Source organism: Oncorhynchus mykiss, chromosome 21, assembly GCF_057628025.1.
Source record: "Oncorhynchus mykiss isolate SJ-2025 chromosome 21, ASM5762802v1, whole genome shotgun sequence".
NCBI classification, from domain to species: domain Eukaryota; kingdom Metazoa; phylum Chordata; class Actinopteri; order Salmoniformes; family Salmonidae; genus Oncorhynchus; species Oncorhynchus mykiss.
Genome location: NC_143042.1, coordinates 34,447,422 through 34,519,510, shown reverse-complemented (window position 1 = coordinate 34,519,510; position 72,089 = coordinate 34,447,422). Strand labels below are relative to the sequence as shown.

Sequence of the window (72,089 nt, the reverse complement as noted above, 5' to 3'; positions counted from 1 at the left end):
AGAGCTTCTCACCGGAGCTCTGCGAACTCCTGTGTGACATCTTCCAACAAGACCCGACCATTAGGCCTTCAGCTGGTGACATCATGGCAAAACCCTTCATTATCAGTTTCCTCAAAAAAAAGGTTTGCTATGCAATATCAATCGTTCAATCATTCAATATGTCTGGTAACCATCTATATTTTCATTCATTCATTAATATACATGTATTCATTATTTTCTGTAGAGTGAGAAAACTGTGGAGGAACTCCAGACAACCTTGGACAAGCTGAGAACTCTGGCAGGTGGCTTGGAGAGTATTCACAAAGGCACCACCATAGGCAGTCTGACAGGAGGTGTTATTGGGGCAGCTGGAGGAATCACCTCTATAGTGGGGCTTATCCTGGCTCCCTTCACTCTGGGCGCCTCCCTCATCGTCACTGGGGTGGGTATTGGGATTGCTGTCACTGGTGGCGCCACAGCAGGAGTATCAAACATCACCAACATGGTCAATCAGTCCACCGACCGCCTAGCCATGAAAAACATCATCAAGGAGTTCCAGGAGAAGATGAACTCTGTGGTGACATCTCTACAAGACATCGCTGAGGGTTTGGAGACACTCATGCAAAGTAGCTCTTCTAAGATAAAAAGTGCCGGTTTCAATGTAGAGGCCGCTGCTAGTGCTGGGGTGAGGGCTGGGAAAGGCCTTGCGGGCACAATAGAGCTCTTCAGACTACTCCGGGTGGCCAATATTGGCAAGGTGGCAGCCCAAACTGCCAGGGCAGTGCGTGTGGCAGAGGTGGCGACAGGAATATTTTCAGGTTTTTTTGTAGCTGTTGATATCTTCTTCATCGCCATGGATGCCAAAGAGATCCACAACATCCGACATGCGAAGGCAAATGATACCAGTAAGTTAAAAGCGATGGACACAGACTCCTTCACTGAGCTGAAGCCTGGATGTGAAGAACCAAAGGCTGAGGTCAAGTCAGAGACCATGAAGTTCATCCAGACGATCAGACAGACAGCTGAACGGCTACAGGAGAGCCTGGACGAACTGAGGGATGTCATCTCGTTCATTCCTGAGATAGAGGATTGTTACTTAGACGACTGACCTACTCAGTGATTATATTAGATGCATAAACAACAGATCCAATCATACTTTATAATGCAACTTGTCTGCAAAAGACAGGCATAGGCAGATTGCCTTTCTGATTCCCAGAACCTGATTAAATCCTTAAGACATTGCTTGTAGAACTCAGCTAAGATAACTAAGTGGTAAAGATCAATATCACAAGACGCCTCTACTTCTGAAACTTTTCATTTTATATCATAACCGTCTCATGGAATTATTCTAATCAAAAGGAGACACTTTAACATTTCTTCAAAACAAGTCAACTTTATTATTTAATTACTGCAGTAATGGAGCTTGTCAACGAGCCCCCCCCCCCCCCCCCCAGAGTCTGGCCCCCAACTCCATACTGGAGCCATCTCCCACGGTACCCCAGTACAGAAACATTAACTCATGCTTTAACTCATGCTTTGGAATGCGGTCTTGTTAGGCTTATCACTTATCTTTTGTCAGTGTTAAATCTCCCAGAGGCCCATGTTCAGTTCACGTAGACACAGTTTAAGAACCCTCTATTCTGTTGCATAAACAACCATTTGCAATTACAGTATTATAACATAATCTTGCAATTTTCTCCACCATAAGCGTCAGGATGATTTGATCTGCATATTATTTTCATCAAACAATTTGTATTAAAATAGTGAGCAACTGCCAAGTGATAATTGTCAATCTATTAATACATGAAGGTGCATGGTGATTGAAAATAATTATATTAATAAAACATTGACTGATATGTAATGTTTCTTGGTGGTAAAATGATAAAGATCAGTTAATACAAAATAAAGTATATAATGCACCAAATCTGTCTCTTTGCCTGATGATGGTAGCCTTTTTCATGGACAAATACACACTGGTAAACCCTGTTAAAGTACAACAACAAAAAATACTATATAAACTTTAATATTTAGCAGCCTGTTAGTATCCGGTACTTGTTTGTGTTTTACATGTATCCTGGAAAATTGACCTGTCTGGGAATGGCCATATGTTAACACACAAGGACAGACTTCACCTCAGGTGAACCCAAAGAAACACATTAACCGTGTACACATTGTAACACACTGTAAGAAACTGTATAAAAGCTTAAAGCTAAATGATAATATTTACAGTTGAAGTTGGGAGTGTACGTACACTTAGGTTGGAGTCATTAAAAATCGAATTTTTCCAACAATTGTTTACAGACAGATTATTTCACTTATCATTCACAGTATCACAATTCCAGTGGGTCAGAAGTTTACATACACTCAGTTGACTGTGCCTTTAAGCAGCTTGGAAAATTCCCAAAAAGCTGTCATGGCTTTAGAAGCTTCTGATTGGCTAATTGACATTATTGGAGGTGTACCTTTGGATGTATTTCAAGGCCTACCTTTAAACTCAGTGCCTCTTTGTTTGACATCATGAAAAAATCAAAAGAAATCAGCCAAGACTTAAGAAAAAAAAGTCTGGTTCATCCTTTCCAAACGCCTGAAGGTACCACGTTCATCTGTACAAACAATAGTATACAAGTATAAACCCCATGGGACCACGCAGCCGTCACCCTGCTCAGGAAGGAGACGTGTTCTGTCTCATAGAGATGAGTGTACTTTGGTGCGAAAAGTGCAAATCAATCCTAGAACAACAGCAAAGAACCCTGTGAAGATGATGGAGGAAATAGGTACAAAAGTATCTATATCCACAGTAAAACGAGTCCTATACAGACATATCCTGAAAGGCCGCTCGGCAAGGAAGAAGCCGCTGCTCCAAAACCGCCATAAAAAAGACAGACTACGGTTTGCAAGTGCACATGGGGACAAATATCGTACTTTTTGGAGAAATATCCTCTGGTCTGATGAAGAAAAAAATAACTGTTTGGCCATAATGACCATTGTTATGTTTGGAGGAACAAGGGAGATGCTTGCAAGCCGAAGAACACCATCCCAACCGTGAAGCACAGGGGTGGCAGCATCATGTTGTGGGGGTGCTTTGCTGCAGGAGGGACTGGTGCACTTCAGAAAATAGATGGCATCATGAGGGACGAAACTTATGTGGATATATTGAAGCATTGAACATCTCAAGACATCAATGGGTCTTCCAAATGGACAACTCCATGTTATTGGAGTGGCCATCACAAAGCCCTGACCTCAATCCTATAGAACATTTGTGGGCAGAACTGAAAATAACATGTGCGAGCAATGAGGCCTACAAACCTGACTCAGTTACAGCTATGTCAGGAGGAATGGGCCAAAACTCACCCAACTTATTGTGGGAAGCTTGTGGAAGGCTATCTGAAATGTTTGACCCATGTTAAAGAATTTAAAGGCAATGCTACCAAATACTAATTGAGTGTATGTAAACGTCTGACCCACTGGGAATGTGATGAAATAAATAAAAGCTGAAATAAATAATTTCCTCTACTGTTATTCTGACATTTCACATTCTTAAAATAAAGTGATGATCATAACTGACCTAAAACAGGGAATTTTTACTAGGATTAAATATCAGGAATTGTGTAAAACTGAGTTTAAATATTTTTGGTTAAGGTGTATGAAACTTCCGACTTCAACTGAATGCTTCTAAGAGTAGTTCCATTCTATTTATTTTTCATGGAGTCCTTGAACATGTACCCTTGTTTCCCTGAGTCCTGAAGACACGGTAACATTGCACAATGTTTCATGCGTAACGATGGGTGCACACCATCCACCCCTTTTGAGTATATAATATACTATAATATACCATATATAATATAGTATAATGTTCAGTCTCTGGATATAAAATAGACGAGTTCAGAGCGAGAATCTCCTTCCGGAGAGACATCAGGGATTGTAACAATCTCTGTTTCACGGAAACATGGCTCTCTCGGGATATACTGTCTCTGTAAGTAGAGCCAGCTGGGTTCTCAGTATATCGTGCAGACAGAAATGAAGAACTCTCCGGGAAGAAGAAAGGAAGGGTGTATGTTTCATGATTAACCACTCATGGTGTGATTGTGATAACATATAGAAACTCAAGTCCTTTTGTTCTCCCAACCTAGAATACCTCACAATCAAATACCGACCGTATTACCTCCCAAGAAAATTATATTCGATTATAGTCACAGCCGTGTATTTTCCACCTCAAACTGATACTACAACGGCCCTCAAAGACCTTCACTGGACTTTATACAAACTGGAAACCACATATCCTGAGGCTGCATTTATTGTAGCTGGGATTATAACGCAGCAAATTTGAGGAAAACGCTACCGAAGTTCTACCAACCTATTGAATGTAGTACTCGTGCTGCTAAAACACTCAACCACTGCTACACCAACCTCCGGGATTCCTACAAAGCCCTCCCCCGCCCTCTCTTCGTCAAATCTGATCACAACTCCATTTTGCTCCTCCCTTCCTATAGGCAGAAACTCAAACAGGAAGTACCTGTGCTAAGGACTATTCAACAATAGTCTGACCAATCAGAATCCACACTTTAAGATAGTTTTGATCATGCAAACTGGGATATGTTCCGGGGTAGTTAAGTTCCAGGGTTCTTAGCTTATTGCTGAGGTTTGAGGGCGCTATGGTGTAGTCAATGAGCTGTAGTCAATGAATAGCATTCTCACGTAGGTGTTCCTTTTGTCCAGCTGGGAAAGGGCAGTGTGGAGTGCAATAGAGATTGCATCATCTATGGATCTGTTGGGGCGGTATACAAATTGGAGTGGGTCTAGGGTTTCTGGGATAATGGTGTTGATGTGAGCCATGACCAGCCTTTCGAAGCACTTCATGGCTACAGACGTGAGTTCTCGGTAGTCAATTAGGCAGGTTACCTTAGTTCTTGGGCACAGGCACTATGGTGGTCTGCTTAAAACATGTTGGTATTACAGACTCGGACAGGGAGAGGTTGAACATGTCAGTAAAGACTCTTGTCAGTTGGTCAGTGCATGCTCGCAGTACACGTCCTGGTAATCCGTCTGGCCCTGCGGCCTTGTGAATGTTGACCTGTTTAAAGATCTTAATCACATTGGCTGCGGAGGACATGATCACACAATCTTCCAGAACAGATGGTTCTCTCATGCATGTTTCAGTGTTATTTGCCTCGAAGCGAGCATAGACGTAGCTTATCTCGTCTGGTAGGCTCGTGTCACTGGTCAACTCTCGGCTATGCTTCCCTTTGTAGTCTGTAATGGTTTGCAAGACCTGCCACATCCGACGAGAGTCAGAGCCGGTGTAGTACGATTTGATCTTAGTCCTGCATTGAAGGTTTGACTGTCTGATGGTTCGAAGCGGGATTTCTTATCAGCTTCCGGGTTAGAGTCCCGCTCCTTGAAAGCGGCAGCTCTAGCCTTTAGCTCAGTGTGGATGTTGTCTGTAATCCATGGCTTCTGGTTGGGGTATGTACGTACGGTCACTGTGGGGACGACGTCATCAATGCACTTATTGATGAAGCCAATGATTGATGTGGTGTACTCCTCAATGCCATCGGAGGAATCCTGGAACATATTCCAGTCTGTGCTAGCAAAGCAGTCCTGTAGCTTAGCATCTGCTTCATCTGACCACTTTCTTTTGATCTAGTCACTGGTGCTTCCTGCTATAATTTTTTACTTGTAAGCAGGAATCAGGAGGACAGAATTATGGTCAGATTTGTCAACTGGAGGGTGAGGGAGAGCTTTGTATGCATTTCTGTATATGGAGTAAAGGTGGTCCAGAGTTGTTTTCCCTCTGGTTGCACATTTAACATGATAGAAATCTGGTAAAACGGATTTAAGTTTCACTGCACTAAAGTCCTCATTCACTGTCCCCGCCTTTGGGTGAGAGTGTTCTTGTTTGCTTATGGCGGAATACAGCTCATTCAATGCTGTCTTAGTGCCAGCCGCTGACTGTGGTGGTATGTAAACAGTTACGAAACATACAGATAAAAACTCTCTAGGTATGTAGTGTGGTCTACAGTTTATCATGAGATACTCTACCTCAGGCGAGCAATAGCTCGAGACTTCCTTAGATATCGTGCACCAGCAATTATTTACACAAATAAAAGCTGGTGCCTCAAAGCGAGCATAGCAGTAGTTTAGCTCACCTGGTAGGCTCGTGTTGATGTCCACCATTGCTCCTCTACCCAAGAAAGCAAAGGTAACTGAACTGAATGACTATCGCCCAATAGCACTGACTTTTGTCATCATGAAGTGCTTGAGAAGCTAGTTAAGGATCCTATCACCTCTACCTTACCAGATATCCTAGACCGACATCAATTTGCTTACTGCCACAATAGATCCACAGATAATGCAATCGCCATCGCACTACACACTGATCTATCCCATCTGGAGAAGAGGAATAGCTACAGTGGGGCAGAGAAGAGAGAAGAATGGTTGGTAGGTGATCAAATACTTATGTCATACAATAAAATGCTAATTCATTACTTAAAAATCATACAATGTGATTTTCTGGATTTTTGTTTTAGATTCCATCTCTCACAGTTGAAGTGTACCTATGATAAAAAAAAAAATACAGACCTCTACATGCATTGTAAGTAGGAAAACCTGCTAAATCGGCAGTGTATCAAATACTTGTTCTCCCCACTGTAGCTCCTCCTTATATTTATATATTCCTTATTTCCTTTGTTTTAGGTTGTGTGTATTGTGTGTATTGTTGTGAATTGTTAGATATTACTGCACTGTTGGAGCTAGAAACACAAGATTTTCTCTACACCCGCAATAACATCTGCTAAACATGTGTATGAGACAAATAACATTTGATTTGATTTGACATGGAAAGGTGTAGAAAGGACCAGGGGCTACCTAGGTAGCCGAGAGGTTTTGTGTGAATTTTGACATTACTTACGTACAAGTTGTAGAATGGGGGACTCAGACCCTGGTGCTGCCGTGTCTGTCTGGGACTCTGGGACCCTCAGTGAAGATGTCACACCCTGATCTGTTTCACCTGTCTTGTGCTTGTCTCCACCCCCCACCAGGTGTCTCCCATTTGTCCCCATTATCCCCTGGGTATTCATACCAGCGTTTTCTGTTTGTCTGTTGCCAGTTCGTCTTCTCCTGTCAAGTCTTACCAGCGTGGTTTCCCATTTTTGAGTCTTTCTAGTTCTGACCATTATGCCTGCCCTGGCATGTCCCCTTGTATAATATATATTTTGACCTGTTTCTGGGTCATATCCTGAGTCATGATAGAAGTGAACCTGAATGACATCATGGTACAGATTCAGCCTGAACAGGCACAGGACATAGAGACTGAAGTTCTTCTCAGATCCAAGCACCAGCCCTAGCCAAGACAATCAGCAACTGCCAGCCAGACATGTGTAACCTTCTGATGGAACTAAGAGCCATTAAGGCCCGACTAACAGCTTCAGAGAACAGTTGGAGAAACTGAAAAACATTGAGGCTGCTGTTGACTCCAGCAGGGGTAACCAAAAGTAATCCAAATAAAATGTTTAAACAGATATATTTCTATATCATGTATTCAAGGGTTCAGAATGAGAATGTGTTTGTTTTGTAGCCACATGCCTGTTAGCCGAAGACAAATGTCCATTCCTAACAAGAATGGACAAAGTTTTGAACTTAAAGGGTAAGTTCACACATTTTTATATGTGGCCTTATTTTAACTCTTTATGTGCTTGTAATTGTTCCCCCAAACTGTTTTTTAAGTTTTTTAAATATTTTGTCATAACTTGCCATAGACTACAACGCATTATTAAAATGTGTCTAAAACATGTTATAAAATGCTCCAAACCAACTCATATTACATCAGAGTCTCTGTCTGGATAATGTCTCTGCACTCAATTTAAAAAACAAATGTTCCACTGTCCCATAAAACCATACTGTATGTAACCCTCTCACTAGAGAGGGTTTGTTTTACTCCATGTGTAACTCTGTGTTGTTGTATGTGTCGAACTGCTTTGCTTTATCTTGGCCAGGTCGCAATTGTAAATGAGAACTTGTTCTCAACTTGCCTACCTGGTTAAATAAAGGTGAAATTAAACCAGGCTTGAATTTGACTCTCACAATATTACCTTACATAGAATATCTCAACAGCATGGGATGTTTGGTGAGAAGCACATCTCCAATAAGAATCCCTATTGTAAACTATCTAGGGTGATGACAACTAGGGTTTAACTTCAGATAGAATGATTATAGATTTTTGTTATTGTATAAGGATTTGCTTTCCGATGCATTAAATTAAATTGAAACTGTAAATGACTCCATCAAAGCAACATACACAAGGTTCAAGACGTGTATTATTACATTTTCAAAGCACCAAATCAAAATAAATAAAAAATAATAAACCCCAATGAGTCGTTGTGGTTACTCACTACTCGTAGATATTCCCTCAGTGAAGTATATCAGTTCCGGGAAGGTTTCCTCACAAGATCCACAGCAAGTACCGCTTTCAATGCAGACAGTACTCCTCAGCAATAACCGATATCCCATGGGACAATGAACTAGTTAATCTTCCCCAAGCAATTCTCTCTCGGGGGTTGCACGATGCTAGGCTATCCTCAAGGCTGTCAAATACCTCCACGATGAGACGGTAGCTTCAATCTTTAGTAAGTCTTTCTTAACAAAATTATAATAACTCTTATAAAATCAAATCAAAACTCAGTAGGTATGGGTTTTGTTCTATTTTTATCGTACTCTTTTATCATTTTTCTTCACCAACGGTCATAATGTAATGTCCATCCTTTTTCCAACGTCTCCCTTTCTACCAGGTCATCTCTCCCATTGGCCACAGCTTAACAAGCTACCTTATTGGTCAAAACTTAAACTTAATACTTGGTTCTAACAATAATAAACTCAATACTTGGTTCTAACAAGGGTATTAAACATATTTCCATATATATTTTTTTGTTGTTGTTGTAAACAGTATCATTCACTGTGATTTTATTTGTTGTTGAGCATAGACACTTACTGTAATACATTTCCATTAAAATGGGTCAAAATAGCTTTTTAGTGGTCTCTGTGGGGAGGGGAAAACTGAAAACTAGCTGTTATTGGCAGATAGTTTTCAAACTCTCTTTGTTATTTTACATTTACGTGTTTAGTCATTTAGCAGAAATTCTTATCCAGAGCTACTTATAGGAGAAATTAGTGTAAAGTGCACATTTCACCTTGTCAGCTCAGGGATTCGAACCAACAACTTTTTATTGGTTTATTAACCCGTTTACTGCATAGTGATGTCACCATTGAAAGCCAAAATTCTTGCCCATGCAAATCTGTTGATTAGAAGGTCCTGTGAAGACAGGAAATAACTGATATAACACTGGAAATAACACTGATCCAATTTTTTCACACTTTACAGTGTTAGTTTCACCAGCTGTTGTCAAAATGATATATGATCTTCCTAAATATACGATCTGCCTAAGTATTTGTTATTACATATTTGTTCAAATAACTGTTTTCCATTTCAGGAGAGGAAACTTCAAGCTTTGACATTGAGGGCCAAAACCACAGAGTTCAGAGAGGAACAACAGCAAACCCTGCTGGACGAACTGAGAAGACAAATTGAAGGTAAGGGACAAGGGATATTGAATATGAGCCACAGAATGATACAGTACATCTCGGGTGACACTTATATGGAGTAAACAGTTAAAGTCTGTGCAAAAATACTGTAAAACCCATTGCAATCTGGCAGGGTGAGTTAATTAAAAACTTTTCTTCAATGTAAGGAGGTAATAAACTATAGTTTAGTAAACTGAGCAATACGTAAATATAATACACGTTGTTTAATCAAAGTTTCAAATGGTTTAAACCGGCCATTTTATTTTAAGGTTTAAGGTATTTTTTTTTTTAACCTAGAGCAGTATCTAATCTGTGTGTACATAACATTAGGAACACCTGCTCTTTCAAAGACTTCCGACTGACCAGGTGAAAGCTATGATCACTTATTGATGTCACTTGTTAAATTCACTTCAATCAGTGTAGATAAAGGGGAGGAGACAGGTTAAAGAATGATTTTTAAGCCTTGAGACAATTGAGACATGGATTGTGTATGTCTGTGCCATTCAGGGGGTAAATGGGCAAGACAAAAGATCAGTTCTGTAAAGTACTTAATTAAGTAAAAATACTTAAAAGTACTACTAGTACTTAAGTAAAAATACTTTAAAGTACTACTTAATTCGTTTTTTGGGGTATCTGTACTTTACTTTACTATTTATATTTTTGACAACTTTTACATTTACTTCACTACATTCCTAAAGAAAATATTGTACTTTTTACTCCATTAATTTTCCCTGACAGTCAAAAGTACTCTTTACATTTTGAATGCTTAGCAGGACAGAAAAATTGTCAAATTCATGCACTTATCAAGAGAACGCGTGGTCATCCCTACTGCCTCTGGCAGACTCACTAAACACAAACACATTTTTTGTAAGTAATGTCTGAGTGTTGTAGTGTGCCCCTGGCTATCCATACATTTTAAAAACCAGAAAACGGTGCCGTCTGCTTTGCCCCTTTACTTCTACCTACATGTACATATTTCCTCAACTAACCTGTACCCCAGCACATTGACTCGGTACCTGTACCCCCTGTATATACTGGAGCCTCATATTTATTTATTTTTTACTTGAGTTATTTAGTTATTATTTTTTTAACTCTATTTTTCTTACCTGCATTGTTGGTTAAGAGTTTGTAAGTAAACATTTCACGGTAAGGCCTGCAACTGTTTTATTCGACGCATATGACAAATAAGATTTGATTTGAACGTATCTGTTTGATTTATAGAGATAACACCTATACCCATTTGTAGCAGACAGATGGAAGCTGTTCCTATCACATTTTGAATGTAGTAGCTTTGATTTTGATTTGATTCCATTTTTAACATAAGGAATTTTAAATGATTTATACTTTAACTTTTAATTTTGATACTTAAGTATATTTTAGCAATTACATTTATTTTTGATACTTAAGTATAATTAAAACCCAATCATTTTACCAAATTAGACTTTTACTTGAGTAACTTTAGACTTTTACTTGAGTAACTTTCTATTAAGGTATCTATACTTTTGCTCAAGTGTGACAATTGGGTACTTTTTCCACCACTGCAAAAGATTTAAGTGACTTTGAATGGGGTATTGTAGGAGGTAGCAAGTAGCACCAGTTTGAGTGTGTCAAGAACTGCAATGCTGCTAGGTTTCCCGTGTGTATCAAGAATGGTCCACCACCCATAGGACATCCAGCCAACTTGACACAACTGTGGGAAGTGTTGGTGTCAACATAGGCCAGCATCCCTGTGGAACTCTTTTGACACCTTGTAGAGTACATGCCCCTACGAAAGGAGGCTGTTCTGACGGTAACTCAAAATTAGGAAGGTGTTCCTAATGTTTTGTACACTCAGTGTATATGACTTTTTAATGTCTTAAATGAACATACATGAAGTAGATTTTTTTTTTTTTATTTACATTTATTTTACCTTTATTTAACCAGGTAGGCAAGTTGAGAACAAGTTCTCATTTACAATTGCGACCTGGCCAAGATAAAGCAAAGCAGTTCGACAGATACAACAACACAGAGTTACACATGGAGTAAAACAAACATACAGTCAATAATAAAGTATAAACAAGTCTATATACAATGTGAGCAAATGAGGTGAGAAGGGAGGTAAGGCAAAAAAGGCCTTGGTGGCAAGGTAAATACAATATAGCAAGTAAAACACTGGAATGGTAGTTTTGCAATGGAAGAATGTGCAAAGTAGAAATAAAAATAATGGGGTGCAAAGGAGCAAAATAAATAAATAAATTAAATACAGTTGGGAAAGAGGTAGTTGATAGGGCTAAATTATAGGTGGGCTATGTACAGGTGCAGTAATCTGTGAGCTGCTCTGACAGTTGGTGCTTAAAGCTAGTGAGGGAGATAAGTGTTTCCAGTTTCAGAGATTTTTGTAGTTCGTTCCAGTCATTGGCAGCAGAGAACTGGAAAGAGAGGCGGCCAAAGAAAGAATTGGTTTTGGGGGTGACTAGAGAGATATACCTGCTGGAGCGTGTGCTACAGGTGGGAGATGCTATGGTGACCAGCGAGCTGAGATAAGGGGGGACTTTACCTAGCAGGGTCTTGTAGATGACATGGAGCCAGTGGGTTTGGCGACGAGTATGAAGCGAGGGCCAGCCAACGAGAGTGTACAGGTCGCAATGGTGGGTAGTATATGGGGCTTTGGTGACAAAACAGATTGCACTGTGATAGACTGCATCCAATTTGTTGAATAGGGTATTGGAGGCTATTTTGTAAATTACATCGCCAAAGTCGAGGATTGGTAGGATGGTCAGTTTTACAAGGGTATGTTTGGCAGCATGAGTGAAGGATGCTTTGTTGCGAAATAGGAAGCCAATTCTAGATTTAACTTTGGATTTGAGATGTTTGATATGGGTCTGGAAGGAGAGTTTACAGTCTAACCAGACACCTAAGTATTTGTAGTTGTCCACGTATTCTAAGTCAGAGCCGTCCAGAGTAGTGATGTTGGACAGGCGGGTAGGTGCAGGTAGCGATCGGTTGAAGAGCATGCATTTAGTTTTACTTGTATTTAAGAGCAATTGGAGGCCACGGAAGGAGAGTTGTATGGCATTGAAGCTTGCCTGGAGGGTTGTTAACACAGTGTCCAAAGAAGGGCCGGAAGTATACAGAATGGTGTCGTCTGCGTAGAGGTGGATCAGAGACTCACCAGCAGCAAGAGCGACCTCATTGATGTATACAGAGAAGAGAGTCGGTCCAAGAATTGAACCCTGTGGCACCCCCATAGAGACTGCCAGAGGTCCGGACAACAGACCCTCCGATTTGACACACTGAACTCTATCAGAGAAGTAGTTGGTGAACCAGGCGAGGCAATCATTTGAGAAACCAAGGCTGTTGAGTCTGCCGATGAGGATGTGGTGATTGACAGAGTCGAAAGCCTTGGCCAGATCAATGAATACGGCTGCACAGTAATGTTTCTTATCGATGGCGGTTAAGATATCGTTTAGGACCTTGAGCGTGGCTGAGGTGCACCCATGACCAGCTCTGAAACCAGATTGCATAGCAGAGAAGGTATGGTGAGATTCAAAATGGTCGGTAATCTGTTTGTTGACTTGGCTTTCGAAGACCTTAGAAAGGCATGGTAGGATAGATAAAGGTCTGTAGCAGTTTGGGTCAAGAGTGTCCCCCCCCCTTTGAAGAGGGGGATGACCGCAGCTGCTTTCCAATCTTTGGGAATCTCAGACGACACGAAAGAGAGGTTGAACAGGCTAGTAATAGGGGTGGCAACAATTTCGGCAGATAATTTTAGAAAGAAAGGGTCCAGATTGTCTAGCCCGGCTGATTTGTAGGGGTCCAGATTTTGCAGCTCTTTCAGAACATCAGCTGAATGGATTTGGGAGAAGGAGAAATGGGGAAGGCTTGGGCGAGTTGCTGTTGGGGGTGCAGTGCTGTTGACAGGGGTAGGAGTAGCCAGGTGGAAAGCATGGCCAGCAGTAGAAAAATGCTTATTGAAATTTTCAATTATGGTGGATTTATCAGTGGTGACAGTGTTTCCTATCTTCAGTGCAGTGGGCAGCTGGGAGGAGGTGTTCTTATTCTCCATGGACTTTACAGTGTCCCAGAACTTTTTTGAGTTAGTGTTGCAAGAAGCAAATTTCTGCTTGAAAAAGCTAGCCTTGGCTTTTCTAACTGCCTGTGTATAATGGTTTCTAGCTTCCTTGAACAGCTGCATATCACGGGGGCTGTTCGATGCTAATGCAGAATGCCATAGGATGTTTTTGTGTTGGTTAAGGGCAGTCAGGTCTGGGGAGAACCAAGGGCTATATCTGTTCCTGGTTCTAAATTTCTTGAATGGGGCATGTTTATTTAAGATGGTTAGGAAGGCATTTAAAAAAAATATCCAGGCATCCTCTACTGACGGGATGAGGTCAATATCCTTCCAGGATACCCCGGCCAGGTCGATTAGAAAGGCCTGCTCGCTGAAGTGTTTCAGGGAGCGTTTTACAGTGATGAGAGGAGGTCGTTTGACCGCTGACCCATTACGGATGCAGGCAATGAGGCAGTGATCGCTGAGATCTTGGTTGAAGACAGCAGAGGTGTATTTAGAGGGGAAGTTGGTTAGGATGATATCTATGAGGGTGCCCATGTTTAAGGCTTTGGGGAGGTACCTGGTAGGTTCATTGATAATTTGTGTGAGATTGAGGGCATCAAGTTTAGATTGTAGGATGGCTGGGGTGTTAAGCATGTTCCAGTTTAGGTCGCCTAGAAGCACGAGCTCTGAAGATAGATGGGGGGCAATCAGTTCACATATGGTGTCCAGAGCACAGCTGGGGGCAGAGGGTGGTCTATAGCAGGCGGCAACGGTGAGAGACTTGTTTTTAGAGAGGTGGATTTTTAAAAGTAGAAGTTCAAATTGTTTGGGTACAGACCTGGATAGTAGGACAGAACTCTGCAGGCTATCTTTGCAGTAGATTGCAACACCGCCCCCTTTGGCAGTTCTATCTTGTCTGAAAATGTAGTTTGGAATTAAGATTAAGTTTAAAACTAATTTATTATGCTTGTTAGCAGATATTTGTAGTCCAAACTTGTATTGAATACACTTTGCTTTCCCTGAATCATTTCAATACAGATCTTCAAAGGGTTTTATTGCAACATTGTCAATTTTATAGAATCACCACTTAATGTAAACTAGTATTAGATTGAATCAATGGACAATGTTGTAGTTGTGTAATATACCCGATTCAATTTGTTGTGAGAAAATGATATACAGATTAAATCATGTTGACAGTAACAATCTAGGAACAAGCTCAGTAGCAGAGCTGTCTGGGATAAATACTTACAGTAGGTCTCTACGACCTACTAGTCATAGATTCATTCGAGAATGAAATTTGCTCATGATTACAACCTGCAGGCCTTTCAGGGTGTCAGAGTCACACTGCCGATACCCGTGTTCCTGCCATATTTCTTGTTTATGCATCTTTCACAGTCACGGAGTAGTCTCAGGTGTCTAAGCAACAGTCTATCTTAGGAATGAACAAGATGATATCACTCAGATCGTCCAGGCTCTCCTGTAGCTGTTCAGCTGTCTGTCTGATCGTCTGGATGAACTTCGTGGTCTCTGACGTGACATCAGCCTTTGGTTCTTCACATCCAGGGTTCAGCTCCGTGGTGGAGTCTGATTCCACCATTTCTAACTTATCGGTATCACCAGACTGTTCATTCGCCTTCGACTGTCGGATGGATCTCTTTGGCATCCATGGCGATGAAGAAGATATCAACCGCTACAAAAAAAGCGGAAAATATTCCTGTCGCCACCTCTGCCACACGCGCTGCCACCTTGCCAAGAGCTCTGGGATGCACACCAGGTCCCTCCCAAAATACCCCAGCATTTGCGTTGAAATTGTCACTTCCTATGTTAAAAGAGCCACTTGCCCTCAGTGTCTCCAAATCCTCAGCGATGTCTTGTAGAGATGTCACCACAGAGTTCATCTTCTCCTGGAACTCCTCGATGATGTTCTTGATGGCTAGGTGGTCGGTAGACTGATTGACCATGTTGGTAATGTTGGATATTGGCTCCACCACCGACAGCCACCCCAACACCAACCCCAGTGACGATCAGGGAGGCGCCCAGAGTGAAGGGAGCCAGGATAAGCCCCACTATAGAGGTGATTCCTCCAGCTGCCCTAATAACACCTCCCCTCAGACTGCCTATGGTGGTGCCTTTGTGCATACTCTCCAAGCCGTCTGCCAGAGTTCTCAACTTGTCCAAGGTGGTCTGGAGTTCCTCCACAGTTCTCACTCTATAGAACATTTATTTATACAGATCATTTGATTGAATGAAAGAATGAATGAATGCATTTATGGATGGATGAATGGATTAATGAATGAATGAACAAACAAATCATACGATTTTATCATACAATCTTGAATTGCAAACCTTTTTTGTGAGGAAACTGATAATGAAGGGTTTTGCCATGATGTCCCTGACGGCCGAATGGTCGGGTCTTGTTGGAAGGTGTCACACGGGAGGTCGCAGATCTCAGATGAGAAGCTCTCTGGTAGAGATGGGTAAGAATGTCTCAATATTTGGGGGATGAGCTTGATTGTGCTTGCTGCAACAAACTGTCAAGAAAGACTGAAGAGCTCCTCTGTTTAAAATGTTTTTATGTTCATACTGTGGTAACTTGCAAACATATTGGGATGATGTTCCAGACACATATTAATCCTGGTCCTGGACTAAAAAGCATTCTCAATGTAGTTTAAATCTGTGTCCAGGAAACCACCCCTAACATCTTCTTTCTAAACTGAAAAATAAACACAAATATTAGTCACCTTGGAAAGAGTTCTTGTGGCTTACAGTATGGGGTGAGTTAACTGCAGGAGGTTTTCAACATCAGAGAATATGTCTCCAGCACTAGAGTCAAGTCTGACGTCTGTTAATTCTTATGGCGGCAATCACGTTAACGGGATCGATATGACAACAGCCAGTGAAAGTGCAGAGCGCCAAATTCAAACAACAGAAATCTCATAATTAACATTCCTAAAACATACATGTGTCTTATACCATTTTAAAGGTAATCTTGTTGTTAATCCCACCAAAGTGTCCGATTTCAAATAGGCTTTACAGCAAATGCACCACAAACGATTATGTTAGGTCACCGCCAAGTCACTTCAGCCATTTTTCCAGCCTAAGAGAGGAGTCACAAAAAGCACAAATAGAGATAAAATTAATCACTAACCTTTGATGATCTTCATCAGATGACACTCATAGGACTTCATGTTACACAATACATATATGTTTTGTTCGATAAAGTGCATATTTATATAAAAGAATCTCAGTATACATTGGCGCGTTATGTTCACTAGTTCCAAAAACATCCGGTGATATTGCAGAGAGCCACATCACTTTACAGAAATAGTCATTATATTTGACGATGAAAATACAATTGTTAGACATGGAAATATAGATACACTTCTCCTTAATGCAACCGCTGTGTCAGATTTGTTTTTTAACTTTACGGAGAAAGCAAACCATGCAATAATCTGAGTACAGCTTTCAGACAACAAAGCAACAAAATGATATCCCCCATATTGGGTAGTCAACAGAAGTCAGAAATAGCATTATAAATATTCACTTACATTTGATGATATTCATCAGAATGCACTCCCAGCAATCCCAGTTCCACAATAAATGTTTGATTTAGTTTGATAATGTCCATCATTTATGTCCAAAGAGGTACTTTTGTTAGCACGTATGGTAAACAAAGTCGTGAAGCGCTTTCCCTAGTTGCAGACGAAATGTCAAAAAGTTACGTTACTGTCCATAGAAACATGTCAAATTATGTATGGAATCAATCTTTAGGATGTTTTTAACATAAAACGTCAATAATGTTCCAACCGGAGAATTCCTATGTCTGTAGAAAAGCAATGGAACGGGAGCTAACTCTCTCGTGACCGCGCCACAGAGCCTGTGGCAATCTGCCAAACACCTGGCTCAGTACTCTCACATTCGCCCCCACTTCACAGTAGAATCCTCAAACTATTTTCTAAAGATGGTTGACATCTAGTGGAAGCCTTAGGAAGTGCAACATAACCCATATTCCACTGTGTATTCAATTGGGTCTGGGTTGAAAATCGACCAACCTCAGATTTTCCACTTCCTGTTTGGATTTCTTCTCAGGTTTTTGCGTGCCATATGAGTTCAATTATACTCACAGACATGATTGAAAAGTATTTAGTCAGCCACCAATTGTGCAAGTTCTCCCACTTAAAAAGATGAGAGAGGCCTGTAAAAAATGAGAAAAAAAATCTAGTAAGATTTTTAATGAATTTATTTGCAAATGATGGTGGAAAATAAGTATTTGGTCAATAACAAAAGTTTATCTCAATACTTTGTTATATACCCTTTGTTGGCAATGACAGAGGTCAAACGTTTTCTGTAAGTCTTCACAAGGTTCACACACATTGTTGCTGGTATTTTGGCCCATTCCTCCATGCAGATCTCCTCTAGAGCAGTGATGTTTTGGGGCTGTTGCTGGGCAACACGGACTTTCAACTCCCTCCAAAGATTTGCTATGGGGTTGAGATCTGGAGACTGGCTAGGCCACTCCAGGAACTTGAAATGCATACGAAGCCACTCCTTCGTTGCCCGGGCGGTGTGTTTGGGATCATTGTCATGCTGAAAGACCCAGCTACGTTTCATCTTCAATGCCCTTGCTGATGGAAGGAGGTTTTCACTCAAAATCTCACGATACATGGCCCCATTCATTCTTTCCTTTACACGGATCAGTCGTCCTGGTCCCTTTGCAGAAAAACAGCCCCAAAGCATGATGGTTCCACCCCGATGCTTCACAGTAGGTATGGTGTTCTTTGGATGCAACTCAGCATTCTGTGTCCTCCAAACACGACGAGTTGAGTTTTTACCAAAAAGTTATATTTTGGTTTCATCTGACCATATGACATTCTCCCAAACTTCTTCTGGACCATCCAAATGCTCTCTAGAAAACTTCAGACGGGCCTGGACATGTACTGGCTTAAGCAGGGGGACACGTCTGGCACTACAGGATTTGTGTCCCTGGCGGCGTGTTGTGTTACTGATGGTAGGCTTTGTTACTTTGGTCCCAGCTCTCTGCAGGTCATTCACTAGGTCACGGGGGGTGTGGTTCTGGGATTTTTGCTCACTGTTCTTGTGATCATTTTGACCCCACAGGGTGAGATCTTGCGTGGATCCCCAGATCGAGGGAGATTATCAGTGGTCTTGTATGTCTTCCATTTCCTAATAATTGCTCCCACAGTTGATTTCTTCAAACCAAGCTGCTTACCTATTGCAGATTCAGTCTTCCCAGCCTGGTGCAGGTCTACAATGTTGTTTCTGGTGTCCTTTGACAGCTCTTTGGTCATGGCCATAGTGGAGTTTGGAGTGTGACTGTTTGAGGTTGTGGACAGGTATCTTTTATACTGATAACAAGTTCAAACAGGTGCCATTAATATAGGTAACGAGTGGAGGACAGAGGAGCCTCTTAAAGAAGCAGTTACAGGTCTGTGAGAGCCAGAAATCTTGCTTGTTTGTCGGTGACCAAATACTTATTTTCCACCATAATTTGCAAATAAATTCATTAAAAATCCTACAATGTGATTTTTAGGATTTTTTTCCCCTCATTTTGTCTGTCATAGTTGAAGTGTACCTATGATGAAAATTACAGGCCTCTCTCATCTTTTTAAGTGGGAGAACTTGCACAATAGTGGCTGACTAAACACTTTTTTGCCCCACTGTATTTATATATTCTTAATTCTATTCCTTTACTTAGATTTGTGTGTATTGTTGTGAAATTGTTAGATATTACTTTTTAGATATTAGTACACTATTGGAGCTAGAAACACAAGCATTTTGCTACACCCGCGATAAGATCTGCTGAACACGTGTATGTGACCAATAACATTTGATTTGATTTGAGTTCAACAGGTGCGTCCCCTTATGATAGTGTTAGGGTTCAACATTATCCATGATATTTTAGGAAACAATCTGCAAAAATAGACCAATAAGGATACGTTATGATATAATCCTTTGAGATACAGTTGTTGACCAGAATAAGCACACATAAAGCACACATAAACAGCAACATGTCTACGATTCACATATATACAGTAATCTTAATAATTTTTGTATGTTTATTGGCATCACCCACAAGAAGTATTATTACAGTTTCTATAGAATACTACAGAACTTAGTGTAGTATCCCGCAATCATAGGGCTCCCGGGTGGCGCTGCGGTCTAAGGCACTGCATATCAATGCTGGAGGCATCACTACAGATGCCCTGGTTCAATTCCAGGCTGTATCACAACTGGCCATGATTGGGAGTCCCATAGAGTGGCGCACAATTGGCCCAGCATCATCCGGTTTTGGCCCGGTGTAGGCTGTCATTGTAAAAAAGAATTTGTTCTTAACTGACTTGCCTAGGTAAATAAAGGTTGCATTTAAAAAATAAATAAAATGTGTAGTACTTACTATAGAATGTTGTAGCATACTGTAGAACACTGTATATCATTTGCATATACCCTGCCCATTCGCCTCCCCCATGTCGCAATTTGTGCCACCCATAAGTTAGAAACATACATTCACCATATATTGTGTTCCCTACCAGTTATCTCTTCAGACCTCAGTCCTACCTAAAAGTTATGGAAAATGTGTTCTTTTAGCATTTCTCCAGTAGCTTTCCTGAAGCCTCCACTTCTATGTCAAAGATAATAAAACAAAAATACTATAGTAAATACTACAGTAATGTCTAGAAAAACACTACAGGAAATACTACAGTATAATACAGCACGCAACAACACCACAGTAAATACTACGGTGTCGTACAGTGCAAAAACACTACAGTAAATACTACAGTATTCTACAATCCGCAAAAACAATACAAAAACAATATACTATAGTATATGCTACAGTTTTCTTTACAGTATACTGTAAATACTGCAGTATACTACAGTAAATACTACAGTATTATACTGTAGTATTTTTTACGTGGGCATTCAGAGTTTATGGTCCATTCCACAGATGGATAATTCAGGGTCCAGTGTATTATAAGTAGTGTGAAAATTCAGTGTGTGCAATCCTCATTAATTGAGCTTGAGAAATTCTGTACAATATTTTTTTTTACCAGTTAACAGCAGCATGTTTACAATTCACACATAACTAAGGTGACCACAATACTAAACATTTACTGACATCATTCAGAGTTTATGGAAACCCAGAAACAAACTTTGCATGCTGGCCATCCTCTTGATTAATGGGATAATCTGCAGTTGCTAGAGTACATCCATTTTTAGATATTTAACGGAATAATACAGTCACCTCTGTACTTATTTGCACAGCAAAGCTAAAATGTGTACATTTTATGCTCAAATGTTTCATGTGAGGCGACAGTACAGAATGTCAGCTTTTATTTGAGGGTATTTTCATACAGATCTGTTTTACCGGTTAGAAATGAAAGCACTATGTATCTAGTCCCCCATTAGAATTATTTTTTATTTTTATAAATTCATAGATAGTGTACTAAAGTAGTCAACATTTTAGTATTTGTTACCGTATTCATAGCACACAATGACTACATCAAGCTTGTGACTCAGAAAACTTGCTGGATGCATTTGCAGTTTGTTTTGTTTGCGTTTCGGATTATGTTTTGACCAACGGGCACAAAATGGTGAATAATTTATTGCCACTTACATTAAATAAGATCAGAAGATGTTTCTGAACACTTCTACGTGAATGTGGATGCTACCATGATTATGGATAATCATGAATGAACCATGAACTATAAATACAATATGCTGACCTCTTTAATATTACCAATATCATGGTAGGTTATGTAAGGTATGTCAGTCTGCCACCAGACTATAATGGAATAAACTCTTTTGAACCGTTTGTCTCGATTGAATTGACTATGTTTTATTGTGTTGATGCTTTGTGTATTTTGCCTGTAAACATCTCCTAAAAAAGTGCTATACAAAACAATGTATGGTCATTAGTGTCTCTTTCTAATGTCTCTCAAATACAATAGATTTTTCTTTGTCAAGCTGTCATTAATTTAACTGTGGTGCATAATCTATTTCCTAGAAAAGGTTTGTGGAGCGTACAGTATGTCCTAATCATTGGTGACCACAGGAGGTCGCTGTTACATTTTGTAAGGCTGTTTGAATGGGTGAGAAATAGGGCCATTCAGTAGGCCTATATAACATTGTTGGAACCATATTCCCAGGGCTGGATTAAGAAATCATAGGCACCGGGTCTGTGTTTTTTTTATAGCCCCCCCCCACACACACACACACACACACACAGACACACACACACTTCCCGACACACCATCATTTTCTGTAAACGAATCCGTGCACCAAGATGCAATTCGACGCGTGGTAAATGTACTATTGAAGAAAAAGCCCCTTTATAATTAAGCCATAATCCAATTTGCAATGTGGCATAGGCTACAGTTGAGCAGAGGCGTTTTTACGATTTCCACTCATGGGGAACATTTGTTCAGGGTCCAGAAAAAAAGGCTTTTAAAAATGCATTTCATGCAATTCTAAGTCATTTACATGGAAGAAGACATTAGCTGAATCTTTTTTAATACCACACAAATGACCGAAATGAGTGGTTACTCTGACACAGACAAATTGAGATCAATCTGGTTTGGAATTTAAACAAACAATAGCCCAGGCCAATGAAGCAACACACAGATTGTGCAATAATAGGAGGCAATATATAGAGCATGTACTGTATATATTATAGACTACAGTAGGCTAGGGGAGACAGGGGATAGTTGTAACACTCCCAATATCTCTAATCAGGAACAAGTGACAACTAACGACACCTGGCTCTGATTGAGAACCATACTAGGCCGAACACAAAAACCAACATAGAAAAACAAACAGACTGCCCGCCCCAACTCACGCCCTGACCATACTAAAACAAAGAATAAACTAACAGAACTATGGTCAGAACGTGACAAGCTACAATCATGTGACTCACTGTGCAATTGGTCAGTTTAGTCCTCAACCATCATGTGAAGAAGCAAGACCCTGTGATAGACTCTGCAGGTTTGATTGACAAAACTCTGATTTTGAGGTACAAAATTATTTTTATGACCCAATTTTTTGTTGTTGTTTGATGGCATCACCTGCTTTGTCATTAGATTCACCAAACTTATATCCGGTTTATAACCAGTGTGTGTAGATATATTTGATGTAAGTTAGCAATGCTAAAGTTTGAACATGTAGCTAAAATTGAAGATAGCTAATGGCTGCAAGGGTCAGGGTTAGTTGTAACAAGCCTAAGAATGCCTGGGTTCTGGGAATGCAAATTATGGGCCCACCAAGCCTTGGGGATTTCATTTGTTTTTTCCATTAGGAACACCACAAACATTCAATTGTTTAGTCCACATGTTGTTGTTTAGTTGTCAGATGTTGTTGTTTAGTTGAGAAGGGCCAGTTAATGGATCGTATTATTATGTTATTTCTGCTGCACAAAATGTTAAACATGGCAATGTGGTTCTCATGTTCTCAATAAAGGCGTATAATATTTAGTTGCATGTCATGATATACGATTTTTCTTTCAAACTGTTCAATTTCACCCCAAGCTCTGTTACAACTGACCGGGGAGGTGGGATAAATTGTAACATTTCACTCGTTGTATATGTCACACTGGTATAAAGGGATCGGGAGACAGGCGCAGGAATGCGTAATAGGGTTTTTTATTTACCCAAATTACCACATGCCATGTAAAGGCACGGGGACGAAGACCAAACAAACACGTATACAAGACACAGGGTTGAGACCCAAACAAAAGAGCAAGGAGTACCTCGAATAAATACACCGGGGCGAGACCCGTAACATACACTCACACAGTGATACCACACGGGACGACACCCGTAATCATCTGCGCAATACAAGCGGCACGAAAGCCAAAACAAAACAGCACAGGTACTCACACAACCAATGGACATTGTAACAATCATCAACAAGACAATAGTGAACAAAGGGCACACTTATACAATTACTAATCAGGAGAATATGGGGACCAGGTGTGCGTAATGACAGTTCAGTTCCTAGAGGCCGGTGACGTAGACCTCCGAAACCTCCGAAACTGGTGCACGGAATGAGCAACAGTACCGAGCAACAGTACCGGAGGGATCCATGACAGTTTGAACTAAAAATTGTCAAAGACTCCAACCACCCTAGTCATAGACTGTTCTCTCTGCTACTGCACAGCAAGCGGTTCTGAAGTGCCAAGTCTAGGTCCAAAAGGCCTCTTAACAGCTTCTGCCCCCGAGCCATAAGATTACTGAACAATTAATCAAATGGTTACCCGGACTATTTGCATTGACCCCCCCTCACCCCTTTTTTTTACTCTGCTGCTACTCGCTGTTCATTATCTATGCATAGTCACTTTACCCCTTCCTACATGTACATATTACCTCAATTACCTCGACTAACCTGTATCCCCGCACATTGACTTGGTACCCCCTCTATATAACCTCGTTATTGTTACTCTTTTATTTTTTTAACCTTAGTTTATTTAGTAAATATTTTCTTAACTCTTATTTTTCTTAACTGCGTTGTTGATTAAGGCCTTGTAAGTAAACATTTTACGTTAAGGTCTACCTACACATGTTCTATTAGCGCATGGGACCAATAAGATTTGATTTGAACGTATCTGTTTGATTTATAGAGATAACACCTATACCCATTTGTTGCAGACAGATGGAAGCTGTTCCTATCACATTTGAATGTAGTAGCTCAAACAATTTCTGAGAAATTGACAAAAAATGCTAAAAGTGTTACAACCATCCCCGGTCTCCCCTAGTACATACAATTTCCAGTAGCACACTAACTCATGCACTCACCTAATAATGATGATGAAGCCATAGGCTACTACTCATGGAGATGGCCTGTGTGCGCATCTTGGCAATAGTCTATCTCAAGACGAGCTACTTTGAAAAACAGTGCTGCTGTTTGCAAAAAAAAATTGAGTTGTTGGTTCTACAGACAGATTAGTCTGCTCTTTTAAGCAGTAGGCATTTGCTTTCCAAACTGCAAATGTTTTCCCGCTACTGTATATTAACAATTTGCAAAAGGCAAACAGACAACCATAGAAATATCATCCATAGATGGCAGTACTCATTCAGGTCAGGACTGGCAGCCATTGCTAGTGTACCAATCAGTTTAATAGTCAAATGGCCAGGGTAAGAGGTTCCAAAACCCTTCTATGGAACACATGTCTATGGCCACAATGCAACAGGCTGTATATGGGGTGTGCATGCTGGCCAGCCTTCCTAATGGAGGGCAACCCGTAACTGCCAAAATAAAGGAAACTGTCACGACTTCTCCCGAAGTCGTAGCCTCTCCTTGTTCGGGCGGTGCTCGGCGTTTGACGTCACCGGTCTTCTAGCCATCATTGATCCATTTTTCATTTTCCATTGGTTTTGTCTTGTCTTCCCACACACCTGTGTTCAATCCCATTCATTACCTGTTGTGTATTTAACCCTCTGTTTCCCCTCATGTCTTTGTCAGAGATTGTTTATTGTCAGTGTAGTGTTTTTTGTATAGGTGCGCGACGGGTCTTCGAACCCATATTTGTTTATATTAATTTTTCTTATTAGTGTTATGGAGCATGTTACTTGGACATATATTAAAAGACTCCATTTTACACTCCGTTTGACTCTCCTGCGCCTGACTTCCCTGCCACCTATATACATATATCTGACAGAAACACTTGAGTAAATGAGGGATACAAATATGTCATGATGTGGTGTATTTTTCCTTGCATGGTTTAGGTCCCCTTGTAGAATCTATGCCAAGGCACATTGAAGATGTTCTGGCAACTCGTGGTGGCCAAACACCCTCTTAAAACATTATCTTGCTGTTTTCTTTATTTAGCCAGTTGCCTGTATTTACTTGTGTTCAGATTTAATACAAAGTAATTTTTTTGGCTAAATTATGTTCTCTGGTGTATTTTGAACATTGAGTGCAGACTCATGTGGTTGGATGAAAAATATATCACATATATATATTTTCCATTTTTTTTTGGGGGGGGGGGGGGGGGGGGGGGTCTTGGGCCCCCTACGGGTTTGGGCCCTAACTCGGACTCACACAATTGACCAGTCAAATGTATTTATTACGCAGTTGTTATTTTTTATTTATCACAAGCAATAGACATTAGACCGGTGGAAGTCTGTCCTTCGGTCTGCAGAGTCCAAATGTGAGATTTTTGGTTCCAACCACTGTGTCTTTGTGAGACGCAGAGTAGGTGAATGAATGATCTCTGCCTGTGTAGTTCCCACCGCGAAGCATGGAGGAGGAGGTGTGATGGTGTTTTGCTGGTCACATTGTCTGTGATTTATTTAGAATTCAAGACACACCTGGCCACCACAGAATTCTGCAGTGAAATCCCTTCCCATCTGGTTTGTGCTTAGTGAGGGGAACCATCATTTGTTTTTCAACAGGACAATGACCCAACACACCTACAGGCTGTTTGACCAAGAAGGGGAGTGATGGAGTGCTGCATCAGATGACCTGGCCTCCACAATCACCCGAACCTCAACCCAATTGAGATGGTTTGGGATGAGTTGGACCTCAGAGCGAAGGGAAAGCAGCCAACAAGTGCTCAGCATATGTAGGAACTCCTTCAAGACTGTTGGAAAAGAATGCCAGGTGAAGCTGGTTGATAAATAAAATCCAAATAACTTCACAGATCTTCAACACTGTTGAAGGAAACACTGTATCCCATGCTTGTTCAATGAACCATAAACAATTAATGAACATGCACCTGTGGAATGGTCGTTAAGACACTAACAGCTTGCAGACGGTAGGCAATTAATGTCACAGTTATGAAAACGTAGGACACTAAAGAGGCCTTTCTACTGACTCTGAAAAACACCAAAAAGAAGGGTCCCTTCATGAGGACTGCAGATGTGGCCAGGGCAATACATTGCAATGTCCGTACTGTGAGACGCCTAAGACAGCGCTACAGGGAGACAGGATGGACAGCTTATCGTCCTCGCTGTGGAAGACCACGTGTAACAACACCTGCACAGGATCGGTACATCTGAACATCACACCTGCTGGACAGGTACAGAATGACAACAACAACTGCCAGAGTTACACCAGCAACGCACAATCCCTCCATCAGTGCTCAGACTGTCCGCAATAGTCTGAGAGAAAATGGACTGAGGGCTTGTAGGCCTGTTGTAAGGCTGGTCCTCACCAGACATCACCGGCAACAACGTCGCCTATGGGCACAAACCCACCGTCACTGGACCAGATAGAACTGGCAAAAAGTGCTCTTCACTGACGAGTCGTGGTTTTGTCTCACCAGGGGTGATGGTTGGATTCGTGTTTATAATCGAAGGAATGAGCGCTACACCGAGGCCTGTACTCTGGAGCGGGATCGATTTGGAGGTGGAGGGTCCATCATGGTCTGGGGCGGTGTGTCTCAGCATCATCGGACTGAGCTTGTTGTCATTGCAGACAATCTCAACGCTGTGCGTTACAGGGAAGACATCCTCCTCCCTCATGTGGTACCCTTACTGCAGGCTCATCCTGACATGACCATCCAGCATGACAATGCCACCAGCCATACTGCTTGTTCTGTGTGTGATTTCCTGCAAAACAGGAATGTCAGTATTCTGCTATGGCCAGCGAAGAGCCCAGATCTCAATCCCATTGAGCACGGAAGTTTACATACACTGAGGTTTGAGTCATTAAAACTCGTTTTTCAACCACTCCACAAATTTCTTGTTAACAAACTATAGTTTTGGCAAGCCGGTTAGGACATCTACTTTGTGCATGACACAAGTCATTTTTCCAACAATTGTTTACAGACAGATTATTTCACTTATAATTCACTGTATCACAATTCCAGTGGGTCAGAAGTTTATATACAGTAAATTGACTGTGCCTTTAAACAGCTTGGAAAATTCCAGAAAATTATTTTATGGCTTTAGAAGCTTCTGATAGGCTAAGGTGTATGTATACTTCCAACTTCAACTGTATATATAATATATACTGTATATATTTCCTAAAACATATATTTTTTTTGCCTCTTGGTCCAGGGGCTTCAGCCCCAGTAATTAATCCCCCCTGCATTAATCCATTAATCCGGCACTGCATATTCCCATTCTCATTCATTCATAACCACATTGTATTGTAAACCTTGTATACAAAATAATCTATTTTCAAAAGAATTGATTTGGATGTTGAGGTATCAGCAAGTGGTGCAGTGCATTCGGAAAGTATTCAGACACCTTTACCTTTTTCCCACATTTTGTTACATTACAGCCTTGTACTAAAATGGATTATATGTTTTCTTCATCATCAATATACACACATTACCCGATAATGACAAAACAAAAACTGTTGTTTAGAATTTTGTTTTAAATATATTAAATAAAAAACGGAAATCTCATATTTACATAAGTATTCAGACCCTTTACTCAGTACTTTGTTGAAACACCTTTGACAGCAATTATTGCCTTGAGTCTTCTTTGGGTATGACGCTACAAGCTTGGCACACCTGTATTTGGGGATATTCTACCGTTCTTCTCTGCAGATCCTTTCAAGCTCCGTCAGGTTGGATGGGGAGCGTTGCTGTGCAGCTATATTCAGGTCTCTCCAGAGATGATCGATCGGGTTCAAGTCCAGGCTCTGGCTGTGCCACTCAAGGACATTCAGAGACTTGTCCCGAAGCCGCTCCTGCGTTGTCTTGGCTGTGTGTAAGGGTCATTATCCTGTTGGAAGTTTAACTTCGCCCCAGTCTGAGGTCCTGAGCGCTCTGGAGCAGGTTTATGTGAAAACATTTTTTTCCCCCTCATCAATCTACACACATTACCCCACAATTACCCCATAATTACCCCATAATGACAAAGGAAAAAACATTTAATTTAGATTTTTTTATATATATTAAATAAAAAACTGAAATATCATATTTACTTCAGTATTCAGACCCTTTACTCAGTACTTTGTTAAAGCACCTTTGACAGCGATTAATAACCCATTCAGCACTAGAATACATTTTTAGCTGCTTGGCAATTAAACTCGGTTAACTAAAATCTCGCGTAATCGGTCATTACCTGGCCAATATGGGTTCGCTTTACACTAGGTCTACAGTGTAAGTATATAATCTATTCTAGATATTAAACATAATTGTGTATAAGGAATAAGAGGTACAATCCCTGTATGTAAGGACAACACGATTCTCTGTGAAATAAATACAAAACATCCTACCTGCGTGGTCTTAAAGTTTGGAACATTTATCATCTACGAGAACTTTGAATGCATGTTTTATGATAAAGTTTCAAAGTGTGCGTGTAATTCCTACGCCTATAAACCAAGGAATTGTAGGTTAATTTAACGAGCAAATATCAAATGCGCTAATCATGGTATAAAATTAGCATCAATAAACATAATGTAATTACATGTGGGTGGAGTGACAACGTTTGATTGTTTATTCATTTCTTTAACGCTGGAGGAAAAAATGGAAAGTTTGAGTGGAGCCCCGGCGGTTGAAAGTCAGACTGTAGCTCTCTTGTTAACTGTGTGAGGCGCACGGAGAGAGGGAGGAGAGGGAGGGGTGTGGGACCAACATTAGGAGACAGGGAGGGAAAAAAATTGTACACGCTTGCCTTGCAGAATCGGAAATAACGGCAGAGGCGGAGATTGACGGGGAAGACCGTGTGACGCCAATCATACTGTTTTCTCTTGCATGTTGTCTGTGAAACAAAAGTTCTCAGTCACAACCGACAACACACTACCCGACCACGTTGCGGGACTACAACGGATTTAACGGGCCATTGGAATAGGGGAATATTCTTGCGTGGAGACATTAATATAGTCTCTATAGCAGTGGATGGTTGGAGGAAGCGGGTCCAGGAAAGTCACAGACGACAATGTAGGCAGCCCAGCCGGAGTCATATCATGGTAAGTCCCTTCTGTTCTGCAGACTGTAGCCTAGGTATGTAGAAACAGGCGGCCATAGTTTCCTGCCTGGCCTGCTTTTATACCCGAAACAACTATAATGGAAAATAATGCAGTTTTAACGAAATGATAAAGCAAGTAAAATCATATACTATTTGATGTTATAGGCCTATAGACCATAGAGTAGTGGCTATAGGTTATTCTTGCTATTGTCCTAGACATAGCCTATCTATCAGTATAATCACGACTTTGTTAATGGAACGTTGCAGGCTAGTTTATAGGCCACTATGTAGTTTAGACATTGCAATAAAGAGTTTAACTTTAACTTGCCGCCTCTCTTTGCAGATATGTACTCGTTTCCCCCTTAAACAAACATGGAAATTCCCTAACAGCAAACTAGCCTGTCGCGTTGAATTTAATGCGTCCTCCTCTTTGAATAGCCTGTCGACGTTCAGCATAGATACAATATTTAGGTTTAGGAATTTAAATGTAGGTTTTTATCTCAGTGTGTAGGCTATTGCATACGCATTGACATGGCGTTAAAGTTGCATGCTACATATTAGGGCTAAATGGTGATGCTAGGAAAGTCTTCTCCATGTTTTCATCATTATGTCTATTTCCAGACTGGATCATTGAGAAGGAGTGAGCAATGGAACAGTCACCGAGACCTCTCTGTATAACAATACCACTACTGTTCTTCTTTTGACACCCAGACTTCAATTGTTACCACTATTTTTGACAGACTGACAGAGACAGGGCGAGACAGAGAGAGGGTTGGGGGGGTGGGGGGGGTGGGGGGTGGAGACAGACAGACATAGAGAGAGATAAACAGGCTCACAGAGAGAGAGAAACAGAGAGGGAGAGAGAGAGAGAGAGAGAGAGAGAGATGGACAGAATTAGCTCTTTTACGGTTTCTCCCGCTGTGGACTGGGTGGAGCCGCCTGGCAACTGTGAGACAGAGACAGACAGAAAGAGTGAGTGAGAGAGGAGAGAACGAGAGAGAGAGAGGGAAAAAGAGAGAGGGGAAGGGGGTGGGGACTTTTAAGAGAACTTGGAGAGTAGCGACAGTGGTTTGGGTGATGACGCATTTTCCACATTGGACCTGAAATAAAGAAAGAGAGGGAGTGAGAAAGAACGAACGAACAAGGGATGGAGGGAATGCAGGGGAGTGAGAACATGAGTAGAGGGATTTTATTTCTCTGTTTATGAAGAGGCAGAGTGTGGAGGAGAGAGGGAGAGGGGGATGGAAACACCACTTGCGCCACTAAACCTCAACTTGATCTATTTCTCTCTTTTTTCTGTCATTCTTCTTTTTCTTTCTCTTTCTGTCTTTCTCTCTCACACACATGCACACGTGCAAAATCGCATGTGATATTGCAAACGTGACACTGATGCAAGCATACAAATACACACACACACACATGCAACTGATGCAAGCGTACACACACACACACTCACATACACACTCACAAACACACACACACTGAGAGTAATTCTCAGTGCCAGACGGCATTCCATTGCCTTGTCTCTAGTTATTTTGAAACACTTAGGGGACATGCCAGGCTGACCAATCAAGGCAAGGGGGATAATCACAAGACAAACTGTGGCGAAAGGCTGAGATGAGGCAAAGACAGGGATGAGGAGGAGAGGTGACAGAATGAGAATGATTATTGAGACGGAGACGCAAATCCAACATATCAATGATTCATTTGTAGACAAACTGGAATGAAAGCCAGACTAAGTCGGTGGCCCGAAAGACACATCTCCTTCAAATGTTGACATTTAGTTACATTGACAACCAAACACAATTCAATAGCACTTTTGCAGTGCAGTAAATAGCCTATTAACTATTAACAAATGATATGTAGGATTAACATCTCCAACTAAACCCCAAATAAAAATTAAAGAATAGGATTAAGCCAGTGGCTCAGATGAAACCACCCAAGCCTTAGATATCCTGTAAATGTCAATATTGAATATGACTTTTGTAATACCGTAAGGAAATAGCCTAAAGTTAAGGCTATCTCACAAACTACATAACAGTATTTATTCAACCTTAAAATGAGTAACACATCCATGGCCACATTCTGACACTAGCCTACTGTAACTATAAATGTCTTACTATGTGATCATAGAAAGCGTTCCTGTTCAAGATAGCATGCAAATGAGGCAGGTCTGTGGAGATGTTCCTAATTGCTATAATCATCTGTGCAGAATCTCGAACTGCATTGATCATTTGCACGATGTACTTTTAATGTCATCTCAACTGCAATCCAGGTCATTTGGTTGTGCCATTAGATGAAGCACAGTGACAACACGTTAAGTTGTTGTGTTAAAACAAAATATCTGACACAGTTTCTTTTCACTGGAATGTGGCTGTGCTTTCAAATGGTTGAAAGGATAGTGATGAAACACTGAGAATCCTGCAAACGTCTTGCTCGTTAAGAACTCTTTTTATTTTTTTAAATATTTTTTTTAAATATATATTGACTTTCAATCTCGTTTGCCAATGTCTCAACCAAATATTACTCAGATTTCCACGTTGAAATGGCGTGGTGTGCCCAGTGGGTTTCCCTCTCATGGTTTTTGTTATTTAGGGGGATTCGGGAGAGGAAATCAGTATCTTTATAGACTGCCTTCCATCTCACTCTCACTCCCTCCCTTTTCTATCTCCCTCGCTTCATCCCTCTCGCTCTCTACATCTGGTTCATATCACTATTGTTTCCCATCGATCTCTCCAAGTAGTTTAGCCTCCTCCTTCTCTCTCTCTTAGCCCCCCATCTCTCTCTCTCTCTCTCTCTCTCTCTCTCTCTCCTGCTTCGTCTCTCCACCTCTGACTTTTCCTCTGCACTCTTTTATCTCCCCCTCTCTCCCTTTTCTCTTTCTCTGCCAAGCATCTGTTTGGAGGGCTCCTCTAGCCTGTCTTCCGTTCCAGGGCTGTGTGCTGCATGCAGGAGAGAAAGGCAGGAAGTCTGACGGAAGAATGACATACCCGTGCCCTGACCATGCAGAGGCCTCCAGAATAATCACTACAGAGTACACACACACACACACACACACGCACACATATGGACACACGTATGCACAGTGTTGTGAAAAATTATTTTTTTCTTTATTTTTGCATATTTTGGACACTGAATGTTTGTATATCTTCACCCAAAACCTAATATTAGATAAAGGGAACCTAAGTGAAGAAATAACACAACATTTGGATCATTATTTTAATTATGTTATAAACAAAGTTACGCAACACCCAATACCCCTGTGTGAAAAAGTAATTTCCCCCTTACACTCAATAGCTAGAGTGGCATCTCTAGCCGCACTGGCTGCGACCAAACACTTCCTGTTGTTGTTGATCATTTCAGGTGCTGCCACAACATTTCAATCGGGTATAGGTCTGGGCTTTGACTTCCTGGTGTGTTTCGGATCAGTGTCTTGCTGCATGATCCAGCTGTGCTTTAGCTTCTGCTCACGAATGGGTTGCCTGAATGCATGGTTCCTTCAATGATGGCAAGTCGTCCAGGTTCTGAGGCTCTGCATTCCACAGTAAGAGCCTCATACCAACGGTCAAGCATGGTGGTGGTAGTGTGATGGTTTGCTGCCTCACGACCTGGACGACTTGACGTCATTGAGGGAACCATGAATGCTGCTCGGTATCAGTTCGTTCTGAAGGAGAATGTCAGGGCCTTCCGTCCGTGACCTGAAGCGCACCTGAGTCATGCATTTCTCCACAGTGATGTGAGTGAATGATCAACAACTACAGGAAGGGTTTTGTTGCGTTCATTGCAGCTAAAAGAGGCACAACCAGTTGTTGAGTATAAGGAGGCAATTACTTTTTCACACAGGGGCATTGGGTGTTGCATAACTTTGTTAATAAAATACAAATAATTATCAAAACGTTGTGTTATTTATTCACTCAGGTTCCCTTTATCTAATATTAGGTTTTGGGTGAAGATATACAAACATTCAGTGTCCAAAATATGCAAAAATAGACAAAAACAGAAAGGGGGAATTACTTTTTTCACAGCACATTATGCACACAGTCACACACACATACAAACACACACATGGACACACATATGCATGTATACAGACACACACACACACACACACACACACACACACACACACATACATTCACACCCTTGTATGCACACACACACACACAGTACAGTACCACCTAAGTTGCGCTAACCTGCCCTGGAGAAGCAAAGCACAGACCGGACAAAACACATCTAGCCACTTTGTTAAGATGGAAAGCCTCACTCGGAGGGAACTATTTCCTTCTCCATTTTACATTTACCCATAGAGTTCTGGTCAAAAGTAGTGCACTCTATGGATAATAGTTTGCCATTTGGGATGCAAGCAGAGACTGTTTCAGAGGAATGAGGGCATTAGAGCTGTACTTTGTCTACCCTTTATTTTACTACAGGAAGTCACAAAGCGATAAAGAATACATTTCCCACGGTAAATCTAGGCCCGGAATAGGTTAGCGTAGTCAGAAACGTTTCAATAGGACGTGTCAATAGCATTAAACGTTACACATATACGCACTAACATTAAACTGTACAGAGTATACATGTTTTGCTGTTGAGTCTGTGGAATGGATATTCATAGCATTCGGAAACCATAGTAAACAGTAGGCCTGCACGCTGCAATCTGTTGTACTGTAACTTGATAACGATCCATTTCTTTCTTTAGAAATATATATCGTAGATCAAAACATTGAATGTTGGATGTACATGAAACACTAGTAGGCAATACATCCGTCTGTTATTGGTAGGGTTAGGGTTAATAATAACTTCATGAGGCTGTTTTCATACATAGTAGTGCTCAAAACATTGCGGTGAGACAAATATGGCGAGGCCTAGGGCTTAGAGCAGTGGTACCATGCAGAAGGACAGTGTTGCATCTAGAGGGAGTTGGTGAAGAAAGATGATTTGGCTTTGAAATAAAAAATGCACATAAAGTTACATGGACTCATTCTGTGTGAAATAATAGGAGTTGACAGGATTTGTTTGATGACTACCGTTTCCTCTGTCCCCCGTACATACAACATCTGTATAAGTCCCTCAGTCAAGTATTGAATTTCAAGCACAGATTCGACTACAAAGACCAGGAAGCTTTTTTTCCTGAAAGCCTCATAAAGAAGGGAAGTGATAGATGAGTAACGATAATGAATCAGACATTGAATATCTCTTTAAGCATGGTCAAGTTGAGAATTATGCTGAGGGATTTTTTCCCCGGATGAAACTCAACGGGATGGAGCTAAGCACAGGTTATGTCCTAGAGGAAGACCTGCTTCAGTCTGCTTTACACCAGACACTGGGAGAGGAATTCACCTTTCAGCAGGACAATAACCTACAACACAAGGGCAAAGCGGGAGTCGCTTACCAAGAAGACAGTGAACGTTCCCGAGTGGCCAAGTTACAGTTTTGACTTAAATGTTCTTGAAAATCGATGCCAAGAAGTAAAAATAGATGTCTAGCCATGTTTCCCAACACTTTGACAGAACTTGAAGAATTTTAAAAAGAATAATGGGCTAATATTTCACAATCCAGGTGGGCAAAGCTTTTAGAGACTTACCTAAGACGATTCACAGCTGCAATCGCTGCCAAAGGTGTCTCTAACATGCACTGACTCAGGGGGCGAATACATATCCAGTCGAGGTATATTAGTGTTTCCATTCATCTTTAAAAAGTGTTAGAATTGTTCTTCCAGAGTATTTTTGTGTAGATTGTTGATAGAAAATGACAAGTAAATCCCTTTTAATCCTACTTTGTTAACACAATAAAATGGGAAGAAGTCCAAGGGGGTGAATACTTACTGTGTGATACTACTGCTCATTCAGCGATCCACCTTCACAGTGTGGAGTATGCCGATATTATGCAGATTATGCAGAGTGTGGAGTAAGGATGCAGATTATGCAGCGCGTGGAGTAAGTATGCAGATATCATGCAGATTATGCAGCGCATGGAGTAAGTATGCAGATATCATGCAGATTATGCAGCGCGTGGAGTAAGTATGCAGATATCATGCAGATTATGCAGAGCGTGGAGTAAGTATGCAGATATCATGCAGATTATGCAGCGCGTGGAGTAAGTATGCAGATATCATGCAGATTATGCAGCGCGTGGAGTAAGTATGCAGATATCATGCAGATTATGCAGAGTGTTGAGTAAGTATGCAGATATTATGCAGAGTGTGGAGTAAGTATGTAGATATTATGCAGATTGTGCAGAGCATGGAGTAAGTATGCAGATATTTGGAATATGTAGCTAGAATGTACCGTATCTAAACTGGGACTGGCATTATTTGAATTGGGAGCTTACTCTTATTTGAAGTGCACTTCTCAGGAGTAGTCAGCAGGAGGTCGTAGACTCTGTACCCTTTAACAGCATTTATCTCTACCTAGAGCGCAACTGATTAGTGACTGATTTAACTTGGTCCCAGACCTGTTTGTACTATCTTGCCAAGACAATAGTATGGTAAATGTCATGCAAAACAGCTCAAACAGATCTGGGACCAGGCTAGTGTTGATATATAATCAATCTTCAACCAATTACTCCTATAGACTCCCCAAGGTCATATTACAGATGATGCATGAACTCTAGTTAGAGTAATCAATGGTTGGAATCACCTACAGTAAATAATTTGGCTCTGCAGCTTGAATAGTTACTTAGGGCTGTTTATCTTATTAAGTCCTGACCTGGGCTAAGTAGAATCATTCATGCCACTGACCCCGAACAACATCTGCTGACCTCTTAGTTAGATTCATTTCAAGTGTAGAAAAAGTTATTTTGTGTAAAACAGTTCGTACTGTGCTCTAGCTCTGTTCTCTCTATAGCTCTCTTTCTTATTCTGGTTCTCATCCTCTCTCTCTCTCTTCCTCTCTGTATCCTCTCTCTCTCTCTCTCTCTCCCTCTCTCTTTCTCTCTCTCTCTCTGCCTCTTATTTGACTGTTAGTCCACTTCCAATTCTTTTGGCCACATTCTTTCACAGTTTGTTTTTCTTTCCCTCCCTCCATCCCCCCTTTTCCAATCTTTCCCCCCTCTCTCTCCCAGAAACCCCCTCCCGGCCCTCTCTCCCCAGCCGTCCTTTTATTTTTCCACACACTTGTTTTACCATTCCTCCTTTCTCTCTTTCTTTCTCAGTCTTTCTTTACCCATCAACATAAGTATTTTCTAGAAGCTCGGCACAATATGCTTTCTGTGAGGGGGATCTCACCATAATTATTGTCAGATGACTGAGAGATTATGAGAGCGGGAGAAAGAAAGTAGGAGAGAGGAATTGGGAGAGTATGGAGAATGGAGGGAAAATGATGAAAGAAGAGCGGTAGAAAAGGAAACATGGAGAGAGGGAGGGAGGGAGGTAGGAAGAGAGAAAAAAAGGTTATGGGTCGCCATGCCGACAGTCCTGTATAAAAATAAACAGTGTGCTGCTAGCTCTCTACTCTGTCACCCTCCACCTCTCTGGCAGACCTATCGTGTGTGTGCATGTGCCTCTGTGTGCATGTGCGTGTATACGTGGATGAGTGTGCAAGTGCGTGTGTGTGCATGTGCCCGTGTGAGTGTGTGCGTGTGCGTGCGTGTGTGTGTGTGTGAGAGAGAGAGAGAGAATGAGCAAGACTGAGTTAGTGAATAGGAGTGGGAGCCCAATCTGTGCACTATATACAGTACTAGTCAAAAGTTTGGACACACCTACTCATTCAAGGGTTTTTCTTTATTTGTACTATTTTCGACATTGTAAAATAATAGTGAAGACATCGAAACTATTAAATAACACATATGGAATCATGTAGTTACCAAAAAAATGTTAAACAAATCAAAATATATTTAATATTTTAGATTCTTCAAAGTAGCCAACCCCACACTCTTGGCATTCTCTCAACCAGTTTCACCTGGAATGCTTTTCCAACAGTCTTGAAGGAGTGCCCACATATGCTGAGCACTTGTTGACTGCTTTTCTTTCACTCTGCCGTCCGACCCATCCCAACCCATCTCAATTGGGTTGAGGTCGGGTGATTGTGGACGCCAGGTCATCTGATGCAGCACTCCATCACTCTCCTTCTTGGTCAAATAGCCCTTACACAGCCTGGAGGTGTGTTGGGTCATTGTCTTGTTGAAAAACAAATGATGGTCCCACTAAGCGCAAACCAGATGGGATGGAGTGTCACTGCAAAATGCTGTGGTAGCCATGCTGGTTAAGTGTGCCTTGAATTCTAAATAAATCACTGACAGTGTCACAGGAAAAGCACACCCACACCATCACACCTCCTCCTCCATGCTTCACGGTGGTAACCACACATGCAGAGATCATCCGTTCACCTACTCTGCGTCTCACAAAGACACGGCGGTTGGTACTAAAATTCTCAAATTTGGACTCATCAGACCAAAGGACAGATTTCCACCGGTCTAATGTCCATTGCTCGTGTTTCTTGGCCCAAGCAAGTCTCTTCTTATTATTGGTGTCCTTTAGTAGTGGTTTCTTTGCAGAAATTCGACCATGAAGGCCTGATTCACGCAGTATCCTCTGAACAGTTGATGTTGAGATGTGTCTGTTACTTGAACTATTTTGAAGCATTTATTTGGACTGCAATGAGTCTGGTAACTCTAATGAACTTCTCCTCTGCAGCAACGGTAACTCTGGGTCTTCCTTTCCTGTGGCGGTCCTCATGAGAGCCAGATTCATCACAGCGCTTGATGTTTTTTGCGACTGCACTTGAAGATACTTTCAAAGTTCTTGAAATGTTCCTGATTGACTGACCTTCATGTCTTAAAACTGCTTTGGGACACGGGGCAGTATTTATCACGTCCGGATGAAAAGCCTGCCCAGAGTAAACTGCCTGCTACTCAGGCCCAGAAGGTAGGATATGTTAGTAGATTTGGATAGAAAATACTCTGAAGTTTCTAAAACTGTTTGAATGATGTCTGTGAGTATAACAGAACTCATATGGCAGGCGAAAACCTGAGAAAAATCCAACCAGGAAGTGGGAAATATGAAGTTTGTAGTTTTTCAAGTGATTGCCTATCCAATATACAGTGTAAATGGGGTCATATACTTCCTAAGGCTTCCACTAGATGTCAACAGTCTTTAGAACGTTGTTTCAGGCTTCTATTGTGAAAGGAAAGCGAATAAGAGCTGTTTGAACCAGGGGTCTGGCAGAAAGCCGTGAGCACGAGCTCCGTTCCCTTTCATTTCTAAAGACAAAGGAATTGTCCGGTTGGAATATTATTAAAGATTTATGATAAAAACATCCTAAAGATTGATTATATACATCGTTTGACATGTTTCTACGAACTGTAATGGAACTTTTTTTACTTTTCGTCTGAACTTAGTGCCCACGATTGGTGAACCTAGCGCGCGAACAAAAAGGAGGTATTTGGACATAAAGATTAACTTTATCAAACAAATCAAACATTTATTGTGGAACTGGGATTCCTGGGAGTGCATTCCGATTTGTATTTGTATTTATTTCACCTTTATTTAACCAGGTAGGATAGTTGAGAACAAGTTCTCATTTGCAATTGCGACCTGGCCAAGATAAAGCGTAGCAATTCGACACATACAACGACACAGAGTTACACATGGAATAAACAAAACATACAGTCAATAATACAGTAGAACAAAAGAAAACAAAAAGTCTATATACAATGAGTGCAAATGAGGTAAGTTAAGGAAATAAATAGGCCATGATGGCAAAGTAATTACAATATAGCAATTAAACACTGGAATGGTAGATCGGCAGAACAAGATGAAGATCATCAAAGGTAAGTGAATATTTATAACGCTATTCCTTACTTTTACTGACTCCGTAACACGGCGGGTATGGCTTTTTTTGGTGGCTGAGCGCTGTACTCAGATTATTACATGGTGTGCTTTCGCTGTAAAGCTTTTTTGAAATCTGACACAGCAGTTGCATTAAGGAGAAGTTTATCTTTAATTCTATATGTAACACTTGTATTTTTCATCAAAGTTTATGATGAGTATTTCTGTAAATTGATGTGGCTCTCTGCAAATTCGCCAGATGTTTTTGAGGCAAAACAATACTGAACATAACGCCCCAATGTAAAGATTGAGATTTTTGGATATAAATATGAACTTTATCGAATAAAACATACATGTATTGTGTAACTGGAAGTCCTATGAGTGCCATATGATGAAGATCATCAAAGGTTAGTGATTAATTATATCTCTATTTCTGATTTTTGTGACTCCTCTCTTTGGCTGGAAAATGGCTGTATATTTTTTGTGACTAGACGCTGTCCTCAGATAATCGCAATGTATGCTTTCGCCGTAAAGCCTTTTTGAAATCGGACACTGTGGTTGGATTAACAAGAAGTTTATCTTTAAAATGGTGTTTAATACTTGTATGTTTGAGGAATTTTAATTATGAGATTTCTGTTGTTTGAATTTGGCGCCCTGCAATTTCACTGACTGTTGTCGAGGTGGGACACTAGCGTCCCACATATCCCAGAGAGGTTAAAGTAATGATGGACTGTCGTTTCTCTTTGCTTATTTTAGCTGCTCTTGCTATGATATGAACTTTTAACAAGGCACACCTGTTAATTGAAACGCATTCCAGGTGACTACCTCATGAAGCTGGTTAAGAGAATGCCACGAGTGTGCAAACTTGTCATCAAGGCAAAGGGTGGCTACTTTGAAGAATCTCAAATATAAAATATGTTTTGATTTGTTTAACTCTTTTTGTTTGTTACTACATGATTCCATGTGTGTTATTTTATTGTTTTGATGTCTTCACTATCATTCTTCAATGTAGAAAATAGGAAAAATAAAGAAATACCCTGGAATGAGTAGGTGTGTCCAAACTTTTGACTGGTACTGTAATACACTATAGGGAATATATAGGGAATAGGGTGCCATTTGGGGCTCAGCTCTAGCTGGAACTCCAGGAATTGTTTGACACTCCCCAGACCATGCAACAGGAAGTTGTGTGTGTGTATGTTTTTTGTGCGTGTGTTTGTGTGTGCGCATTTGTGAGTGGGACAAGCCAGCTGTTTAACACAAACACAGACATAGCAGCAGCCTTTCAATGTCCGGTTATGGATTAACTCTCTCTCTCTCTCTCTCTCTCTCTCTCTCTCTCTCTCTCTCTCAGGGCTCAGAGGCAGTGGAAGATTGTGTGCAGGGGGCTCTCTCGTCCCTCTACCCCCCCTTCGAGAGCACAGCCCCACCTCTCCTCTCTCAGGTAAACACACACGCACGCACGCACACACACACACACACACACACACATACACACACAGATGTTTACATGTTTGCTTATACATGTGTGCTTACGTGTGTGTGTGTGTGTGTGTGTGTGTGTGTGTGTGTGTGTGTGTGTGTGTGTGTGTTTGCCTATCTGTGCAGGTTTTCTCTGTGTTAGAGTCGACTTATCAGCATGACAGTCTGAGGTACCTGCTGGATTACTTCATCCCAGCAAAACACCTTCTTCACAAATTACAGCAGCATGCCTGTGTGAGTACACAAACACAAACACACACACACACACACACACACACACACACACACAAGCAAGCAAGCTCACGCGCCACTCCCCACAACGTAACAACATCTACTGTATTTGTAAACATGTAAACATACACACACATGCACGCCTGCACATTGTCGCCCACTTTAGTCTCCGTAACTCCCTCTCTCACAAATGCACAAATAAACAGACCTGGACACATTTTTTCTTTCACACACACATTGGGGAACATTCTCCCACATTGTGATTTTCACACACGCACTCAAAGTGGTCTCTGTTTTCATTGTCGCTCGTTGAAGCAGCCTGGGACGGGAGTAGAAGCATGAGTCATGGTAATAATTCTTTCCATATGTGACTGCTGTGCACTGGGAGAGAGGGAGGGGGAGGAAGAGGAGAAAGAGAGAGAGAGATGGGGGTTGGGAGCCGGCCCAGGGTGTGGGGGAGTGAGGGAGAGAATGGACAGGGAGGCAGTCATTTCACTGTGGGAAAGTGTGTGTGCGAGTTGCCGACTAGAGAGAACTGATTGAGAAATGGGGGGGAAGGAGAGTGGGGCAGAACACTGGGGTACATTGAAGGAGAAAGAGGAGGAAAGAGTGTGTGTGGGTGATGGGGGGTAGATAGAGAGACAGAAAAACATGAGTGAGGGATTGATACTCAAAACAGAGGAATGCAGAAGTTATGTTATATGTGGGGGTTGGGGAGATGTGGGGGTCTATGTTGAGAATAAGAGTTTCCAATGACAATGAACAGAATAGGACAGAATGGGAGAGAGTAAGAAATAGAGTGAGAGAGAGAGAGTGAGAGAGATGCAGAAAGAGGGGGCAGCAGGGCCAGGAATATAATTTGATAATGGTCTCGTGAGTCGGGGAACATTGGATGAATCAAAGCAGAGGGGGGAGGGAGAGGGCACATGTCATTGGCTAATTGGGGAATGAGAACAGCTAAGGGATTCTAACAGAGTTTAGTCCTCACAGCATGACACACAGAGAGGAAGGGAAGGAAGAGCAGAGAATAAGGTAGGTAGGTAGGTACAGAATAGTTTTACATCTGTTGTGGTGCAGTTTATGGGGTATTGACACTCTCGTGGGAGGCAGTGCTGGTTTCTTTAGGTATTTCATAGTAGTTCTTTGGCTCTCTCTCAGAATCTCTGTGATGTGACTCGTCTCTGACTCTCTCATGCCTGTTTCACTGTGACTCTGTTTTGCTCTGTTCCTGTCTCGGTCTTGGTTGCTGGTCAGTGTCCGCCCTGTTTTAATTCTCCTTCCAGATATTCTGACTATACATCAATATGTTACTGACTCATTCTCTCTCTCTCTCTCTCTCTCTCTCTCTCTCTCTCTCTCTCTCTCTCTCTCTCTCTCTCTCTCTCTCTCTCTCTCTCTCTCTCTCTCTCTCTCTCTCTCTCTCTCTCTCTCTCTCTCTCTCTCTCTCTCTCTCTCTCTCTCCCTATCTCTCTTCCAGTCTCAGTATCTGGGTTGTCTGTTCCTCCACTCCGGTTGGCCCCTCTGCCTCGGGGAGAAGGTTGTGGTCCAGCTCTCTACTCTGGACTGGAGGCTGCTGCGCAGTACCGACTTCTACTTGCAGGTGGTTCCCTTCTCCACACGCTGCCCCCGCCTGGCCCTCAAGTGTTTGGCCCCCGGGGGCCGCAACGTCCAGGAGGTCCTGGTGCCCGAGTCACAGCACCCCCTGGTGTTCACTACAGAGTGGCTGCACAGTGTCAACAAGGAGAGGGGCTACAAAAGAGAAGGTGAGAGATGCAGGGAAGGAAGGGAGGGAGGAAACAAGGGAGTGTGGGAAAGGAGAAAGGAGTTGACGTAAGAGAGTGTATGAATTTCTCTGTCTGTCCCTTTCCTCTCTCTCCATCCTTCCCTCTCCCCCTCTCTTACCCTCCCTCTCTCCGGCGCTCCCTTTTTCTCACTCCTTTCTCCTATCTTTCCCCTATTTCTCCTTCCTTCCTCTCATTCCTCCCTCTCTTTCTCAGGAGGTGGAGGGTTAGATACGTGTCTGGTCAGTACGTGTGACGGGGTGGTCCGCCTACCGTGGGAGGAGGTGGTCTACCCCAAGTTCATCCATAACCCATCGGACGACCTGACTACCATGGCTGACCACCCAACCTCTGTCTCCGACCACACCACCGACCTCACCCCGGTGGTGGGCCTCGGCCTGGGTGGCTGGGGGGGCTCCTCCTCTGGAGAACCAGACTCCTGTTCCTGGGACGAAGAAGACGATGACCTACCTCCAGACAGTGTAGATGCAGAGGCCGTTCTACCCCGCCGACGGTGCAGCGAGGACGGGTTAGGGAGGACGACGAGGCATCACCAAATGGCTGGTGATGGGGACTACGTGGAGCTCCTGGAGCCCAGGGGGGGTCCGGACGGCGGCGCAGACCCCAGGCAGAGGTACCTGGAGATGCATGGGATCTGTAAGACCAAGACCCTGCCGCTGTGTAGGAGGAGCAAGGCTATCAAGCTCCGCAGAGGGAAGGCCTGGGGGTACGGGCGACTGGACGCAGCCGGGGGCAGTAGGGGCGTCCTGGGGGGTAAGAGGGACTCTGTGACCCACCGGGGGGACTGGTTACCCCCCCGCCCCCTGCCTAGAGTTATCGATGTAGGCCGAGCGAGACGGTCTGAGTCATACCCCTCCTCGCTTCAGAACTCTGACGAAGGGGAGAAACAGGCCCTCGGAAACGACCCAGAAGGCCTAGGAAGCCAGGGGCTGTATTTTGATGGTCCGTCCAAGGAGAGGAGGCCCGGGGTGGGCAGGGAGACGGAGGGCAGTGGGTGTAACGTTACACAACCATGCAGGGACAGCCATGGAAGTAACAGTTTGGTAGCGAGCAAGACAACAAATCCCAAAGCAGTGCACGTTGTAGAGAGCCAATCGGATCAAAGCTCTCGCTCTGAATCTGTGTTTGAGGAAGCTGATAAGTCACTGAGTGGAGACAGCGACACCATGCCCACTACAGACACACGAGGAAGTGGGGAGAATGCGGCGAGGCCATTGATTGATATTCCAGGAAATGGGGAGAATGTGGACAGCCCGTTAGCAGATGGATCTGAAACCCAGAAAGGAAGACATTCCACTAGTGACTCTTGTGTACCAGACAAAACAGCAGACTCGACAGAACACAGAGGGACGGAACGTTCTCTCTCTCGACCCGGTACTGACGCTGACCCAAAGGGAGCAACAACTCCAGAAGAGAGGGCCGAAGGAAAGACGGAGGAGATAGGAGGGTGTCCTAGAGGAAAGGAAGTAAAAACGGGAGGATTCAGGGCACCCAGGTAACTTCATAACTTCTTATAAAGATGCTTAATTTGTAACTTGGGAGGTGTCGGAACAAAAAGTGAGCCGAGAGGGTGCTCTGAGATACCGTAACACTTGAAAAAAAAGATCACCTTTATACTAAAGCAATAATAAAGCATGGCATGCGTTATCGTTGCTTTTGCGTGCTGACATAGAGCAGCAGAGTAGATGCGCTTGCAGAAGTTGCACACGTGGGAAAATGTGGCCCATTTTAGATGACTGGCGACATTATCAGAATCTTTTTTTAAATACCTCACAAACGATCAAAATGGCAGGCTACTTTGACACTCACAAACTGAGAATTTTGAGATAATTTAAAAACGACCCTGTCTTCAATCCATCAATAGTCTAGGCCTAGGTGTGTGGATCAACATATTGTACAATATGAGGAGGAAATGATAGTCCTAAAAAAAAAATCCAGTTTCACTCAATCACTGATACGCAGCTCACTCACCTGCGTGTTTTACTTTGTAAAACAATGCTGTTCGCTCAACAGGTCTATTTGGAAATGAATAACACATTTTGTACCCTATAGACCAGTGGCCATCAGTGCCATTTAATATGTTTTATTTTATTTGCATGGCCTTATTTCTATTACAGCATATTGGATGACTGTCATTCATATTCCATTCACCCAGTTCAATGTAACATCGAGAGGTTTAGCCTACTACATTTCCTATACCCATCATGATGTTGCTACAACCTAGCTTACGAATGAAAGTTTAAAACATAGTTTGAAAGAAAAATGTGAGTAATCAAGGGGACAGATACTGTCTTGCACACTCTTGCCTGCATCTAGCTGATCTAGGGCGTAATCATTAGTCCAGTTGCAGACGTTTTTATTGGACAAATTCAGGTATGTTTATCCCGTTTCATTCAGTTTGCTTCCATTTGAGAAACATTTTTCAACAGAATCGGTGGAATGAATACACCTCTGATCACACACAAACACAGTTCCCTTTCATAGCAGCCACATACAAACATCATGATCACTTTGCTTGTTGTATAATTCCATCCCGCATCTACGCACTCTCCTCCTCTCACCTTTTCCCTTCACTTGTGGACTTCAGTGCGCAATACAACAGCTGTCTATGACCAGGCGAAAACCTTTTCCAAGTTTCGTATCATAACCGCAATCCGCTACACACAGCCTACAGTTGAAGTCAGAAGTTTACATACACCTTAGCCAAGTATATTTAAACTCAGTTTTTTCACAATTCCTGACATTTAATCCTTGTAAAAAATTCCCTGTTTTATGTCAGTTAGGATCACCACTGTATTTCAAGAATGTGAAATGTCAGAATAATAGTAGAGAGAATGATTTATTTCAGCTTTTATTTCTTTCATCACATTCCCAGTGGGTCAGAAGTTTACATACAATCAATTAGTATTTGGTAGCATTGCCTTTAAATTGTTTAACTTTGGTCAAACGTTTCGGGTAGCCTTCCACAAGCTTCCCACAATAAGTTGGGGGAATTTTGGCCCATTCCTCCTGACAGAGCTGGTGTAACTGAGTCAGGTTTGTAGGCCTCCTTGCTCCCACACGCTTTTTCAGTTCTGCCCACAAATATTTTATGGGATTGAGGTCAGGGCTTTGTGATGGCCACTCCAATACCTTGACTTTGTTGTACTTAAGCCATTTTGCCACAATTTTGGAAGTATGCTTGGGGTCAATGTCCATTTGGAAGACCCATTTGCGACCAAGCTTTAACTTCCTGACTGATGTCTTGAGATGTTGCTTCAATGTATCCACATAATTTTCGTTCCTCATGAAGCCATCTATTTTGTGAAGTGCACTAATCCCTCCTGCAGCAAAGCACCCCCACAACATGATTTTGCCATCCCCATGCTTCATGGTTGGGATGGTGTTCTTCGGCTTGCCAAGCCTCCCCCTTTTTCCACCAAACATAACGATGGTCACTCTGGCCAGTTCTATTTTTGTTTCATCAGACCAGAGGACATTTCTCCAAAAGTATGATCTTTGTCCCCATGTGCAGTTGCAAACTGTAGTCTGGCTTTTTTATGGCGGTTTAGGAGCAGTGGCTTCTTCCTTGCTGAGCGGTCTTTCAGGTTATGTCGATATAGGACTTGTTTTGCTGTGGATATAGATACTTTTGTACCTGTTTCCTCCAGCATCTTCAGAAGGTCCTTTGCTGTTGTTCTGCGATTGATTTGCACTTTTCGCACCAAAGTACTTTCATCTCTAGGAGACAGAACGCGTCTCCTTCCTGAGCGGTATGACGGCTGCGTGGTCCCATGGTGTTTATACTTGCATACTATTGTTTGTACAGATGAACGTGGTACCTTCATGCGTTTGGAAATAGCTCCCAAGGGTGAACCAGACACTGAGTTTGAAGGTAGGCCTTGAAGTACATCCACAGGTACACCTCCAATTGACTCATATGATGTCAATTAGCCTATCAGAAGCTTCTAAAGCCATGACATAATTTTCTGGAATTTTCCAAGTTGTTTAAGGCACAGTCAACTTAGTGATTGTAAACTTCTGACCCACTGGAATTGTGATACAGTGAATTATAAGTGAAATAATCTGTCTGTGAACAATTGTTGGAAAAATGATTTGTGTCATGCACAAATTAGATATCCTAACCGACTTGCCAAAACTATAGTTGGTTAACAATACATTTGTGGAGTGGTTGAAAAACGAGTTTTAATGACTCCAACCTAAGTGTATATTAACTTCCGACTTCAACTGTACATCGTTGTCACCATATTATCTAACGTCATAGTTGACATAGCTCCTAGAGCTAACGCGTTAGTCCCCACTAAAATCATGCAGTACAGTGCACAGCAAGCAGTAACATCGGCAAGCCCCGGTGGCAAAAATTTATAAAACCAAAGCTTACCTTGATTTGGAAGAGTTCCAATGTTGGATAGCCATAGCCAGCTAGCTAACATAGCATCACTCTCTGTTTGAGTAGGCTAAACTAGCTAGCTGCTTTCTCTCTCTCTCTCTTGCTTCTCCTTCATTTTTGAAGAAATTAATTTGTTCAAAACTGTTCAACTTTTGTCTTTCTCTCTCTTTAAGTCAACTACTCACCACTTGTTATCCGATGCGGTGCTATCTAGTTGTAGCTAATGCTTTCAGTACTAGATTTATTATTTTATCCTTTGTTTGGGTGGACATCATGTCAGTTAATGCTGCAAGAGCTCTGATAGGTTTGAGGACATTCTCATAATTACTGTGTAAGTCTATGTAAGGGGACGAGAATATTGAGCCTCGTAAGGTTTTGAATTGAAGTCAATGTACCCAGAGGAGGACGGAAACTAGCTGTCCTCTGGCTACACCATGGTGCTACCCCAGAGAGTGCTGTTGAGGCTACTGTAGACCTTCATTGCAAAACAGTGTGTTTTAATAAATTATTTGGTGATGTGAATATATTTAGCATAGTTTTATCTAAAAAAAATATAATTTTTTAAATGTTTAAAATGTTTTATTTATCTTAAATTCACTGAGGAGGATGGTCCTTCCCTTTGTCCTCTGAGGAGCCTTCACTGCTACAGACAGATTAGTCTTCTCTTTTCAGCAGAATCCATTTGCTTTCCCACCTGGGTTTCCCGTGATTGTATTTGAAATGTTGATTTGGCTGCATGCTGTTCACTGACAGATTTGACACTTGTTCCTGGCTGTAGGCCTTTGATTGGGCTACACACAATCCACAGCTAGGCCATAAAAAAAATATGCTATTGATCCTCTGTGGCTAAATTATAGGCCTACTCCTGGTGTATTATTTGATTTATTTCAATTTATCAGGGGTGCTGCAAAACCTCCAACATCTTTCCTGCTGCTATGATTCTGTAAGGAAATACATGTTTTTAGTAAGCAGGAGAATTACAGAGAAGGCAACTTGAATTAACTCTGATTTATTTTATTAGAATTTTTACATTTCAAACAGAGAAAATAATTTTTCATGCCACGAGAGCATCCTGGCCAATGGGTTCCGGAATGAAACAGTGAAAAATTGAGAGACCCCAGTTCCTGTTCCGGCAGGATCTGGCTCAAATTAAGCACTGAATGTAATACCGTTTTGTGTGCAGGTACAATTCCTTCACATACGGATATAGTACACTTACGGTCTAATACAGGTGATTTTTGTTGTTGGACATAAAATATTGTAAAATCACCAGGAAATCAGCTCCAAGTGATTTTAATTTAGGAAATATGTTCTCATGTATTCCCACACATAAAAAGAGAAACGTATGTGATCGTATCCCAATATAATCAAGGTTTAAAATGTTGATGTTTTTATGAAATACTATATCGTTTTGGGCTTCTTGCTGTCATTTAGTAGTGTGCAAATTATTTATAATTATAATATCATTGTACATAATTTGTACACTACTAAATTAATGTGAATTATTATGTGGATTGTAATTAATAGGATAATATTTTTTTAGAACCTCAATTAGCAACAGGGTGATCAAATTAAGATCCTACATCTGTAGGAATCAACCATAACTATTAACCGCACACTCAGTTTTACATCCCTGTATGACATCACTGTATCTTCTCTCTCAGGAGGAAGAGGAAAGGGAGAGGGGGAAAGGGGAAGGCTAAAAGTGGTGGTCGTGGCAACCAGAAGACTCGAGACCAGGCCGGTTCCAAACCACCAAGTAAAACACCTCAGCGTGGTCCCGCCATCTCCCCGACAACCAACCTGCCAATCACTACAACCAACCTATCAGAGGCAACACAGCAGCCTGAGGGGGCGGATAAAGAGGTCACACCAGTCAATGAAGGACAAGAAAAAGCTGAGATTGGGGAAAGTAATAAAGGTTAGATTTTAGCTTATTTTTGAGAAGTTTTAATGTCAATTGGATAAAAAGTATATGGCTAGAATACATTATTCTCATGCCTATTCTTGCTTTTACCAACAGAAAACCAGGTTGTCCAATCAGAAGTCTCACCTGACACAACTACTAGCCAATCAGGCACATCCTTATCTAACCACTCTACAGAGGAGTTAGGGGCAGAGACATCTCCTGACCTATCAAATGGCCTATCACCTAAAGCCCCTCCTCTCCTAAGGGAATTGGACACAGAACTCCTCCAATCAGGAAAGCTGATGTTGACAGGTGGGTCATCTTTTATATCCATCTCATTTACTATCCTTCCATCCCTTTACCCTTACTTTCCTTTTATTCATACTTATCCACCCTTCAACACTCTTGCAATTATCCACTTTCATCCTCTCTCTCTCTCTCTCTCTCTCTCTCTCTCTCTCTGTCTCTCTTTATCTTATTCTCTCTCTCTCTACCCCCTCCTCCTCCCACCCTCTCTCTGTCTGTAGGTACGGTGGACAGGCTGGGACGGGCTGTGGTTGTCACTGAAACGCACTTACCAGAGGACGGTTGCCGTGCGGACGAGATGGGCCGTGTCTTGGCCTGTTATCACAGGATCACCCGGTAATATTCTGTCACTATGGGAAACTGTCCATATCACAGTCTCGTCTGGGGGACCCTTTATAGCGTAACACTCATAGCACTACTGGCAGCTTCTCTATATAGTGTATTTATTCTAATTAAAAAATGTTTTATGCATTATTGGGAAGGGCACATAAGCAAGCATTTCACTTTTGGTCAACAATTGTGGTTTACAAAGTATGTGACAAATAACATTTTATTTCACCTGATTTTGATTTGAGCTAGCTATGACACTTTATATAGTGGTTTTTATAGTTGTTTTTGACAGAAACTGAAACTCGAAGTTAGGTGTTTCATTTTATTCTGCCTTCACCTCTCCCCCTATCTCTTTCTCCCTCAATCAGCTCTTCTGCTAAAGAGCGAGGCCTAACAGTAATAGTAGACAGTAGACAATCTCCTCCCTCCGCTCTCTGCCTCGCTGCACTGAAACAATTACAGGTAAGAAAGAGTTAAATGTTGAAGTGCTAAGAGTGTTTATACATGTACTGTATGTGTTTATATGTAGACATGTGTTTATGTTGAGAGGGCGTCTCTAATGTGTGTTTGTACGTCTGTGTGTGCGTGTATGTGCGTGCGTGCGTTCCAGGCTGTGGTCCCGGGAGGTCTTGGCTCTGTCCTCATTCTGGTGGAGGAGCAGCAGCAGGAGTCATCTACACACAGTCTAGAAGGAGTAGAGGTGACTACACACACACACACGTCTCTCGTGTCTCATCAACACAAGCAATTCGCTACACCCACAATAACACTGGCTAAATAAGTTTGAGTGACCAATCCAATTTGATTTGATTTGATTATCACTCCATTTGACCCGTGTCACTTTAATAGAAAATGATGTCATATGTTTTTATAAAATGGACTATCCTTCATCCTCCCTACTCGTCCCTTCAGTGGCAATTGTTGCTGTGGACTATGAAACTATTTTACATCCACGGGCTTATCAACACTAAAGATAACAATTACATTTTAGAAAAACTATGGCAACACTAGCTATCCTCTCGTGGAATTTGAAAGGCCTTAATATGTCTATCAAGTGTTTCAGCCGTCTTGATATTCTAGCTAGAAACCATATTGACATACAGTAGCAATGCTCCAAGAAACACACCTGCACCAAAAGTACACACATGGAATAGGGAACCTTTGTGATGGACCGCCTCGGTCTTATGTAGCAACATTTGAAATTGTTTTTTTGCATTGGATAAAAGTAGAGACTGCAGTTGAGGAACAATTGGAAAGAAATTCTGCTTTGAAAGTTAATCAAATTGTATCCCCACTTCTGAGAAAATGGCCCTTGAATGTTTTGGTACACCTACTGGAGAGCTTGTCTTTGTCTACACACCCATTCAGCATCGTTCACACCATCTTAAGCCGTAATCATTAAAGAGATGGGTGGGGCTAAGTTTATTTGACACATGCACAGGATACAGAAGGTGTAAACGGTACACTGAATTGGTTACTTGCATAGTAGTTTTTTCAAAAACAGAAAGTGTCCAGGTAAAAATATTTTATAACTATTAGATGACGCTTACCCGACACACTTGTCTAAGTTGATGGGTCATGTGAAGGAAATGCTATAACCACCCCCCAGCCACATCTAGCTGAGTGGATGGGAAACTATTGTCTAGACATGTACACATGTTCATGAAATACAGTAGATGGCCGTAATCACCCCCAGACACACCTGGCTAATGTGATGGGTCATGTAATAATCCGGCCAAAGTGGAGTCTTTTTGTTTAGACATGTAGCTAGCTAGGTAGCTAGCTAGCTAAACAATGAACTGGTATAATCCCAACTCATACTTTTACCAATACAAACATTGTCATAGCTGTAGTATGAATCTGCAGGTAGCTAAAGCTTACAAACTAGCTTGCTAACATTAGGCTATAACTAGCAATGCAAATGGGTTTCTGATTCAAATAATATTACTACACAATTCATACACGTAACGCAAGCTAGCGAGCCAGCAAGCCAATTAACAGTACGCTTTTTATTTATTTATTTTACCTTTATTTAACTAGGCAAGTCATTTAAGAACAAATTCTTATTTTCAATGACGGCCTAGGGTTAACTGCCTGTTCAGGGGCAGAATGACAGATTTGTCTACACACCCACCATTGTCAGCTCAGGGATTTGAACTTGCAACCTTCCGGTTACTAGTCCAACGCTCTAACCACTAGGCTACCCTGCCGCCCCAACCTGTCTAGGACACTGGTTCCGCTAACGGAAACCCCCAACATTCTGCTGAAAAGGCCGCGGGAAATTCAAAAATATTTTTTAGAAATATATTTCACACATTAACTTGCAAGAAAAACACATTTTTGACAAAATTAGAAACTTATCTGAAAATGTAGCTAAACTCTTACCCATATACATGGATGAACACTTCACAGCAGATTGGAACCATTTAACTCTGTTTTGTTTGTAGCTACATCTTGTTTGGCAAGCGTTGTGTCAAGTCACTCTGGGTCACACTGACCGTGGAATGTGCAGAAAGTAGCCCATCACTTTTTCCAACTCATCTGTCGATGGCGCCTGCTAAATTCAGGCCATTAACAAAAAAACTAGGCTCGTAATTTAACAATTTTATTCGTATTTATGGATGGAATACAAGTTCAATATTAAGGCACATGAAAGTATACATATTCCTGAAAAGAATTCTGCAACAAGCAAAAAAACATTTTGATAGAAAAATATGTTTATGTTCAAATGCCTCTCCTGTGAAGTAGTGATATGCGACATATGTCTAGTTTCCTGAAATGAGTCACATTTGTACAAACTGGAAGCTATTTTGTCAGCCCCCAAAAAAATAAGGGTGTAATCATAATGATACATAACAAACTCGAAATCATCATCCTTAGTAAAGGCAAAGACCAAGAAGACAGAATCACTTTCCTTAACTGTATCCATAGTGGAAAGAAAATTGCCTTTATTAATCTGTATACTCCAGAATCATATGATCCTACGTTTTTTGATTCTCTGAACAGCATATTGATCGAATGAACTGAATTCCAACTTGTTATTGGGACAGACATGAATGTCATTCTGGACATGCGGGATACATCTAATAAGACCAACTACAATCCACAGGCCATACAACATTCAGTATACTCTGATTACAACCTCATTGATGCCTGGCGAGCTCTAAACCCTAAAGCAAAAGAGTACACTTTCTATTCAAACAGGCACAAAACATTCTTCCAAATCGATTTTGTACTATTATCTACTCCTCTATCAGACCTTTATTTTCAATTTTCACCGAAAATGACATACCCAAAACGAACTGCCTGTAGCTCAGGACCTGAAGCAAGGATATGCATATTACTGATACCATTTGAAAGGAAACACGGTGAAGTTTGTGGAAATGTGAAATTAATGTAGGAGAATATAACACATCAGATCTGGTAAAAGATAATACAAACAAAAAAAACGTTATTTTCTTTTTTCCATCATCTTTGAAATGCAAGAGAAAGGCCATAATTTAATATTGCAGTTTAGGAGCAATTTAGATTTTGGCCACTAGATGGCAGCAGTGTATGTGCAAAGTTTCAGACTGATCCAGTGAAGCGTTGCAATACATCCAAAATTTTGTATCAAGTCTGCCCAAATGTGCCGAATTGGTCAATTGATACATTTTCAAGTACATAACTATAGGGAAAATTATATGGTAATACAAAATGTATATTTACACACTCCCAGGAAGGTCATACATGATGGAAAATTAGCTTTAACAATATTTACCTTCAGCGGTGAATGTATCAAACCATTTGCCGTAATAAAAGTGTTTTGTTGTTGTGGACTCTCCTCAAACAATAGCATGGTCTTTTTTCAGTGTAATAGCTACTGTAAATTGGACAGTGCAGTTAGATTAACAAGAATTTAAGCTTTCTGCCGATGTAAGACATGTCTATGTCCTGGGAAACTTTCTTGTTTCTAATCACATTAGCACATGTTAGCGCAACCGTCCCGGTGGAAGGACACCGATCCCGTAGAGGTTTTAATCAAGAAAATAGAAATACAACATATGAGCCTGATCATCATGCTTATTACTGCCAGATACACATTTCAGAATCTCCTAAAAGAGACACAATATGGCGCTTTAATGTTTACTACAAAATCCTACATCCTGTGAACAATTTGAAATTGAATTGAATTAATTTATAATGATTAACAAAAATGCGGTCGATGATTCTCAGATTCTATGTGATGCCATTAAAGGTTTTATTAAAATGTATTTGCATCTCGGCAGAATAAATCCCATTTAAAGAATATATTAGAATTGGAAAAGCTGTTATCGACGTTAGAGCGTGCTCAACAAAAACTTTTTTCAGAATAGGGTAGCGACTACTCTCTTCCAAGTTAAAATGTAGCTAAATATATTGATAAGACAGAGAGGAGAGTTTGCCATCCATGGAGTTAGACTCAACCATTACTTCCATGGTAATCGACCCATGGTAATCGACCCATGGTAATCGACCCATAGTAATGGACCCACACAAGCCAGTTTGAGTCCTTTTTTTAAGATATAACTCCCGAGATCCATTACAATTGTTGTAACCAATTAGATCCACTGTTACTTGAAATGATTAACAAAGTTGTTCACAAAGATTCATTTGTAAATATGGCACTAATTTTGCTTTTCTAAAAAAAGGTAAGGAAGTCACCCAGTGCTCTCACTACCACCCTCCATCTTTGATAAACACAGATATTAAACTGTTTTAGAGAATTATGTTGTCCCGTCTCTAAACGTACATACCCAAATTGGTACATCTGGACCAAAGCGGAGTTTATGGGATTTATGGGATATGTGGGACGGTAGCGTCCCACCTCGCCAACAGCCAGTGAAAGTGCGGGGGCGCCAAATTCAAAACAACAAAAATCTCATAACTACAATTCCTCAAGCATACAAGTATTTTAAAGATAAAATTGTCGTTAATCCAGCCACAGTGTCTGATTCCAAAAAGGCTTTACAGCGAAAGCACCACAACCGATTATGTTAGGTCACCATCAACTCACAGAAAAACACAGCCATTTTTCCAGCCAAAGAGAGGAGTCACAAAAAGCACAAATAGAGATCAAATGAATCACTAACCTTTGATGATCTTCATTAGATGGCACTCATAGGACTTCATGTTACACAATACATGTATGTTTTGTTCGATAAAGTGCATATTTATATCAAAACATCTCATTTTGCATTGGCGCGTTACGTTCAGTAGTTCTAAAACATCCGGTGAAAGTGCAGAGAGCCACATCAATTTACAGAAATACTCATCATAAATGTTGATGAAAATACAAGTGTTATACATGGAATTAGCGATATACTTCTCCTTAATGCAACTGCTGTGTCAGATTTTTTTTTTTACTTTACGGAAAAAGCAAACCATGCAATAATCTGAGTACAGCGTTCAGGCAACAAAGCAGCCAAAAAGATATCCACCATATTGTGTAGTCAACATTAGTCAGAAATAGCATTATAAATATTCACTTACCTTTGTTGATCTTCATCAGAATGCACTCCCAGGAATCGCAGTTCCACAATAAATGTTTGATTTGTTCGATAAAGTTCATAATTTATGTCCAAATGGCTTCTTTTTTTATGGTAAACAAATGGTAAACAAATCCAAACCCGTGTTCAGGTCCAGCCGAACGTCGGACGAAAAGTTCCGTTACAGCCCGTAGAAACTTGTCAAACTAAGTATAGAGTCAATCTTTAGGATGTTTTTAACATAAATCTTCAATAATGTTCCAACCGGAGAATTCCTATGTCTGTAGAAAAGCAATGGAACGAGAGCTAACTCTCTCGTGACCGTGCGTCAGAGCCTGTGGCACTCTGTCAGACACCTGGCTCAATCCCCTCTCATTCGCCCCCACTTCACAGTAGAAGCCTCAAACAAAGTTCTAAAGACTGTTGACATCTAGTGGAAGTGCAATATGACCCCATTTACACTGTATATTGGAATGGCAAAGAGTTTAAAAACTACAAACCTCGCCTGCCATAGGAGTTCTGTTATACTCACAGACATCATTCAAACAGTTTTAGAAACTTCAGAGTGTTTTCTACCCAATACTACTAATAATATGCATATATTAGCATCTGGGACAGAGTAGCAGGCCGTTTACTCTGGGCACCTTATTCATCCAAGCTACTCAATATTGCCCCCCTGTCACAAAGAATTTAAAAAAGGATTATTCTCAGATAACCTCCGTCGTCTATTACATTTCTTACATGCTTTATCAGAGACCAAAGCTCATTGGGAAGTTCTATCTCTCGAGGGGATAAGTGGTGGAGGAGTTGGGGGGGCGGGTGGGTAGACTAACAACCAGCCTGTGTTGCTGGGCGGGGTGGGAATGGGTAGATGCGGAGGGTTGGACGGAGACATGTTGGGCAGGGGGGAATGGGATGGGTAGTTGGAGGTGTAGGCCCACCTCTTTTTGTTTGTATTTATTTATTTATTTTCTTGAGCGGCAGCCTGCAGGTACATATGGTATAAACTGTGTAAAATAATGTGAATATTGTAGCTGTAACCCCCCCCCCAACAACAACAAAAATGACAAGGCAAAACAAAAGCACAAAAAAAATGAAGTAGTAATATTTATTGAATTGTACCTTTTTCAAACCACTGCGCCAACCCAAAATTGACTGGCTCAAATATTTTCTTTTCACATGGTCTTTTTCATCACAGTTCCAGCAACTATGGTCAGTGCGTAACCAGACCCGCTCAGTACAGCTTGATTTGGCTTGGCTCCGTTTGGCTCAGTAGTGTGAACAGTCTTCTAGATCCTGACCCTTTATCACTTCCTTCCCAGAATCTGATGTTCTTTTCTCTGTGTCCTGTGTAGGTGCACACGGTGCGAGGGACAGGGGTCCTTCAGCAGTATATAGACAGGCAGCAGCTGCCCCTGGAGATGGCCGGAGACTACAAACATTGCCACTCTGACTGGCTGGCCTTCAGACTGGTGAGAGATGGCGGGAGGGAGGGAGGGAGGAATGGAGTTAAGGTAGAAGAAGGAGAGAGAGAGATGGAATGAGACTACAAACACTGCTGCTATGATTGGCTGGCCTTCAGACTGGTGAGAGGGGAGAGTGAGAGAGAGAGGATGAGATGGGGAGGGGAATGTGTGGATGGAGGGAGGGAGGGAGAGAGAGGGGAAGAGGGGAGAGGGAAGGCAGGGAAAGAGAGAGAAAAAAGTCTGTTCCCAGCATGTCTAGCATTCAGAATGTCAAATTTGAATGTCAAGACTTATAGTCATAAAGTGCAGCCTATTCTTTCTCAAATCAATTCAGATTCCACATGCAGCTAAATCAATACGGCGCTATTGGCATTTTGAATATGAGACTGGACTGATTTGTCTATTCTCATTTATTTCAAATGGAATAGGCTGCACTTTATGACTATAAGTCTTGGCATTCTGTGCTAAACTTGACATTCTGAGTGCTGGACGCACGAGCGCACACACTCACGTATGTTAGCCATGGCATTTGACTTGAATTAAAAACTTAACTCACAAACAATGTCATTTCTTTAAATGCTTACGATTTCTGTCCTGTGGATATTAAAGGTGCAATGTGCAGAAATCGCTCCGCCATTTCCTGGTTGCTAAAATTTAGAATAGTTCGCCTATTTCAGTTTAAGTGGCAAAACAATCAATGTTTAGTGTAGAGAATTATTGTACCATCTAAACCTCTGTGAAATGTATTTTCAATAACCCAAAATATTGTATTTTCAGTTGTTTGAAGCTGGTGTACAAAAGCGAACGTAAAAGATGCATAAAACGGGAAGCATAAAAATAGCACACATAGAACACATCTACCGCTTCTTAGACCTGCTTTCAATGACATTGGCAGATTTATAACTCACATTTCTATGTGATTTTGTCGGGTCGCCCAAAAAGTTACATATTGCAGCTTTAAAGTTATCAAATCAGCAGTATCAATGGTCACGTTTTCACCATCAAGCCCTTCTATGTCATGTGCAATATAAGCTAATATATCTGTGTCCCAAATGGCACCATATTCCCTATGTAGGGCACTACTATGGACCAGAACTCGATGGGTCCTTGTCAAAAGTAGTGCTCTGGTCCATAGTAGTGCACTATGTAGGGAATAGGGTGCAGTTTAAACTATAGACTAAACTATACTACGTTACTCCTGTCCCGTTTCTGCTGTTAGAGTGTGGAGAGTCTAACTGAGTGTTGTGAGAGCGCACTCTCTCTGTTGGAGGATGCACTGCAGTCTATGGACACAGCACCACTACCAGACTGTATCAAGGTAGGATACATGTATTACTGTATCACCACATCTATGTTGTTTAAGATGGTACCAGTGAGGTGTTATGGGGTGAAATACTAGAGGTAATAACTGAGGAACTGAATTGAACTGTTGAGTAAACTTGAGGAGCTTTTGAAAAAAATTTAAGAACTTTTGAGTAAATGTAACATACTTTCTGTATGTGATCCATTTGGCTGTACAACACAACACAAGGTTAACCTCAGTGTTTTTTTTAAACTCTTTTACAGACTGTTCCTCTAAGTGTGGAAAAACACAGACAGCTGATGACGAGCATCCTAGTCGACCAACGGCTGACTGAGCTGCAGCGCAAGGGTGGGGCCTGGCTGGCAGGGCTGGCCAATGGCACATCAGGACTGGCAAAGCGGTCCCCAGACTGCAGGTACCACCATCTACCCTATCCCATCAGTGTATCCAAATGATAATGCAGTTCAAATAGATTATCCTATAATAGATATAACGTATGAGGTGTGTTTTTGAAAGCGTTTCCTAGTGTAATACTTCTCAATCTGCTATCTCTTTTATTAAAGGGATACTTCAGGATTTTAGCAATGATGCCCTGTATCTACTTCCCCAGAATCAGATTAACTCGTGGATACTATTTTTATGTCTCTGTGTCCAGTATGAAGGACGTTAGAGGTAGTTTTGCAAGCCAATGCTAACTAGTGTTAGCACAATGACTGGAAGTCTATGGGTATCTATTGTTTTGGGGCGAATCCTAACTTACACATTTTCACTTAGTCATGCATTAATGTCAATGGGAGACTAAGTGGATATGCGACTTAAGTGGAAGTTAGGATTCACCCCTATATCATCATATTCTATATGACCTTTGAACTCTTTGCGCCTTCAGAGCTGCTCTGGCTGCGACCTCTAACCTCTATGACAGCGTGGATGATTCCCTCCACCGCCTCGTCCAGGTGTCCAATCAGAGGGGCAGTGACCTGGAAGCCCTTGGACGATTGGCTGCCATGGTGGACAAGCTGGAAAAGGTAGGAGAGAGAGAGGGAAGCACAGAACGAACAGTATAATATTGTAATAGTACAGTGTGGAGCGGCAGTTAAATAGCTGTCTCTTTGAAAAGGTTGTTTAGAGAAAACAGACTGTTACAATTGGATACTAATGGTATTTCAAATGTCTGTTATTTCGTCGCCCGTTCTACTTTAACTCACCCTCCCACCCCCTCTCGACCTCTCTCTATCAGTGCGAGAGGGAGATAGAGCAGATCCAGGATCAGTTGGAAGACTACAGGGAGCCTCCCATCTCTCTCAGCAGGCTCTCCCTCAAACAGCAGAAGTTCAAGACTTTCAGAGAGTCGGCCAACGTGAGTGTGTGCGTGTGTGTGCCATGTGTGAGTTTGTGTGCATGTGCACGTGTTTCTGTATAATATACTGTATATGTTCCTCATCTGTATATTGTGTGTGTGTGTGCGTGTGCGTGTGCGTGTGTGTGTGGGTGTGCATAGGAGCTGCACACTGAGACCCTGGCGATTCTTGGAGATCTGGAGAGCTGGTCTGAGCTGGACTGGGGGGGACTGATAGAGGTGCAGGTCAGGGTACCCCCGGTCAGAGAGAGACTCAGAGACATGTCTCACTGTCTGTCTGACTGCTGGACAACACTGGACAACACACAGAGACTACTGTCCACACTGACCGAGGTAAACACACAGAGACAACTGTCCACACTAACCGGGTTAAACACACATAATACTGGCCAGAACGGAGCAAATGGAATGGCATCAAACACCTGGAAACCATGTGTTTGATGTATTTGACACCATTCCACTGATTCCGCTCCAGTCATTATCATGAGCCCGTCCTCCCCAATTAAGGTGCTACCAACCTCCTGTGACATGTACATACATACACAGTACACACACGTACATGACACATATTGTAGACACAGACACAAGCATGACACGCTCTGTCACAGCACACATGACACACACACACACACACACACACACACACACTGAAATACCCACAATTCAAACTAGTATACAGTAACAGCAACAAACACAGTTATGACACTGTCAACTAACCCTTTTTTTTTTTTTTTATACCCTTCTCCTCTCCCAACCTTTCTCTACCTCTCTACACCCCTCCAGGCCAACCAGTGGTGCGACGTCATCTCCTCCACCTCTCCCTCCCCCTCCACCCCCCTCTCCTCCCTCCCTCCCATTCCGCCATCTCGTTTTCAGGACGCCCGTGCTTTAGCCTTGGAGCTGGGTGGTGGAGCTCTCCTGGACCTGTGGTCTCAGACCCTTGAGAGATACCAACGCACTGTGGCCCAGGTCAGTCATTCAGTCACTCAATCTATCTATTTATCTATCTATCTATCTATCTACAGTGCCTTGCGAAAGTATTCGGCCCCCTTGAACTTTGCGACCTTTTGCCACATTTCAGGCTTCAAACATAAAGATATAAAACTGTATTTTTTTGTGAAGAATCAACAACAAGTGGGACACAATCATGAAGTGGAACGACATTTATTGGATATTTCAAACTTTTTTAACAAATAAAAAACTGAAAAATTGGGCGCGCAAAATTATTCAGCCCCTTTACTTTCAGTGCCTCAAACTCTCTCCAGAAGTTCAGTGAGGATCTCTGAATGATCCAATGTTGACCTAAATGACTAATGATGATAAATACAATCCACCTGTGTGTAATCAAGTCTCCGTATAAATGCACCTGCACTGTGATAGTCTCAGAGGTCCGTTAAAAGCGCAGAGAGCATCATGAAGAACAAGGAACACACCAGGCAGGTCCGAGATACTGTTGTGAAGAAGTTTAAAGCCGGATTTGGATACAAAAAGATTTCCCAAGAGTATCAGAGTATCAGACTACTGCAAATCTACCAAGACCTGGCCGTCCCTCTAAACTGTCAGCTCATACAAGGAGAAGACTGATCAGAGATGCAGCCAAGAGGCCCATGATCACTCTGGATGAACTGCAGAGATCTACAGCTGAGGTGGGAGACTCTGTCCATAGGACAACAATCAGTCGTATATTGCACAAATCTGGCCTTTATGGAAGAGTGGCAAGAAAAAAGCCATTTCTTAAAGATATCCATAAAAAGTGTTGTTTAAAGTTTGCCACAAGCCACCTGGGAGACACACCAAACATGTGGAAGAAGGTGCTCTGGTCAGATGCAAAACGTTATGTTTGGCGTAAAAACAACACAGCTGAACACACCATCCCCACTGTCAAACATGGTGGTGGCAGCATCATGGTTTGGGCCTGCTTTTCTTCAGCAGGTACAGGGAAGATGGTTAAAATTGATGGGAAGATGGATGGAGCCAAATACAGGACCATTCTGGAAGAACCTGATGGAGTCTGCAAAAGACCTGAGACTGGGACGGAGATTTGTCTTCCAACAAGACAATGATCCCAAAACATAAAGCAAAATCTACAATGGAATGGTTCAAAAATAAACATATCCAGGTGTTAGAATGGCCAAGTCAAAGTCCAGACCTGAATCCAATCGAGAATCTGTGGAAAGAACTGAAAACTTCTGTTCACAAATGCTCTCCAGCCAACCTCACTGAGCTCAAGCTGTTTTGCAAGGAGGAATGGGAAAAAATTTCAGTCTCTCGATGTGCAAAACTGATAGAGACATACCCCAAGCGACTTACAGCTGTAATCGCAGCAAAAGGTGGCGCTACAAAGTATTAACTTAAGAGGGCTGAATAATTTTGCACGCCTAATTTTTCAGTTTTTGATTTGTTAAAAAAGTTTGAAATATCCAATAAATGTCGTTCCACTTCATGATTGTGTCCCACTTGTTGTTGATTCTTCACAAAAAAATACAGTTTTATATCTTTATGTTTGAAGCCTGAAATGTGGCAAAAGGTCGCAAAGTTCAAGGGGGCCGAATACTTTCGCAAGGCACTGTATCTATCTATCTATCTATCTATCTATCTATCTATCTATCTATCTATCTATCTTTCTACAGTATAAATCTATCTATCTACAGTATAAATCTATCGACAGTATCTACAATGTCTGTCTGTCTGCCTGTCTGCCTGTCTGTCTGCCTGTCTGTCTGCCTGTCTGCCTGCCTGCCTGCCTGCCTGCCTGCCTGTCTGTCTGTCTGTCTGTCTGTCTGTCTGTCTGTCTGTCTGTCTGTCTGTCTGTCTGTCTGTCTGTCTCTCTCTCTCTCAACAATGTTTCTACTACTGTTCCTCAGGTCAAACCCAGGCTGCTGCAGCAGGCAGAGCGAGGGCAGAACCAGGGCCAGGCCCGGCCCAAGACCCCCTCCGCCTCCAGTCTGTGGGACCTGATGGGGCCCGAGGGAGAGGGAGACTGGGGTGTCGGGGCCGGGGGAGGGGAGGGAGGCCTCCAGTCCTGGGGGTCCCTGGCTTCACTGTTTCGCCCACAGACCTGCTCCACGCTGAAGATAGGAGAGGAGAAAGGGAATAAGAAGGAGGGAACGGGAGGAGGTGGAGGAGCGGGAGGAGGGAAATTTCTGCAGAATCTGTTGCATCCGGCAAAGAAGAGCGTAAGTGTGTGTGTGTGTGTGTGTGTGTGTGTGTGTGTGTGTGTGTGTGTGTGTGTGTGTGTGTGTGTGTGTGTGTGTGGTGGATGTAAATACTGCATGTATTTATGTGTGTTTTAGATTATAATGGATTGCATAACATCTCCAGTGTGTTAGCGATCACCTGCTGGGTGGCGATTCAGCATGTAGAATCGTCAGGAAACAGAAAATGGTGGTCAGAGGCTGCTTTTAGCCGTTCGCCTTTATTGTGCCTCTTCTCTTACATTGTACAATCCTAGATCCATCACCTCCCTCTCCATCTTCCTCTCCTCTCTCCCCTCTCTCTCTCTCCTCTCTTCCCCCAGCCCACAGAAGCCCCTTTGCCCCCCAAACCCCCCAGGAAGCGTCACCCCAGCTTCGACCTCCAGGCCCTGCTGGCCCCCCGTCGGGGCCCTGCAACCGCCAGGCCTGTAGAGCCTCCTGTGGGTGCAGCCAGCCGTAACTCCCCCCTCACCTGGCTGGGGCGCCGGGCCCTCACAGACCCTGTTATCACCGCTGGGATGGCAGCCGCCGTCCCCGGATGGAGAGAGGGAGGAGGAGGAGGAGGAGGGATTGGGGGAGGAATAGGAGGGGTGCAGGGGGGATCAGGGGTGCTCATCAGAGGTGTAGAGGTGAGCAGCAAGGAAGTGGTGGACTATACCGGAACGCCAAGACAACACGTGCTGCTGAGCCGAGCGGAGAGGGAGACGGGAGGGGAGAGGCAGGGCACCACCACCGCACAGAGGTATGGTGTGTGTGTGTGTGTGTGTGTGTGTGTGTGTGTGTGTGTGTGAGAGAGAGAGAGAGAGAAATGCAGCTTTCTTCCTCTTTACCCTCCTTTCTGACTTACCTCTTCCCTCTCTAACTTTCTCTCTTACTTCCTCCCTCTCTCTTTCTGGTTCTCCCTACCCCTTTCTTCTGTCTCTTCATTCCCTCTCACTCTCCCTCCTTTCTCCGTACAGTAAACTGTACCTATTGTGGTGCAGGATGCTGAGTTCAGAGAGGCAGTACGTGGCTGTATTAAAGGGGGTGGAAGAGACCTACTTGCCCCTCCTGGAGGGTCCAGACACCCCCTCCTCCCTCAGGGGGAAAGCAGATCTCCTGTTCCCCAAATGGGCCAGCCTCAGCTCCTTCCACTCACAGAACCTCCTCCCAGCCATGGAGGGAGCTCTACTGCAAAGTCTGCTGCAACAGGACCTCTTCAGTAAATACGTGAGTGGGTCGATCATAGAGTTGGAGAGAGGGCTGTTTTAGCATGAGCAGTGCCATCCAGGGTACTGTAGAAGTAGATTTTTTTTTTAATATATATAAAAATGAAGTACTTTACTTTCTCTCTCTCTCCATACCAAACCCCTCTCTCACACACAAATAGAGAGAGGAGTTTCTCCAGTACTCTCACTACATCAGGATTAAACCAGAATTGGACTCCCCGTTGGTTACTCAAGCTGCAGACTTTTTCAAGGTAAGAGACTGTCTCGTAGCAAACATTTTTTTTATTGAAAACAGAGTCAGTGGAGGCTGGTGTGAGGAGAACGTCTCATTACTTGGATGGAATGAGTGGAATGTTTGATACTGTTCCATTCAAGCCCTTCCTCCGATTTAAAGTTCTACCAGCCACCACGGAACAGCATCACATTCACTAGCTTAAGCCCATTACAACAACAGCATTATATAGTATGGACAATTAAAACAGCATTGTATACACGGAAGCCAATTATAAGTGTAAAGTATACTCAAATAACTCATTAAGGTTGGATTACACTAAAACCAATCAACAGGCTTTCAACACACAACAATAAGCACAGTCTGATACACACACAGGGCATAATCTGATCACAGCTTTAGACTGAGAAAACATGAAAAGAAGAACATCACATAGATGGGTTTTAGTAGAGATCTGAGGGTTGAATATTTACTGTAGTTTGGAGCTGTGTCAAATGCTGGAGGTGCAGTTTTTGAAACGGCCACCGGGTGACAGTAGAAGATAAAATATTTCTAAGTACTGTGTCATGAAAATGATGAAGGTAATAACAATGATGATGATGTTGACCATACTGTAGATGGCAATGATGCTGAAGTCCTCTCCTTTCTCTCCCCCCTTCCCACCCTCTTCCCTCCCCAGCTCAGACTCCCGGCCACCCCTCCTCTCTCCCCCCTGTCGTTCCCCCATTGTCTCCAGGCCCCTACACTGAGACTGGAACAGTACTGCGATGCCTTGGAAGAGCTGGGAGGGCTAAACCCTGCCTCCGACTCCTCCCTCTCCGTCCTCAGACACGTCCAGCGTCACGGCGAGGACCTCCGGGCCAGCGACCTAATCGTCGGGTGTCCGGTGAGAACGCCAGACTTAAAACTAAATTCTCAACTCTGGGCGGAAGCCAAATTAAAATAGATAAACCCCCATACTGGTATAATGATCCCAAAGTGTTGGACAAGGTTTCAACCTTAAATTGGGAATGCGTCCTAAATAGCACCCTTTTGACCAGAGCCCATAGTGCACTTCTTTTAATCAGCGCCCATGGGGCTCTGGTCAACAGTAGTGCACTGTGAAGGGAATATAATGCCATTTGGGACTTCGTCGGGACAAACAGTTCAATAAGCATCACATCACATTCACTTGAATAACTCAATTTGTCCATAACCACAGATCTAGAATCAACTTTCCCTACGTCAGCTCTAACCATAGCCATTTGGGGGGTTAAGCCAAAACTGACCGTAGATCAGCACCTAGATGCAACTTGTTTCATCCTATTTTTATAAGCCAATCCTACTCCTGTTTTCTGCTTCCTGTCCTGTAGTTCTGTTGCTTCTATGACACAGTTCTATCAATCACCATGGTGACACACATACTCATACACACATACTCATACACAACACAAACATACATGCGCACACACACGCAGGGAGCGAGAGAGAAACACACGCGCATGCAAACACACACATACACAAACACACACTCACTGTCAGTCTGACTGATGACATACTGCTTTGCTGAGTCACCTACAGAGTGGATTATATAGCTAGGTTAAACCCTCCCACATAGCTACTAGAACACACCCACAAACACACACAGGCAAAAACACATGACCCACACACACACACAAAGAGCTCTCTGAAAGTTAGCTAAATAACAGAACAGAGAGTGGTGGAGGAGTTAGGTTTGACGCATAGCTCGGGTTACATGAACCTCACATCACTTGGATGGTTAAAAATAGCTTGTTTCAAAAGCCTCTCTTGAACAACACAACGCGGTTTGGTGGGCGGTAAACTGTGTGTGTGTGTGTGTGTGTGTGTGTGTGTGTGTGTGTGTGTGTGTGTGTGTGTGTGTGTGTGTGTGTGTGTTAGGTCCCAGTGGCGGAGCGCGGAGAGCTGGTGCGTCAGGGGGAGCTGTTGGTGTGTGGGGGGACCAGGAGGAAGAAGACAGGGGTGAGGAGTGTGTTCCTCTATCAGCACCTCATCATCTTCACCAAGCAGAAGAGTCCCGGCCCAGGACGCACCGCCTACAGCTTCAAACACAGCATCAAGGTAACGGACACGCGCACACTCATACACGGGTGCACACACAGACGTGCGTAAATACGCACACACCAGCATGCGCAACCACGCATACGCGCGCGGGCATGCCCGCAAACTCACACATATGGCCTCAATCAGAAAAATTGGGCCCAAAATCCGTCATTTCCAAAACAGCGGGGCTATGAGACGAAGGTCCAATACCACATGAATCCACTATGTGTACGGTTCCGACCTCTATTCTCTCCACATCTCTCTTTCTCCCCCTCCCCTCCCCCCTCCCTCTCTGTCAGACGGGTGAGATGGGTCTGACCCAGAGTGTGGGTGAGGAGGGGGTGAGGTTCGAGGTGTGGGTGCGTCAGGCCCCTCGTATCCGGGACTGCCTGACCCTGCAGTGTCAGAGTGGAGAGGGGAGGGCAGCCTGGACACACGACATCGCTCAGCTCCTCTGGACTCACGCTATACACAACACAGGTACAGTATGATCCCTGACATTTTACTCTGACCCACAGAATTCGAATAAGATTTTAGTCCTGTGCTCTGAACTCTCACCTCTCACCCCAGCCATATACAACACAAGTTCCAAACTATTGTAGCGACCTTAACCCCATTCACCTTGTCAAAAGGTGTTGGGTTGACGGTCGCCGGACTTGGGTTTGAGTCCTGGTCGGGGCCACCGTTCAAATTCACTAGTGTAAGATATTGCATTATGAATTGAACATGTAATGGAATTCTCTCTCTCTCTCTCTCTGTCGATGTCTCTCTATCTCTCTTCCTCTCTGTCTCTGTCTCTCTCTTTCTATGTATCTCTCGCTGTCTCTCTCTCGGTCTCTCTCTCTTTCTCTCTGTCTCGCTCTCTTTCTTTCTCAGAGTTGTGTTTGAAAGAGACAATGTGTATCGGTGTGTCTAGTAAGATACTGCTAGACGCCACAGGAGCACCGGTAACATCTGAACTCGACTCTATCTACAATCTGAATGACAGAGGTGCGCGCGCGCGCACACACACACACACACACACACACACACAAAGACACACTGTCAGAAACCACAAAAATATTATAAACACCCTGTGTGTAATACATATGCTGTCCACCAGATGTCTCCCTGTGAATAATGGTATTTCACAGTGAAGAATCATGCTCTGTATCTGCGGTGTTGCAATTTTAATTTCATTACAAAAGCTTTATTGGCAGGCGACTGACCTCCACTCTCTTTTTCTCACACTCCTTTCCCCCTCTCTCATATCTCTCTTTCTCTCTCTCTCTCTGTCTGTCTCTCTCTCTCTGTAGTCCACAGTAGCTGTTCAGACTCTTCCTCTGTTGGCAGTCAGAAGGAGGGGGGGTCGCCAGCCTCTGGGAGGGGACAAACACAGGTGAGTTTCACAGACACACGCACGCAGACACAGACACGCACACACACGTACACACACACACAATCGAATACACACAAACACACACAGACACACATTCACACTGTGCTTCAAGTGAGATGTTTGTCTCCACAGAACCAGTCTCCTTCCACTGCGGTGTAATCTTCATCTCAGCAACAAACGTGAGTGATCTTATCTTGCACACATACTGTAATCTCTCTCCGTTTCCTCCATCACTCTCTTTCTCTCCCTTTCCTTGTCTGCCCCGTCAACCCACAATCTCTCCTTTTGAACGTCTAAATCAGTCAAATGCTTTGACCCCTTTTTCTCCTGAATGACTGAAGACACACCTGTGTCACCAAAACCCCAGGTTAACCCTTTAGAGTTCGTATATCAAACACCTCAACCTTCATCTACCTTTCTCCGCTCACTCTCCTCCCTTCCCTCCCTCCCTGTCCAGAAACTGGATTCTGGACCTAATAAAGACCAACACAACATCTCTATGCAAGCCACTGGAGGGGTCAAACTGGACAAGAAGTAAAGGACCAAAGAAAAAAGGGCATACAGGAAACAAAGAGACATTACGGCCCTGACTAACCCAGGACCTGGCATCAGCAGAGCCTGCTGTCGGTGGCCATGTTGGATCGGCCGGACCCAGTTGCTCGCCGAGTCATTGATACCGTGGACACTCCAGCCACACAGTAGAGCCATTGTCCTCCTTCAGCGGCTCCCCACTAGGCCAAACCACTCTGCCTGAACCACTGACTGGCGGCCATGGCCTTCGTGCTTCCACTATCTCCTAAAACATACAGGAGCATTATAGGAAATATAGCTTTATACTGAAATTTTGCCTTTTACAATGCTGTTTAAACAGGGACGTTTTTTGGGGGGGATGTTAGTACTGTAGTAGTATTATAGATTCTGTCTGTGTGGCCGTATATGTGGTATAGTATAGGCTAGGTGTGATTGTGACCTATGCAAATGAGTACATATGGCCCTGCATGTATGGGTGCACACATTACGCAGAGTGTGGAACACACGCATACACTCTGCAGACAGTCTTATTGTGCTATAGACAGTAGAGTACTGTTCCGACACTGTGGCCATCTTACAGCTTAGTACAGTAGCTATAGACCAACCAGTGGGCAGATATCAACCAACGACAGGCATGGCGCCCTACTCTCAGTAGGTCTTGCCTGGAAGTAAAGAGTAGAATAAACAATAACATGGAAATGAAAAATGTCAACATCTTATTATAACCAAACTATTAATCTCAGCACTCAGAACCAAATAAGCTGTTAAATAGAGACGACCAACGTCTGTATTTTGAGGTGGTTTGTTAGTGAGGATGTAAAGCAAGCGGGAATCTGGGCCAAATGGTTACAGTGTGTCCAATTGTTATTGTTGATGGTTTAAGGAAAGGTGGTATCATGTCTTATTCAGGCGTAAGTCTTATGGTAACCGTATCACTTGTTTTGGTGCCTTATAGCACTGCTCTGTCTAAAGATACAGTAGCTATGGGACTCGATGTCGTATTCTCCATTGGTCTTTTCAATGACTATTTCATTGAATGATTTTGTGATTTCTCTTTTTCATTATAAGCCATAATATTGCAATCACCAAGTGTACAAATGTTTGATTTGCTGGCATAAGTTCATGCAACATGACGTCGGTTGGGTCGAGTGTGTCAAATTAGTCATTTGTTTATGTCTGAGTCATGTGCTTATAGCTTTATATACGTTATTCAAAATGAAGGAAAGTGTTCCATGAAATGGAGATGTCTGTTACCTGCCGTATTATCTTGTTGTGAATTGAAAGATTCTTTATTTTTGAATGCAGTATGCACTATCAGCTTACGCCTCCAACTTTAATACAATACAGTGACAATGATACATCATTTGATGGGTGCTTATATTTGTCCTAATTAACACATGCACAAGTGTGTAATAATGTGCATGTGTGATTTGGAAATGACTTTTTTTTTTGCATATCCCAACTCTCCCTGACACCTCAGAGAGTGGGTTCACAGCCGGGGTTGGCCATTATCAACAGCGACCCTGGAGCAAATAGGGTTAAGTGCCTTGCTCAAGGAGCACATTGTCATATTTTTCACCTTGTCGGCTCGGGGATTCAAACTAACCAACCTTTCAGTTACAAATACATGAGGGTTGAGTTCATTTACAACTACAAATATAAGTATTAATAAGTATAAACGTTGTGTTTCTAAGCTAGTCAATTTTGGGAGCAAACTGAATTTAAATGGTGTTATTGTATGATATAAAGGGCACTAACAGATAGCCTGTATGCCAGCTATGTAGGTAGGTTAGTCTGCCTAATACACACAGATAGCAGCAACCCTTGTCTCTCTCATCAGATTTCATGGGTGTCATAGCAACTCCATATCCAAATTAAAAAGTGCAAATGGATATTGAACCCATTGAATCAATATCTAATTTGTCTGATTAGGAGGTATGCAGTACTCATACAACAGTACTAGCTTGGTGCTGCAAAATATATTGCATTGTATTGGAAGCTATTGTTTTCACCAGGAGAGAAGTCTTATAATATGTCTTCAGAATAATGAACACTTTTTAACCATCCAGCTGTAGATTTTCATATTCGAAGCGTCTTTTTATTACGCTTTGACATGATTCGTAGTTTTACATGTAAATACAACAGGGTTTTTGTTCACGCCTTTTTTTTAAAGTGTCATCTTACCTATGCAGTTTTATGCCAAAAATATACTGATGTTTACAGTTTCGAAATAAATGCTTGTTCTGTTTTTGTTGAATGTCTGCATGCTATACGGTTACAATGTACTTGATACGCGTTATACTTCAATTGTACTTCAATTGTACTTAGATCATGTGTACCTTTCCTATTGAAATAAAACTGGACGGAAGCCATTGAAACTCGATAACCTGTTAGTGGTATCGCTTTGGATACAGAGGATGTTGCCATGTGGGTCCCACTTTGCATTCCAAGTGACTTAAACCAATGTATTTACATAGTAGTAGAATAGTCAGGTACAGTGTAGTTGCAGACAGTGTAGCACATTGTTACATAACACTTACTGCTAGTAGCAATACTTACTGACGGGGTTTTGCAGTTCGTGTACCTGCACATTGATCATTGCACAGAAATTCACTAAAAACGTGTGTGTACTGCAACTGTGTTCCCCTAGATCAGCAGCAGTTAATCTCTGGCAAACCACCAACAGAACCTTGGATGACTAGATGACTATGCGCAGAGGGTCAAATACTCCACAGAGAAAGAAGAAAGGAGTGAGTGAGTGAGTGAGTGAGTGAGTTAGTGAGAGAGAGGAATGAGGGATGAAAAGTGGGGAAGTGGGGAGCGAGAGGAGTGAAACAGGAAGGGGCTGACCCTCTGAGAGAAAAGGGTGAGCGAGAGAGGACGGGAGAAGAGGGAAAGAAGACAGGCAGACAGAGAGGCACGGAGAGGGGAGACGACGTGCACGAGACGATGTGCATGGAGGGAGAAGAAAGAATGAAGGAGACGGAGGAATAGAGAGGGGGCTTATAGAAAAAAAGAGAACGAATAGGCAGAGACACAAAGAACCAGGGGTGGTATTGCAGTATAGCCAGGCAGGGAGAGAGAAAAAGTAGAGAGAATTAGAGAAGTTTTTATTTTTGCAAGGGGAATGGGGCGAGAGACAGAGAGATCGTAAGTGAGAATGTGGCAGAGGGAGAGAGTAGGGCAGACAGCGAGAGAACTGAGAGGGCAAAGAGAGACAGAGCAGCAGTGAAAGAGAGGCAGAGAGAGGGAAAGAGAGAGAGAGAGAGGTAAAGGGGGGATGTTGACAAAGCAGAGAGAGACTCTAGTTGAACAAAGAGAACGTGGAGAGAATGAGCCGGGTGCAACATCAAAGGGATTTTTCGGGTCTGGTTACCGGGACAACAGACATTTGCATGCGATTAGCTTTTTACATCATATTAAGATGGGGGTGAGGGGGAGAGCCAGGGGCAGGGAGCAATAGATCATACAGCGGAGTGAGAGAATGAGTCGGTGTTGCGAAAAGACGGAGAGGAAAGAAATAAGAGAAGTGAGAGAGAGGGAGAGATGGGGGGGGCAGACAGGTGACAGAGAGAGAGAGAGAGAGAGAGGGGGCAGAGAGGCAACAGAGAGAGAGAGAGAGAGAGAGAGAGACATTGGTCATCTCCTGTGGATCAACTGACTTATGGGCTGCCAACAGAGATGATGTATGATTTATGCCATCAACATGGGTTGCTTTTCAAATGGCACCATTTTCTCTATGTAGTGCATAGGGAAGAGTGGCAACTGGCTCAAAACAGCAGCACACCTTGCCCTTAACTGCACATACAGAATTAACGTCAACAACATGCATACCAGGTCGGCGAGAGATGAACTGCTTCTCTTCTAGTTTTTATGAGAAATGAATAAACAAATTCCAGATTGCCTGCATAATCAAATAAGATTCAGCTCAGACACCCATTCATACCCCACAAGACATGCCACCAGGGGTCTCTTCATAGTACCCACGGTCCCAAAAACAAATTCACGGAAACCCACTGTATTATACAGAGCCATGATCGCGTCGAACTCCCTTCCATCTCCAATTACTCAAGCAAAGCAGAATTACCTCGAAAAGATGTATTAAGCAACATCTCATGGAATGGCGGGGACCGTGAGAGGACACACACACACACTAACACACGGACTCACACTTAACAG

General features: G+C 42.4%; 2 protein-coding genes and 1 pseudogene across 4 annotated transcripts in view; 2 read left to right on the top strand and 1 right to left on the bottom strand.

Annotated features, from left to right (window-relative positions):
• The window catches only part of LOC110500411 (uncharacterized), a 5,383-nt gene extending 3,480 nt beyond the window's left edge, over positions 1–1,903 (top strand). The window contains exons 9-10 of the mRNA XM_036957827.2: positions 1–122; positions 224–1,903. The exon at positions 1–122 is cut by the window's left edge and continues 67 nt beyond it. Coding sequence (XP_036813722.1) covers positions 1–122; positions 224–1,087 — 986 coding nt within the window. The 3' untranslated portion in view covers positions 1,088–1,903. The remainder of the gene's footprint in view (positions 123–223) is intronic.
• Positions 1,904–14,993: 13,090 nt separating this feature from the next.
• On the bottom strand, positions 14,994–20,072 carry LOC149973072 (uncharacterized; annotated as a pseudogene).
• Positions 20,073–29,051: 8,979 nt separating this feature from the next.
• arhgef40 (Rho guanine nucleotide exchange factor 40) lies at positions 29,052–70,293 on the top strand. 3 transcript variants are annotated; one of them, XM_036957825.2, is made up of 28 exons: positions 29,052–29,461; positions 40,578–40,667; positions 40,832–40,939; positions 42,414–42,699; positions 42,934–44,233; positions 48,793–49,049; positions 49,152–49,349; positions 49,565–49,679; positions 50,042–50,135; positions 50,284–50,373; positions 56,536–56,652; positions 57,866–57,964; positions 58,213–58,364; positions 58,836–58,974; positions 59,187–59,306; positions 59,448–59,639; positions 60,090–60,275; positions 62,171–62,482; positions 62,824–63,242; positions 63,484–63,709; positions 63,870–63,959; positions 64,620–64,826; positions 65,840–66,019; positions 66,301–66,481; positions 66,878–66,991; positions 67,297–67,379; positions 67,512–67,558; positions 67,837–70,293. In XM_036957825.2, exons 1-27 carry the CDS (start codon positions 29,459–29,461, stop codon positions 67,536–67,538), a joined length of 5,385 nt encoding a protein of 1,794 aa, XP_036813720.2. In that variant the 5' UTR covers positions 29,052–29,458; the 3' UTR covers positions 67,539–67,558; positions 67,837–70,293. The 3 variants fall into 3 exon arrangements, with proteins under 3 accessions (XP_036813720.2, XP_036813718.2, XP_090070599.1); XM_036957823.2 differs by having other exon boundaries at positions 63,460–63,709; XM_090214473.1 differs by lacking the exons at positions 29,052–29,461; positions 40,578–40,667; positions 40,832–40,939 and adding an exon at positions 41,853–41,968 and having other exon boundaries at positions 63,460–63,709.
• Positions 70,294–72,089: the final 1,796 nt, after the last annotated feature.

What these genes read in the sequence shown, in the direction of transcription:
- arhgef40 (XM_036957823.2), top strand. An exon ending in AAGCTGCAGACTTTTTCAAG is followed by an intron (nt 63,960 to 64,619) that starts GTAAGAGACTGT and finishes TTCCCTCCCCAG; the next exon opens with CTCAGACTCCCGGCCACCCC. An exon ending in ACCTAATCGTCGGGTGTCCG is followed by an intron (nt 64,827 to 65,839) that starts GTGAGAACGCCA and finishes TGTGTGTGTTAG; the next exon opens with GTCCCAGTGGCGGAGCGCGG.